Here is a 72,089-nt window from a genome sequence, read left to right on the forward strand (position 1 = left end):
CTTTTACAAGTCAGTGACCCATTAAAAGTGATTTAGAAGTTGTTGTTTTAAAGCTGCATTATGTAATAAATCTAAAGCAACTGGCCATAAAATCCTCCTAATATGTCACAGAGACTCAGGAATAATGTTCATATAACAAACTGAACTCACCAACAACAACAGTACAGACAAAATATTTGCATTAAAAAAAATATTTTGCAGACTGCAAATCATGTTTATGTTTTGAAATCATGTTTTGGCATGTGGCGCCACCTACCGCCGTCTACCAATCATTGCAGTCAGTAGAGTCTCAGCTGTCGAGCAACCACGGGTTGCCAGTTCCGTCAGAAAACGAAACCTAAAAGACCTCGGTATTTTGAATTTGAATGTAGTCGTTTTTGGCCACATTCTTACATATGGCACCTTTAAGGTAAGAAGAAGTTGTTGTGTTAAATGTGGTGCACAATTAAATAAAAAATGGAAGCGCTTTTGTAAGATTATCCCTCCGCGGTCCATGATCATGAAAGCAAACAAAAAAACCCACTCAGCTCTGGCCACCTAAAGCCTATGCTACGGAAATGGCATTAAAGCATGTATTTAATAGGGATTTCATCACAGCACAGTCTGTGCCTCTCTGTAGTTTTCCCCTTTATGAAGAAAAAGTTAATCCAATGAAAAGGTGAATTACTTCTCAAGGGAGCATCACGGAGATAATGCTCCCCGCCATTGTAATTGATAAAATGAAAACGTTATCAACTATGAAGTTCACCAGACTGCTGAATAAAGTCCCTCTGGACATCTGTGGTCTTATCCCAGAATTGAACCACATCATTCAAGGCAGCCCAACCTCCTCTTGCATTTTTACATTTCTTGGAAGACATTAGTTCGCACCCTGAGGCAGAAGCTGGATTCACTGGATAGTAACACCTTTTATTATGCCCACCTACAGCAGCTTTAACTGTGCCTGACACCTAGAGAGAGAGGGGGGGGAGGCGTTAAGCTGTGTACTTCCCAAAACTATTTAAAGCGGTGACCCTTCCAAAGCCTATTACATTTCCACTGAAAGCTGACCTATACCAGCGGAGAACATTGCTACCGAGTAAGCATTTAAGTAAGCGCCATGGCCCTCTGCCCCCTCTTGTTCAGACCAAGCCAAGCATGGTCGCCAAGAAAAGTTCCCAACATCACACCAGGAAGGATGTGACTGCTGATGCATACCAGATGAGGAGACACTAAGCAGCTGCAGCCGTTTGTGATATAGGAGAAATATTTGATAGGCAACATATGTTGTTTTCAGTCGGAGGGCAGCGACTTGTGACGACGTCGAGCATCAGCATTGTGGAAGAAAAGGTGACTTAAATGAGTTTGAAAGTGGTGTGCTTTGTTGGTGCCAGGCAGGGCTGGTCTCAGTATTTCACAAACTGCTGATCGACTGGGATTTTCAAGCACAGACATCTGTGGGGATTTTCAGAGAGAGAAAAAAAAAACAGATAATATCCAGTGAGCAGCAGTTCTATGGGCTGAAATGTATCCTTGATGCCATCAGAGAACGTCCAGATGGATAGAGGGGCAATAGTAACTTGCAAAATAATCACTTGCTGCAAGTAAATTATACAAAAGAACATTCCTGAACACACAAAATGTCGAACCGTGAAGCAGACGGGCTACATCATCTGTAGACCACACTGGGTGCTACTTTATTAGTTTACAGTGAGTGTATTTTCACACTATTTCTTAGTATTTATCACAGTGAAATATGCCTAGGCACAACACTTTCCTCTTCCTCCTCCTCTGTGGTTTCTCCCATTTCGTTTTTGTGGCTTTTCTCACATGATGTGAGGGTCTAAGGTAGGGGTCTCAAACTCAAATGACCTGGGGGATCTAATGCAGATCTATTGTGGTCAAGAGGGGGCCGGCCTAGAGAACAAAAAGTGGGGAAAAAAACACAACTGTTCACAATATTACATCATCATATCACACATATACTTAAAGGTGCCATATGTAAGAATGTGGCCAAAAACAGTTACCACATTGAAATTCAAAATACTTGATATTAATACATTAATGTTGCCTCATAAATAGTATTATTAAAGGTGCATTATGTAATAAATCTGGCCATAAAATCCTCCTAATATGTCACAGAGACTCAGCAATAATGTTCATATAACAAACTGAACTCACCAACAACAACAGTACAGACAAAATATTTGCATTAAAAAAAATATTTTGCAGACTGCAAATCATGTTTATGTTTGGAAATCATGTTTTTTGCATGTGGCGCCACCTACCGCTGTTTGAGTCTCAGCTACCGAGCAACCACGGGTTGCCAGTTACGTCAGAAAACGAAACCTAAAAGACCTTAGTATTTTGAATTTTAATGTAGTAACCGTTTTTGGCCACATTCTTACATATGGAACCTTTAATTCATCCAGTACAACTAAAAAGAAACTGAACAGTAATAATCTCAATCACGATCAGGTTTAGACTGAACAGGCCATGACTGATTCCTCATATAAAATGGATATGGTAACATACTACCCAATATAAGATAAGAGTGAGTAACAATGCACTGGAATCTGAATGAAACAACCTTAAAGGGAAACGGATGCTGATTAAAAAATGTGCCACAATCAGTGCTTTTTTAAAGGTTATGACATTTAACTGCCACACTCTCACACACACACAAACTCAGACAAGAAAGAAAGTCTCACAACCATTTGAGGACTTTTCTTTTCTTTGCCGAGCTTCGACACTGTGTGATTTGAACTGTAGGAAATCAAATAAAGATCCATTCAGTTGCATAGAGTTCAGCCTGGCACTGCACCCCCCCACCCGTGTGTCGTCTAGACTTGAGCATCCAGGGTTGAAGCCCCCACAGACACAGTGTGTGACATTCAGGTATTGTTTTCCACGGTCTCAGACATTACATCATTCACTCCGAACATCAATTGTGCGTACGCTGCTGACGCTAGATTTGGTAAAAGGATGAAAACAAGAGGGGGACCGGAGCCCACACATGCAGAGAGGCCCTGTCACAATAAAGCAGGGGTCTCAAACTGGCGGCCCGGGGGCCACATGCGGCCCCCCAATCAATTACATGCGGCCCCGCACTTAATATCATGTTATAATGAAAAAACATGGCCCACAACTTTTAAACACAGTGTGTAGCTGAGGCTCAGCTGCCAGCGAGGTGATAGAATATAATATATGTTTGCTAGCAATGTTTATTATAACAGTAATAAGAAGACATTTGGTCATACTTATCCCATTATTAAATGTATCATATACAACATTCAATTACATACATAAATACACTTGTTTGGGCCTGAGCCACGAATGGCAATGGCCGAAACGGCTCCTGGTACGAATTTTAATTACAGTTGTCCACACTTTTATTGATGTAATTCTAAATAAATGTCTGTTTTTGATATTAATACATTCATTTTGCATCATAAATAGTATTATTAAGTATACCTGTTATATGATGATGCAATATTGGGAACAGTTGTGTTTTTTTCCCCACTTTTTGTTCTCTCGGCCAGCCCCCTCTTGACCACAATAGCTGCACATTGGCCCCCAGGTCATTTGAGTTTGAGAGCACCTGCAATAAAGGAAATCTTTAACTCTCTTCTGAACCTAAGAAATATACATGTCATCTTATTTCCACCTTTAAAGAAAGGGAAACTGACTGCTGCAGTGTGAATATACAGTGTGTATTGTTGTGAATGCCGTAATGCACCACTCAGTGACGGCCTTTTATCACTAATGCTCTCTGACGCAAACAATATGTCACGTTTGGCACGAGGCAGCGTTACGTAAAAACACTTCACGACCAACATTTGTATCTGCTAATCGAGCCCTGTGCATCTTCGTGTCTCACAAAAGCGCAACGAGAGGACGGGTCGGGAAAAAACGCAGCCAATTTATTTCAGAACGTTCAATAAACGTTACTGTTCACAATTCCTGCTTTGTCTCAAATGGGAATTTAAAGCCAGAGAATGACCTCACTCGCAAACAGACGGTCGGGGGGTGGAAATTAGATTTCAGATGGTTTCAGAGTTTGGTTTGTGATTTCACTCTGCGTTACAACTTCAAACACGTCGCCTTTCAGCTCATTCTCAGCCGTGCTCTCTTGTTTTGTTAAAACTCTGGGAACTGATGCCATTTTCCCTTTCTTTTTTTTGCAGTAAAACAAACATGTCCCCACCAACTACTCCTACTCATTGCTGCCATCAAAGCCTGGGTGAGTGTAGGTGGTTGTCAGTGACACCTAGAGGTGAATAGCTGTGCATTGCATGTTTTTAAAAAGGATCCAGACTATGCCATACATATGCCAAACTATATATGGATGCATCCAAAAAATGCAAATACAGTAATAACCTACAGACAGGCATTTGTGTCTGTTTAATTAAGTGATTTTTTTTTACAGATAAATATAAAATTTGGCTGCTTCATCACAGGGAGGATTTTATAATCAGTGCTAAACAAACATACAACAAAGGTAATGTCTTACCTATCAGTGAAATCTCGTCACAGTGGATAAAATCCTTGCCACAGCAGTGTTGGTTCAATGTCACAGTGATTTCAGCTCACAGATCAACAACACGGCGCACTTCTTCTTCTGCCTGGTTAGCATCGCCGCTCTTGTGCCTGGGAGCTTTCAAATTAATCTTTATCGACAACTGTCAATATCCAGGGATGGTCTGCAGGAGCTGACGGGCTGCAGCATCAGCCCATAAATCATTTTGGACTTTATGTCACAGGATATGGTGTAAGTTGATGTTAAAGAACACGATTTCTAAAACCATATGCATAGCTTAAGGGACGCAGCTGTTTTCAGGGGCCCCATGTCAGGTTGTGGCCCCAGGCAACTGCCAACCCTATTGCAACACTCCTGCAAACTATTGTTTTTACCTTTGCCAGTTTTTGCAATGCTTGCAATATTTGAGTTTCTGCTATTACTGTGTTTGTGCAGATTTTTTTTTACCATATTTCACAGAATTCCATGATTGTTTTGATATAGAACGATATAAAGTGCAGAATAAAAACATATTTATGATGCAAAGTGAATCTAGTTATATCAAAAACAGACAGAAATAACTTATTATTTCCAACGGTTCAGTCTGGATTGACACTATGAGATTATATCACCATACTCCATTGTGATATATACAAGAAAGACATCTGTGATGATATTTCACATAACTTCAAAATAAAAGTGTTTGTTTTAACGTAAGATGATATTAAGTGCACAATAAAAAACATATTTATGATGCAAAATGAATCTCTAAAATATCAAAAACAGACAGAAATAACTCACTATAACTTGTTATTATAATTTTAAGGAGCAGGCCACATGAAATTAAATGAGGGTCCACATGTAGCCGAGTTTGAGACCGCTCGCTCAGAGGAAATGTTATCCAGTGCTGTACAGAAAATCTTTTTTTGAATTAAAACGTAAGCACATTTTATATCAGAAAATTACATTTGATACTTAGGTGTGGTAAATGTCATATACTTTAAGACTTTTACTTAAAGGCTCCATATGTAAGAATGTGGCCAAAAACGGTTACCACATTCAAATTCAAAATACCGAGATCTTTTAGGTTTCGTTTTCTGACGTAACTGGCAACCTGTGGTTGCTCGGCAGCTGAGACTCTACTGACTGCAGTGATTGGTAGACGGCGGTAGGTGGCGCCACATGCCAAGACATGATTTCAAAACATAAACATGATTTGCAGTCTGCAAAATATTTTTTTTAATGCAAATATTTTGGCTGTACTGTTGTTGGTGAGTTCAGTTTGTTATATGAACATTATTCCTGAGTCTCTGTGACATATTAGGAGGATTTTATGGCCAGTTGCTTTAAATTTATTACATAATGCACCTTTAAGCAATATTCTGAAAAAATTACTTCAATTTAAGTCATTTTCTGGTAAGATATTTTACTCAAGTATCACTTTAAGGTATGTAATACAAGACTTACATATGATATGTTTGATTTCTGACTTTTTTCATGAAATATTTAAGTCTAAGTTGTCTCTCTGTTATGCTAGTTTTGCTAATTTGTCCACTTCCAACTGACATACCTCGGTGAATGAGCAGAGGCGCAGCTTGTGAACAGGTAAGGCAGGCAACTGTTTGGGGCCCCGAGCCGATAGGGGGCCCCCGACACTCGGAGCCTGAGGGCTGTTTTTACTGAAATGTGCAGTGACCAGCCGCCTCCCCGTACGAAGGAGTATTAGGGCCAAAAAAACAACAACAAAAAAACAGCCGACAACAAACAAAAAAATATGTCACAGAAAAAAATTCTGGCAAAAAAAACAAAACAATCTGGCTCATAAAAAAAAAAAAGTCAGACAAAAAAAAAAAAGGAAATTCTCTCTCTTTTGGCTCATAAACATGGTGTGGTATTAGGACGCTGAAGAGACTGTGTCGGAAACTTGGTTTGTTCAGGAGGATAAACCATACAAACTTTCATTTCATACAAAATGAAATAGCTGGAACGGGGCAGATGCAGGGGTACGGATGGTTGCACCTGCCTGCGATCCAGAGAGGGTTTGTTGTATCACAAGATACAATAAGGCAATAATTATTTTTATTTTTTTTCTGCCAGAATTATTTTTTGTGACAGATTTTTTTTTGTCAGATTTTTTTTTTTTTTTTTTGGTTGGCCCTAATACTCCTTCGTACCCCGTCCCCCTTAAACAACAATGGCCGATTTGCAATGACATCTCAGTAGGAAACCTCCTTAAAGGGGCCCCACTTCACTTTAACCTGTGTGAAGTTATCGTTCCGCAAGTTGGAAAATGAAGAGGATTATTTGCAGTGTAATGCATATCTTTTTTACTCAGTTTATATGTTTTTTTTTGTTATTTACAGTATTTTATTGTTCTATATATTTATATTGTTTTATAATGTGGGTTTTTTACAGTGTAATGTATTTTTTTACTAAGTTTATATAGTTTTTAAAAAGCTATTTACAGTATTTTATTGTTCTTTACATTTATAGTTTCACATACTTTTTAATTACAAGGTTTTTCCATGTTATTTCATTCATTTTGAAAAAAAATAAAAATATTTTGAACTCGTACATTTTTCGTTGGTGTCAGATTATTTGTAACATAATGGTGATGAACACTGGTTGGAAGGAAGGGCCCCCTAGGAATTTTTGCTTAGGGCCCCTACAGACTGTAGAATCGCCTCTGTCAGTGAATGAGTGAGGTGCTGTGAGGTGAACACGTTTTGTGTGAATTGTGCCTTTAAGAGACAGCGTCATCGTCCGTGGCAACCATGTGCAATGACGTATCCTCACTCCCGGCATGCACACACACTGGAAGTCCAATTATTGTTCACGGCGGGTATTTGTAGGAAACATGCTGAAGTTTAGCTACCGCGTGCTAATTGTGTGTCAGCTAACGCACAACTTTGGGACTCGAAGCTAATTTGAATTAGCGTGTCGCGTGCTTCCCCGAACAGCGTTCTTCTTCGTGGACAGACACGAGAAGACAGGAAGGAACAGACTTGGACTGTTATTATCATCATGTGGCTGATGCTGCTGCTGTCTCTGAGCAGGAAGACAACGTGGGGTTTGCATTAAGAAATAGCCTCTGTGGCGATGTTAGCTTACATTAACGTCTCACAGACGCCACGCTAACGGGCAAAAACGATGGTCGTCACAGACAAAGTTTAGCTAGAAACTCATTCATTCATTCATTCGACCGTTATCGCGAATCCCCGCAATATCAAAAAAAAGCGCGGAAATATGACGCCGTTGCTACTTTTTTGGCTTTTGTTATTCATAACTGCCGCCCAAGTTAATGGTAGCTCGAAGCTAAATATTCCCAAAGTGCTGCTGCCGCTTGCCAGGAGCACACGAATTAACTTCACACTGGAAACCACTGAAGGCTGCTACAGATGGTGAGTGAGTGGAGGAAACGGTTAACGTCTGCCTCGTAAAACTGATGAGGAGGAGGAGGAAGATGGGGGTCATGCATGCTTTGTAAAGGAGTGTCGTGTTTCATGGTGCTTGTGGTTCACGCCACATGTCCTAACCAGTAGTGTACACTCACTCTGTAATCAGTTCACGTCCAGCTAAGTGCCTTGTAATCACTAAACAATACATTTGAACACATAAGGTGAGGTTGTACAGTAGAGTCTCTGGACTTACGTGTTGATATTTGCTCTGAGAGTTGTCTATTACAGTCAATTAATAGCTAAATATCTAATATAGTGATTGATTAGAGGTGCATTATGTAATAAATCTAAAGCAACTGGCCATAAAATCGTCCTAATATGTCACAGAGACTCAGGAATAATGTTCATATAACAAACTGAACTCACCAACAACAGTACAGCCAAAATATTTGCATTAAAAAATATATTTTGCAAATCATGTTTATGTTTTGAAATCATGTTTTGGCATGTGGCGCCACCTACCGCCGTCTACCAATCATTGCAGTCAGTAGAGTCTCAGTTGCTGAGCAACCACGGGTTGGCAGTTGCATCAGACAGAAAACGATACCTAAAAGACCTCGGTATTTTGAATTTGAATGTAGTAGCTGTTTTTGGCCACATTCTTATATATGGCACCTTTAATATGTATTGTAGTGATGGATTAAGCTAGCTGTCCAGCGCTGCATACTCGATTCACCTGTCAGTTATTTTCTGTATATATCTGTTGTCACTGTTATTCTCCACATGAGGGCTTGTGGAGGGCGCTGGTGCCAATCTCAGCTGACATAGGGTGAAAAAGGTTGGGGTACACCACAGACAGGTTGCCACCAGTCCATCACAGAGATACATAGAGACAAACAAACAAACATCCACTCTCACTCTCACTCACACACCTACAGTAAATTCAGAGTGTTTGCCACTTTGCCTAATCCCCAAGTCTACATGTTTTTGGACGTTGGGCAGAACGTGGAGAAACCCCATTTTGAACCCTGGAGAAAAACAACATTTTAATAAAAATTGGTGCCAAACACAGCTGACACAGGGTGAAAGGCAGGTTACTACCTGGAAATGTCATCAATCCACACGGAGACAAACAACCATCCGCTGCCAGTCACTGAAGTTTGTTTTGTTTTACAAACTTTGCTGGCCATTAATTTATTCATCGTTTAATAGCTGATAAATCAGATGCAACCAAGTCCCTCTGTAGTCTGTCCTTTAACCTATTGAATAGAGTGAATTTTGATTGTAGTCTGAGACATTATAATTTGTGTATACGAAGTGTGTTTTTCTACACAGAAGATATACATAATGTCTTACAAGGATTAGATTCCTTACTAGGGTTGGGCACAATAAATAATAGACGTACAAATGGTAGGAATTTGCCTTAAGGTGTGGATTTTGATTGTATCTGCTATCTACTTTGGCACTGACCCAGTATCCCAGTGTTTGTACCCAATCAGAAACATTGATAACATCCACAACATCCATGATCCTGCAAGCATATACTAGGTATGGCACAATACCTGTTTTCTGACTATTTGCAAGCATAATTATCTAACTAGCAAATATTCACAACAGCCCACAACGTGACTCAGCTAAAATATTGACTGTAGAGCAACGCCATGCAACATTTTTCTTAAATAACAGCTTCCGAATCTTTTCATGGCTCATTGACTTGTAACGGGTGCTCATATCGCCACTCTTTCGCGCTCACTCGTCTGCACCCTGAACACGCGGGCTTTACGCTGCATAAGGATGGTGAACAATGAGGAGTGTGTGACTTACTGATACCGACAAACTGACAGAATCAGGTCTGGCAAGTTCAAAAGTAAAGCTGAACTGGGGTCAGTTAAAAAGACGTGGAAGTTATTGATTGTGGTTTGTTTGACGGCAAATCTAGCAAAAAGTCATCTCACTTATTATTATTATTATTATTATTATTATTGTTGTGTTAATGTTCATTAATATTTGTCACTGTTCATTATCTTTCTCTTTAATTAATTATTGTGTTTAGCTGATTACACTGAAAGTTTATATATAACTTTATTAATGACAATAGAACACAGGTTCAACACATAGTGATGAAATATTTAGACACATTGAGCTATCTCAGTTGTGTGAATTATGTCTGTGTTTTTTTTTGTCCATAATAATAAGTTTAAAACGTTTATTCATTCTAATATTGAGTAATTTATAAAATGTTTTGGTCTGGTTCCAGGTCGTCCACCAGGCCAGAGGTAGCTAGTGTTCAGGCTGTGGATGAAGAGCGAGGCAGAGGCTGCTCCAGGAAAGCTGTTCTCCAGGCTCTCTCCACCCAGCCGTCCAGACTGACCAGCATCATCTTGGCTGAAGATGTCGGTAAGAACAATAATACTTATGCTAATCGAGAACTATTTCTTGATTATTATCTTGTTTTTGGGTGATTTTTCTTAAGCCCAATTTATACTTCTGCGTAAAGTGCTCTGCGTAGGCTACGTAGAGACTCTGCGTCGACGCAGAACCTGTCGAAGAGCCTCTGCGTCGTCTCCGGGTGCACGGAATATTTTTTAAGTGTCCGTCACTCCGTCAAGGGACAACGGAGACGGCAAGAGCTGCGATTGGTCCTCAGGACAGGCTGAGCTAAGCTGCTCTGTGCCGGCTCTCAGTGCGCTCCGGGCGTCCTGACAGAGGCGGAGCTGATCCCCGCCGATAACGCCGCTGCCGAACTATAAATACGTCATATCTCAACACACACAGTACATATTTAGACTCTAAATGGCCAATTTCTCGCCTCAAATTATCTTAAAACTGCGTTCCGTCACACAGAAAAGTGAGAAACGGCCACTGTTTCAACAACAACAGACTTTCTCTCTCTTTCTTTCTCGGACGCCATTGCTCACTGTAGCCAGAAGCACAACAACCTTGCGCAGCGACCCCTACTGATCGGGCGGGAAATTGCAGCGAGTGTCCGTCACCACGACGCAGAAGTATAAATGCTCGAGGCGTCTCCTTGGTGACGCAGACGGATAACGCATACGCAGTCGGAGAAGTATAATGTGGCCTTTAGTCTTAAATGTTAATACTGTGCCTCTGTGTGGTCTTTGTGAACAGAAATGCTGCACCATTTTATCAGGCTCTATTATATTACTATCATGCCTGACTGAGAGAGCGTTTGTGGGTATACAGCAGCAGCACAGGGGCAAGAACGAGCAGGTTTTTTAGAGCTGCAGAATACATTTCTGCAACATTTCGGTGGAGTTTTCAGTCATACTCCAACAACCTGTTTGCAGCCATCTCGCTTTACTAGTGCGACGATGTCGTTGCCTCCATCTGTCTTAACCCCCCCCCCCCCCACTTCCTAATGTGCAGTGTGGTAATGTTGCCGGGCAACATCAAAACAAAACACCGCTTCACTGAAAGACACAGAGAGTCTACCATAAAGAACTATTGATGGGTCGTACTGTATGTACTGCATATGTAGATACACTGGCTACTGTGAGATTCAGGGAAGATACATGTTTTATTATGACTTTAATGCAATACAAGTATTTGTTTAATGTAGACATTCTTTATCAATTACAAATTAGAATAAGCCCAATCTATCACCGCTTACCTTCAAACAGATCAATGATGACATAAAGTTTTCACATGAATCATTTCATAACCATCTACCTGTCGCTGTGTTTCCTGAGGCAGTTAGAGAAAAAAAACTTGAGGCCCAATGTATGAACAAACCTTTTTTTGACCTTGTAAATGTAAAGTGAAGTCAGTCTGACACACCCAGGACCAGGTGCCTCACTTAAGCAGTTGAAAGGGGAAATTCTTTCTAAAAAAGAGAAAGAAAACTCAACTCGTTTTGGCCTCAACTTTGCAATTTATTAACACGCAGAGCCAAATGAATATTACAATGTCACTTGGCGAACTAAGTGGATACAGTTCTGTGAGTCAGCTCAGCGAGCTAAGCAATGAGGTCATGTAATATCAAAGTAAAACAGCGTTTCAGAGACATTCATTCTCTCATTTTCTTGTGTCTTAACTAGTGCTTCAGCCAAATCACGAACTTGAGAAGTAACATGAAACATGGCACTGTCATTAAACTAATTCATAACATCTAAAGATGAGGCGATCTCTGATACAGTGGTCTAGAGCTGAAACAATTAATCGACTACTATGCTGATAATCGATTAATCAATTTGAAGCTTTTTTCATGATTAAAACATGAGTTCTGATTGTTTTAGCTTCTTAAATGTGAATATTTTCTTAGTCTTTGCTCCACATAACTAAGAAATAATTAAAACTGAATCATTTTGGTTTGTGGACAAAAACAAGACATTCGAGAACATCTTCATTTCCAGGTTTGACAAACACATTTTCTGACATTTTATGGAATGTAAAAAATAATTGTGAGTTGCAGCTCTACAGTGGTCCATGTATTTATTGATGTGTATCTTTTAGTTTAAAGGGACACTGTGTAGTATTTATGGGTTTATATGACCCAAAATCCACTTTTTTATACATATTATGTGCTCCTGCATTGTCTAGTCGCTGTATAATAGTTTTTGTTTCATTTTCATAGTGTTTCAAAAAGTCATGTATAATAACATGGTCACGGGCCGCTGGTGCATTGCCACTGTTAGCAGCGAGACGCCATGTTTCTACTGGAGCCTGTAAGGACAAACCCAAGAGAACAAATCAAGCGTTGCTTTACTTGTAGCGGAAGTCCCGCCTCCGCTGACGGAGCTAATACGATATACAAAAGACACACTTATACATCTGAATAAATACTAGAACCTCATCTGCTGACACGGAGAAAGACGAGGACGACATTTGACCGGCTGAGGATACCGTATCGCTCAGGGAAGGGAGGGGGTGAGCAGAGGAGCAGTTTGTTGTTGTAATTTTCAGCCTCTCCTCTAGATGTCACTATAAACTACTTACTTCACCTTTAAACCTGATAACCACTTCACATTGGTTCACTTGTTACACCTTGAGTTGTGTGGGAACACATTTTTTGTGAAATAGAGAATTGATCTCCTGATAAATGGAAAACACTGACCATCTATTCAAATCTGTATTCTATTCAAATGGTCTTAGTTAAAGTGAAAACACGGGTCATATGGAAGTTATGGACAGGGATGAGCGTGCTCTCTGCTCTGTGGCACGGTCGGTCTGTTGTGGATGAGCGGCCTCTGTGTGCGTTTACTTTGTAATCAGGAAAATCAGACACACTGGCCCTCGCAGATGCCTCTCAAATGTCTCTTTGTAATAATAAAGAAAATAATCACTGTCGGACTGACTGTGACCAGAGTCGCCTACTTTAAATGAGGCTTATTCGCTCCAGCTGTTTAAGGTTTATCAAAGCATAATCTGATATAATCTGCCACTCATGCGACTGCTCACTTAGCAGACCAGAAAAGACACATTTGTCTTGATTAAGCACATTGTACACTCTGCCAAGAGCAGAGGATGCTTTGTAGTATTTAATCTCCATTTCCATTTCCTTATTCCACCCGTACTTATGAAGTGTTTTTTGCCAGGATTTAGATTTATGTGTTTTCTGACCCAAATAAACATAATATTTCTGCCTTTGTAGTTCAGTTCCCATGCCTTTTTAATAATATCAAGACGGTTATTTCCTGAGCTTTACCTTGTGGAATCAAAGTGCACAATTGTAGTGCTGTACACTATTTATTGTTTATGGTTCTTTTTGTCCCTTTTTCATTTGCAGTTACGGGACAGGTACTGCGCTGCGATGCTATCGTCGACATCATCAGTGAGATACAAATAGTGTCGACGACCAGAGAGCTGCATCTCGAGGACTCGCCACTGGAGCTCAAAATTCATGCACTGGACTCTGAAGGTGCTATTATTGTCTGCGTGTATAAATGTTCCCTCGAGACATTTTTGAGATGAGTTTACATAAGTACCTATAACATGAATACATTGTGCTCTGAGTCCATATTGTGCTGTGGATTTGCAGCTCTAAAGACTTCACAGCATAATGACTGAACTGGCTCCTGGCAGCATTTTTCTCTCCCCCTCTGTCTTTGACTGTGCAGTGGCTGTTTGTTCTGTTAGACTGGCTCCATTTAGGGCAAACATACTTAGTTTAATGAGCTGAAGCTACAGCCTGATTCTTTCTGATGATGGCTTCAGGGCCTGGTGTTTTTGTTTTTGTTTGCTTTGGCCTAAAAGGTTCATTTTAGATTTCTTGGATAGAGAAAATTAGGAAAGGACAGCATGCATCCTGTAATGAAATGCCTTTTGTTTTTTTTTTGCAAATGTGACCAGGAGCTGTCAGACATTTTGCACACCCAGGCATACAGTAGCGACCTCAGGCTCATATCACATGTAGAAACAGTCCATATAAATAAATGTTCTCTGTTTTTCATTATGCAAACACTGGTAGGAAAAGGCAAGACTAACTTGTGCTATTTTATGTCACAGGAAACACCTTCAGCACCCTTGCAGGTCTAGTGTTTGACTGGACCTTAGTGAAAGACGTTGATGTGAATGGATTCTCGGACTCTTACAATTCATTACGGTAAGCATCCCCTGTGTTGCTGCTATAATTAAACTGCTCTTTTGAACTACTATCAAAGCAGAAGTTGACAAAAAAAGGGCATCTGCCAACACTGAACCATAAATCCTGCCACACTTTTACTTCTTGATTCCTCTTCCTATGAAAATGAATCATTCTTCATGTCAGATGCCAGGGCCTATGCTGACTCGTGTGTTTTCTTATCTCTTTTTTCTTAAGGGTACTTAAATTCTCCGAGTCCACATACACGCCCCCCGGGTACATAACGGAAATGGAGCGTGTCGGGAAACAGGGCGATATTATTTTGGTGTCGGGACTGAAAACTGGACATTCTAAGCTGAAAGCCAAAATTCAAGAGTCTCTGTATAAGGTAAGGTGCAATGACATTTAAATATTAGAAGATATTCTGGTTAATTTATAAGAGAAGATTATAATAAGTTGTAGTTAAACTACCTTTTTTGTAATAGCCCATCTACAAAAATGCATATTAAAGTTGCAAAATGCTGCAGAAAAGTAATAGCTCCTGCCTCATAAATGATGCCACAACAGTAATGAGAATTTATTTTTATTTCTGTCTTGTTTAAGAACTTGTAGCTTGTGTTACTTTTCATCAGGATGAAACTTTTTTATCTTGGTTAATCCTTCAAATAAGCTAATATCAACCAACCAAAGAAAGTATTAAGAACATAAACATCAGTCACGTGCAGTTTAGATTTGTGGGTCTTTCGTAGGAACAGTATATGACATTATACACCGTGGTATAATAACGTGGTTTTGATTTGGCGGGAAGCTGAATATCTGTGTCATACTGTAACCATGGTTTCTGTGTCACAGGATGTGGGCGCTGCAGAGGTGAGGCTGCTGATTTTAGAGAACATCCTGCTGAGCCCTGCTCACGATGTCTACTTGTTGGCGGGAACTTCCATCCGATACAAAGTCCTGAAGATACGACAGGGAAAGATTGCAGGTCTGACTCCGATGTGTTTTACTTTCACTGTTGCACTGTTTATGAAGCTTTGTTTAGTGAGCGCCAAGCTCAAGCTTCTGTTTTTACTACCTTTTTAATATGTTAAAAGGAAAGATGTCGGTTGAGTTATTGGTTATCTGTAATTTTTCCTTTCCAGTTTTAAATCTGTGTAGAACAGAGAAATCATCTCTTAAGGCAAGGAACTTTATTTACAGAGCACATTTCATTACAGAGAAACTCGATGTGCTTTACGTAAAGTGAACTATGCATGCAACTACTATAAGAGTCATAAAAAGCCGTACACATATCCATTTAATACTCATAGTAAGTCACCCAATGTCATTTTACCCTCTCCCAACAAACACACACACATCTCATAAGCTAACACAAAAATGAAGGTGTTAAGCTTAGTTTTAAAAGAAATTTTTTTTTGTTGTTTTTTAAATTTACAGAATACTGAGCTTATCATTCAAACATGAAGTAGTATACTTAAGTTCATTTGTGATTCTGTCATGTTTGTCCAGAGCTCTCTATGCCGTGTGATCAATACGAGCTGCACCTTAAGAACAGCGTGATCGGCCCCAACGGAAACCCAGAGGTTGCCACAGCCAGTCTGGACCAAAGCATCTCCACGGTGACAGCGGTTCAGCTGGGACACATCAACGTGGTGCTGGATCATAAGAGTATCCTTCTGAGGAAGTGCACTTTCCACAGGGTTGATTACAATGGCACAATCTAAAGCCCTTTATATTCTTGGTTTTAATCTATGAACACAGAATCAGATTAAATTCCAGTGTTTTTAGCCAAAATTGTGATTTTTTTGGGGGGGGGGCATGGAAACATGTTAACATTTTCTGAGGTGACAGAGGACACAGAGCTAGCGCCATCAAATGGACATGCATTTGACTGTCTTAATTGTCTGGCTGTTGCTTAGTTTTTCATTTTTTGTAGGTTTCTTTGCAGCATAGACTGCAGATGCCAATGCTAGAATTGTAACTAGTGCCGGGCACATTAATGCGACGACTGACCGTTAAAAAGCGTCTGTGACGTCATGTTTATGTGACTCTCGATTGTTAAAATGAGTGTCTAAAGTAACGCTAAACTTTAAAAACCGAGGCACACATACGCAGTACACAGGTACACTGGTTATTCGTATCGCTGCTCTTTTCGTTTCATAAACAGACCGCTCCAGTTAGACTGTAGGCGCAATAACGGTGCCTGCCTACGTGCCCAGCACGAATTGCAACATTTCCTCAAAGGGCCGTGTAAATGCAGCCCCTTAGTAGGGGTGTAAGAAAACATCAATACATACAGACATATTCATGACAAAGGTTTTGTGTTGTATTTAAGCCTTTGACCACAAATTAGCAGCAGGACTTTGGCCATTTAACTCTCTTTCACTCACTCCATACTGCCATTTGATTGGTCAAAGTCTCTCACTGGCCTGATTTCCCAAATCTACCCAACTTTTCCCTTAATAGCACCTGTTTAGGCCTTCGAATGCAAGGAGTGTCTCGCCTTCCCAACAGCACGCTGTATGTGGTTGAACCAGGCTACCTAGGTTTGTATCCACCCCAAAAACCCAACAGAAAGCAATTGATAAGATAAAGAAGACGTGTTTCATTGTGTGTCGGTGCATAACAGCCATCTTCTATATTCATAGGTTTTAAAATCCATCCTGGAGACAGCTGGGTCCTTGAAACGGGCAGAATATACGATATCTCCATCGAAGTATTTGACAAATCCAGCAACAAAATTCACCTCTCTGATGTAAGTGCGCTTCACAAAACTCACACTTTTTAAGGAAAAATAATTATAAAAGAGTAAAGAGAGAATGTGTATGGGTTGACACACACTACTCAGACCGGTATTGTACTGTGCCGTTTTACATATAGATAATATCAAATATTTGACATTTTAGGAATAGTTAGAAGCAGCTAAACACAGTTTCTGCTGTCGTATAACCCGTCTAACATGTTCTTCTGGTTAGGTTATGAGGGTTAGGTCAGTATTTGCTCTGACATTGTTTACACAAAATGCAAGTTAATAATGAATATATGTAGATTTATATGCATTGAAGAGCCGTTGCGTTCTGTTTTAAACGTTTTATTTGCCAACCAGTGACGTTTAAATCAATCTGTACTGATAAAAATACATGAGTTTGAAAGTGAGTGTTTTATTTTGATTTTTGCAGAACGTCCGCATTGACACTGGCTTTCCCACGGAGTACTTTGAACCCCTGGAGTCTTCCCTGAATGGATCGTACCATCGTGTCAGAGCTCTCAAAGACGGCCTAACGCTTATTGACGCGACGCTCAAAAATGTGGTAGATGAAGTGAGTCCGTTTGCAACGGAAAACCCATCTCTCTCTGTATTCTGTGTTTGCAGTGTCGCTGTTGCTTTAACTCTCTCCGTCTCCTGTGGCCTCTGCTCTGTTTTCAGCGTGGAAACATCCATGCACTTGCCAACCCAGTCCACAATGAACAAGATGTGGAGATCTATAACCCCATAGTCCTTAGTCCCAGTATTCTCACATTTCTATGGCAGCCCAAGGTTGGAGCTTATCAGTACACAATAACGGTAGTTATTCCCTTTTTATTATGTATGGAAAAGTTTGGTTCTTATCTTTTCAAATGTATTTAAAATTACACGACTGTTCTTCTTTGCTGTTTTGTAACAGGCGACAGGAGGCAGTGGGAACTTCAGCTGGTCCTCCTCAAACACGACTGTCGCCACGGTGACCATGAAAGGAGTGATGACCACAGTCAATGACATCGGCGTCAGTGTAGTTTATGCTCACGATCTACGCAACCTGCTGCACTTTGGCCAAATGAAGGTAAGCTTATCTGGTCAATCAAAAGTTCATTTTAAAGTACATTGGTCACATACTACCGTTCAAAAGTTTGGGGTCACTTAGAAATGTCCTTATTTTTGAAGGAAAAGCACTTTTCTTCAATGAATATAACATTAAATGAATCAGAAATACACTCCATACATTGTTAATGTGGTAAACGACTATTCTGCAAACGTCTGGTTTTTAATGGAATATGTACATACTGTAGGTGTCAGGGTTCCTAGCAGTATGGAAAAGTATGGAATTTAATTTGAGTCATTTCCAGGTCTGGATAAGTATGGAAAAAGGGAAATGAGTATGGAAAGTGAGACTTTTATCTCACTTTATCTCACCTCTGAGAGGTCTGGAAAAGCATGGAATTTTGAAATGGAAAATGTGTAGGAACTCTGACAGATGCCCATTTCCAGCAACCATCTCTCCAGTGGCCTAATGGTACATTGTGTTTGCTAATCACGTTAGAAGGCTATTGGATGATTAGAGAACCCTTGTGCGATGAAAAAGTTTTGCTGGTTCTTTGACAAAAGGGCAAAATTATTATTTGGAATAAAAATCCTTATTTCTAATCTTGTCAATGTCTTGACTATATTTTTTATTCGTTTTGCAACTCTTTTGATTAAAAGTGTGACTTTTAATGTAAAACGCAAACAGAATTGTATAGGTGACCCCAAACTTTTGAGCGGTAGTGTATGAGTCCATCAGCAAGTTTAGTTCTTGTTTGTAAAAGCCACCGAAAAACACTAATCACCATTGGTTTCTTATGGTACAAGCCATGGGGTCCGTCAAGAGACGATAACATTTTTGTCGATGCTGTTTAACAGTCAGAACAGCTTTCAAAAGAGTTGTGGGGTTTGCCAGATACTTTTTTTTTTATCAATCATATCTGATGGAATTTACACCCACACACGCATCTGAAGAAGCAGAATAGAGTTTTTAGCCGAGTGTATCTGGTGGTGCAGCAAAATGTGCATGATGTGAAATTAAAAAAATTTGCATTTTCACCGTTAAACAAAGGAGGGAAGATTAATGCTTGTTCCTATCTGCTTAATTATGACAGAGTTACTATTTATTCGGCCCAGATCCTGCAAAAATATGCTTGTTTAGCATCAAAGCAGTAGTTAGTCATTTTTTGTTTTAATTTAAAGGAGCTGAAAATTAAAGTTAACGATTACACATCTTTTTTATTATTATTCCTTCAAAAACACAAACATTTTATTATATACACACATTATATAATTATAGAATTGATTGAAAACCACATTGCATTCATGTAAATAATACAATTTGAAAGAAATACTGTTCTACTGTATATACAAGGGTATGTGATCAGAGTGAAGCTGCAGAATTTTGACCACAGTGCATAAAAAAAATTATGAGATTAAATAATAATAATTGGACTCACCTTATCTCTTGCGCCATCTTTACCCAATGTCACTATACCAGTGTGTGAAGTACATGTGAGGAAGAGGAGGATGGTGAGAGGGCAAATTATCTTATTGCCTCCTGTGAAAAGTCTGCAGCTGACTTTAGTCCGACCTATTTACACCACTGTAATTTTCTCAGGTGGTACTTGGTATAAAAATGTTTGATTACCACTGTTCTCCAGTTAAAAGCCTTCAGGTCATAACAGTAGCAGCCATTCTCAGTCTTCGTGTCTTATTTTCTCCTCAGGTGTACGTGGTCGAGCCCGTGGCCATGGACTTTGCTCCTTGCAGAGTCGAGGCCACCGTGGGTCTGGTTCTGAATCTGCCTCTGCGGATCTTTGGTCTGCTGGAGGAGGCTGAGAAAGAGCGAGTGATGCTGAGCGACTGTTCCCACTTTGACCTGCAGGTCGAAGAGGAAACGCACGGTGTCTTTCAACTACTGGACGGTAAATTTCCAGTCAATCATGAATCCCATTATTGTCAGTCAATATGAGTAGGGCTGCAACTAACGATTATTTTTGTCCACTAATCTGTCATTTATTTTTTCAATTTGTCGATTAATCATGATTATCTTTGTTAGCACTTATTTTGGACTTCTGCGTTTTAAGGTGTTTATGCATTGCCGTAGTGCTACCAAACGAGAGTTGCATTTGCGTGTTTCGCTGGTTTATTTTCAGTGAAATGTTTCCAAATATTGGAAACTTTGGGTCGAGTATTTGAGCCTCTCCGTCTGTTTCCGCCATAATTTGTGCATTCTTCTTCTCTGCTTCCTTGCGGGATGTTAACAGCGAGCAATACTGCCCCCAGCACTTCCTGTAGCTAGTTCTGAATAGCTCGAGTTTGTGTTTGGTCGTGTTTGTTTGCACTGCCGTTACAGCTGAGCATGAATCGGCTGGTGTGTGATTTACAACAACAGGCGTCAACGTTTTATCTTTTCGTCTACAAATTTTAGTAGTCAACTAATCATTGCAGCTCTAAATGTTTAATCTCCTGGCCAATAGATATTAGGTCACTGTGGTTTATTTAGCAGTGGTGGAGTGATGCAGTTCTTTCTTAAATGCAATCTGTGGCACATATTTGTTGAACAAATAATTCAAATAATACATGCACAAATAAGTCCACCACAGTCACCTCTTCCATTCTTCTTCAGGTTAGTATAATCTGAGATTGTATGATTACAACTGAAATAATGCAATATACAAAGGTATAGATTATGAAGATTATGTCCACAGCTTTAAAACAAATCCTACTTGTTCAGACAATCCCTGCTGCTGCTGCTGCTGCAGCTGCCTTTCTTACACTGCACAGTGTCAACTAAGCTGGACCCAGCCAATGTGACAGGACCTGACCTGAATATAAATTAAACATTTATGTCAGAAACCAGGCTCGGGTCAGGTGTCCCATCCTTCAAACTCTACACTTTCTCTTGGAGTGATCAGAAAATGACTCTCTAAGCCACTACTTTTAAATTAAGAGAACCTGAAGCTGTTGACACATTGTGGGATTTTGTTACTGCTTCCTTTTTTATGCACAAATTAAGACGATATGCATTAAAAACAGGTGTCACAATGTATTCTTTACCTTTCTCTCTTTTGGCTTTCTCTCTTTTGATTCAGGGAGACTCGCTCCGGGCCAGGACCACTGCAACGGGGTAAGAGCCAAGGCTCTGGCTCCTGGGTATACGATGCTGACAGTCAGCTACACCCATGGCAACGTCCACCTCAGTGCCAAGATCACTGTCGCTGCCTTTCTTCCTCTCAAAGTGAGTCCAAATGTGTTGTCCATCCAGAATTTAACTCGGCGTGAATTTTGAGGCTTATAATTTGCTTACTTTTGCACATACTGTTTTCTTCCCAAAGCCCCCACAGTTCATTTTTCCCACTGCTTATTTCCTGTGGGAGTTGTTCTTAGTCTGTAATGCTGTTGGCAATGTAGCAAGATGTGAAAATGTTGAACTCTGCCTCGAGTCTTTGTTATGAATTGCTTTTAATCTTTTAAATCTTCTCGAAGCACAAATTAGCCTTTGTCTGCTGAGGAAACAAACTTACTCATGAACACAAAATCCACACAGAGGACTGATGATTAGGTCGTTTTAACATTCCTTCTTTCTGGGTTTCCTCTGCGTTATATGCATCTTAATTATGTATTATGCAGTTTCTACACTGGTCTACCTTTGATGTATTGGTGATAGTTCTACAAAGGCTCTCAATTAACTTCAGCTCTGGTGTTAGTTATATAAACTTAGAAGTTCCAGTGTTGTGATATGCTGTTCCATACCTTGTGTCGGCTTTATATTGTTTGACATGGGCTTGCGTAGTGTCTTTCAAAAATATATTGCAGACATTTGTTAGATGTTTCTTCACTTGCAGTACCCTGGCGGCTTAAGGTTGACCCAGTTTTGTTTCTCTGCTGTGTAACAACTGTGTTTTTCAGCTTAACATTTATTTTAGCCACTCTTACTCAAAATAACCACTCTTATAAAGATTTCTCTTATGCTTTCAGAATGTCTCCCCATGTATTATTGCCATTATATTTTCTCTTGCTTTGTCTTACTGCAGTTGTATATAAAGAAAACATGTTATTTTGCAGGCTATAGACCCCGTATCTGTGGCGGTGGTGACTTTGGGGTCCTCTAAAGACATGCTGTTTGAGGGCGGGCCACGGCCATGGGTTTTAGAGCCATCAAAGTTCTTCTATGACTTGGCTCCAGAAGATAAGGCCAGTGTGACCCTTATGCTGACCAATCCCTCAGCCCACAACCAGCACTGGGTCAGAGCATCATGCAGAGCCCTGGGCGAGCAGGTGAGATCGCTTGAAATCTATCTTTTCTATTTCTGCCATCAGATAAATAATCATATATATATATTTGCTAAATTAATGTCATTTTATCTTTTTCAGGTGCTGGAGGTGATGGTGGGCAACAAGCCCAGTTTAACCAACCCTTATCCTGCTGTGGAGTCAGCAAAGGTCAAGTTTGTATGCGCTCCTCCATCCCGCCTCACCTTGGTCCCAGTGTATAGCAGCCCACAGCTGGACCTGAGCTGCCCGCTGCTGCAGCAGAACAAACAAGTGGTATGTATGAAGACTGTATGGAAAAAGTCAGCATAGTCTTCTCCTATTTAAGCCTTGACATCCACAATTTGAGCAGTGTCGTTACAGCTTTTGCAAACGAAAATTCATAAACGTCACCAGTTTTTGTAATCGATTGATCTGTCAATTTTTTTCTCAATTAATCGTTTGTTCCAGAAATTTTTTAAGAAATGGCGTTCAGTGTTTTGTCAAACCTGAAAATGACGATGTTCTCGAATGTCTTTTGTCCACAAACCAAAATGATTCAGTTTTAATTATTTCTTTGTTTTATGGAGCAAAGAAATTAAGAAAATATTCACATTTAAGAAGCAAACACAATAAGAAATCTTTGTTTTTAATAATGAAAAAAGCTTCAAACCAATGAATTGATTAGTTGACGATATAATTTAATAATCTTTTCAGCTCTACCTGCAACCAAGCACCTATTGGAAAATATATACTGACGTCAAGTCAAAAGCAATGTGCTTTATCATCTGTTTTCCTCTAAATGGAAACCTCATTTACAGAAGTGACATCATGTTCTCTTGAAGAACATCTGCAACTAGTGATTTGAGACCAGTAACATGTTTACTGATGTTGTTAATCAAGTGAGAAGTAAACTCATTTTCCCCTTTGTCTTTATACTTTAGACTTTATATACAGCATGTGTGTCATTTGAAAGGTTCACTGTATAAGAGATAGTGACATTGAATGGTGAAACTGCAGTTCAACATTCACCTGCTTTGGTCCACACTAAAGTGTGAAGACACATTTTCCAGTAGGGTGACAAATTCAGATATTTATACTGCTTTAAATGCACTTAAATGATGTGTTTATTATTTTCTAGGTACCTGTGTCAAATTACCGTAACCCTATTTTGGACTTGGCTGCGTTCGATCAACAAGGGAGAAAGTTTGACAACTTCAGCTCTCTGAGCCTGTTGTGGGAATCGACGAAGGTTTCGTTGGCCAGTATCGAGCCCGCTATGCCGATGGAACTTCAGCTGCTCAGGGATAACAACAAACAGATGAAACTACATGGTGAAACATTTGTTACTTGGCAAAGTTTTTTCATTTTGTTTTGTTTTTCAAAGAGTGTGTGGACTGTTTGCTTAACATGACTTTTGTTTAGACATTTTAAAAGTAATGAGGCAAAAACAGAGGAGACCAGCTCTGACAGGCGACTGGCAGCAGACGAGAGGAGCAGATGATGTTGTGTGTTTTTGTAGATTTGTTATGATAAACAAGTTGGCTTGACATTTTTCGTATTTGCTGCTCATCTTTTGCAGGACGTCAGACCGTTCTTGTCCATCATCAGACAGGCATCGCTGACATTACAGTGAAGGCTGTGGGTTACCAGGTCTCACACCTCACTGCAGCCAAAGTCCCGAGTCCTGTAAGTAAAAAACAATGGCGCAACTTTATTTTTTTAACTTCCTCATTAAAAGCAGAAGTGGGTGAATGAAACCTCATCAAAAAATTGTTGACCCACTGCAAGGGAAAAATTACTCTGTCCCAATTAAATGCATGGTTTGTATAATTTTTTTATATATATACACATGTTGTAGGGCTGGGCAAAATGGACCAAAAGTCATATCTCGATATATTTTGGTTGAATAACGATATACGATATATATCTCGATATTTTTTCCGCAAAGTGAGAGCTGTGAAATGAAAGGTTCAGTCAAAGTCAAAGCCAAATATGAGTAGTTTTATTGAAATTAGTTTTATTTCTCATTTTAAGAAAAACATTTTTAAACATCAGCTTGAGATTACCTTTTTGTTAACTTATCTGTACAGTCCCAACCAGTTGCAAAAGAAACAGAGCAGCAACTCAAACATTTCCGCCCCTTTTATTTTACTTTGATAAACAGTAGTGCTGTCACATGTGCTGCTTGACCACATATCGCTGGTCGACGCTAAATGGGTGACGTTAGCGAGCCAGTTTGCAAGACTGTCTGACGTCACTGTACATTTGCGGCAGTGCTTCTCATGCTTCTCGTGCACAATAGTTGCGACTGGGAAGCTCATATCTCGGGTCCATTGTTTCATTAGCTTTTCATTAACGTGTCTTTGGCAATGTGAAAGGACACCGCTTTTGTTATTGCATACCACTTGTCTGGAGTTTTGTCGGGTTGTGGACGGCTTGCGCCTGTGGCTTCTGCAGCGCGCAGTTTCACACACTCTGCATATTGCACTTTGTGCCACGTTTTTAAGTGGTGAAAAAGATTCGTATTGCTTCCATCACTGTCTGCAACGTGCTTATGGCACTCCCTACATATAGCGTGGTTTTGTTGCTCGTCCGATGATTTGTTTCCAAACCATCTAAAAATGATTGAGCCACTGCTTTTTCTTTTACTAACCCAGACGCTCTCCTCCGCACGCTCCGCAGACGTTGCTGCTTTCTCCATGTGAAGCGGAGTGTCTGCCCCTCCCCTCTCTGTGCATGAAAGACGGGCGGGGCGTGAGGAGAAGTGCCAGAGAGCAGAGAGCTCCGGTCAGCGGCTTGTCTGGAGCAAGGATCACAGCGCTAATTTGAACTATATCGATATACGCGATATGGTCTAATTCCATATCGCATTTAAAAAATATATCGATATATCTTAAATATCGATATATCGCCCAGCCCTAATATGTTGTATATAATAGTGCTGGACACTAAGTTAATGCATGACGCATTTCCACGCGTCAACGCTAACGTTGACGCCGTTAACCGGCGCTATCACGTTAACGCGCCCAGCACTAATATATATATGTGTTTGTACATATATATATATATGTATGTATAATTGTAAAAATGCCTACCTTGTTTCTCATTGTCATTTAGAATAAGACATTGTCAATGTCTGCATAGCATAACAATAATCCTGATTCTTCCTCTTTTGCACAGTATGACCCTTTGACGCCGGTCTCTGCCACTCTGGAGCTCCTGTTAGTTGAAGATGTGAAAGTTTCTCCTGACATGGTGACCATATACAACCACCCTGACGTGCGGGTAAGAAACGGTTCCATCAGTCCCTTTTCGGTCTCGTATAAATAAAGTGCTCCGTCATATTTGTACATTTAGTATGGGAAGTGACAGATGCACCTTTTAGTAGCGCTTGCTATGTCACATAATCATACTGTGTGTTTGGCTGTTGCTCGATACAAAGTGCAAACTTTGCTCAGTGTGCCTTCCTCAACTAATCCTGTGTGATACAGGAGCAGTGTTCAACAGGTGTTGGGGTTAAATAAGAGCTTGTGACCCGTGAAAGAGGATTTTACCGATTTGAGTGAGGTCTCCTTTGAAGTCACACAAAACCTGACCATGAACTGTAACACTTTTCAGATATGAAATTGTTCTAGTCGTTTTCAATCTTTTTTCACAAGACGCTGATGTGTTTTGTCTTGTAGGCGAATCTGGCCCTGCGAGAGGGTTCAGGACACTTTTTCATCAATACCAGTGTTAATGGGATGGTGGATGTGGTGTTCCAAGAGGCCCAAGGAGCAGCTCAGGTAAGAAAGAACATCTGAGCTGGGATTTGTGAGTAATTACGTAGTAAAGAAAGTAGATCATTGTTCAATGCTGAAAGTAGATATGTAAGGATCTCTTTGATTTGCTGTGTGTGCCCAGGTCTCTCCTGTTCACCCAGGAGTGGTGAAGGTGATGGTTCACGACCTTTGTCTGGCTTTTCCGGCACCAGCCAAAGCCACGGTGCATGTTTCTGACATCCTGGAGGTTTACGTTAGAGTGGTCGACAAGGTCAGTTTTCATCTCCCATAATCCCTCATGTCTGACGGTCCGAGGCACTGCTCGGCTCGGTGTGATCCCTATTATTAGCACCGCACATTTCTGAAATGCCTCGGTGAAATTGAAGCACTAAAATATGCTTGTCATCGTCTCACTCTGCTTTTCCCTCCGTTTTTATGTCAGATATTCTATCGTGTATTAACTTCATACGGTTTGGTCCTGCTTGTGGAATTATTAATTTCCCCCTGTGACGATTGTCATTCATCTCGATTCCAGGTGGAGATCGGCAAATCTGTGAGAGCTTACGTCAGAGTCTTGGATGATAACAAGAAGCCCTTCCCTGCCAGCTATTTCCAGTTCATGAATCTAAAACTCAAGGCAGCTTCTGCTATAGTCTCTTTAATGTAAGTTGGTGGTGGGGAGAATAATGGTGAAACATTGCAGTGTAAGTTGCTTATGTAAGTTTTAAATGTCTTCTCTTTTCTTTTTTTTGCAGACCATTAGCAGAGTCTGCTGAAAATGATACAGCCGTTTTCCTGGTAAAAGGTGTCTCCATAGGTCAGACCACTCTGTCGGCTGTTGTTTTGGATAAAAAAGGCAGAAAAATTGTATCCCAACCTCAGCAAATTGAGGTATAATATTTGATTGACCTTATATTACACTTCCAATTCCTGACTCGTGAATGCGTTGCACATACTCAAACTTGTGTTTCTTTATTTCTAGGTATTTCCACCTTTTAAACTCATCCCAAGGAAGATGACCCTTTTAATTGGAGCGATGATGCAGGTGTGTACATAATAACACTGATCTTTACGGAAGAGTTCATCTCGGCTTCTCTTCATTTTCCAAATGTGTCATTTTTCGAGAATATAACATTAGCCTAATTGCTCCTAGTTCAAACATGATCTCAACTTCACTTCAACTCCAGCTCTAATTAGCAAGCATTTGCTATTTATCCAAGAAGCACCCTAATAGAGCATAGCAGTGTAGTTATGTAATAAAAAAACAGTGATGATGTTATATGCTGCAGTAGAAGTCACAAGTCTCTGATATTTAAAAAAAAAAAATGTCAAGAAGTTCCTGCTATACTGGCAATGTATCCGATTAGTAGAGCGTTTTTATCATGGTAATGTTCACTCAAATTGCTCTGAACTTATTTGTTCTGCATGAAATACCAAAGGATGCTCTGGAAGTTGTTGGAAAATAATCATTCGCAAATATTTCACTTTCAGGATAATTGTACCTTTGCTCTCTTAGTTATTTTTTAAAATATGTTTTGCCACAATTAACATGTTTAATGATAACAATTTATCTGGTCAGCCTTAAAACTCTTCTTTAGGATTGTCCTATACACTACCGTTCAAAAGTCACCTATTTTGTGTTTTCCATTAAAAAGGCACACTTTTATTCATCAGAAGAGTTGCAAAATTAATAGAAATTATAGTCAAGACATTGACAAGATTAGAAATAATGATTTTTATTAAATCATATAGTTTTCAGCTGTGCTAACATCTAGCAAACACAATATACCATTAGAACACTGGAAATGGGCCTCTATACAGCTAGTATAGTCGTTACCACGTTAACAATGTATAGAGTGTATTTATGATTAATTTATTTATGTTATATTCATTGAAAAAAGGTGATTTTTCCTTCAGAAATAAGGACATTTCCAAGTGCCCCCAAACTTTTGAACGGTAGTGTACGTCAGTGAAGTCGGTGAATGAGAACATTTCTGGAATGGTTAATTGTTAATTACACAAATTGCACTAGTTTAAAACTAAGGATTAGATCTATCATTGTTGAATCCAGGTTCTAAACTGTCCACCTCTTTTCATTCCTTCGGGGCATGTACAGATCACATCTGAGGGTGGCCCTCAGCCCCAGTCCAATATCCTTTTCTCTATTTCTGACGGAGACATCGCCTTAGTTAATGGCATAGGACATGTCAGGGGTGTTGACATTGGTAATGTCACAGTGACTGGACTGGTCCAAGCTGTCGACGCAGAAACTGGGAAGCTGGTTGTTGTGTCTCAGGTAAGATTTGTACTAATGTAGGTGGATGTGAAAATGGACAAGTGTGTGGCTCACTTAAGAGAAGCTCATACTTTCCTTTGTTTCCTTAGGATCAAGTCGAAGTTGAGGTTGTACGTTTGACAGGGATCCGAATCAGAACGCCTATTACGAGAATGAAGACGGGAACACAGGTAAGACTTTTATTCAGGGCACTTTGACTTATGGTAGTACTGTAATTAACCAACCTGGTGTTAGGATCTGATCACAAAAAGCACAATTGGGTGTAGTGTAAGGACCTGTGTCACCACATTCCTGAGCATGTGTGAACACAGTCTTGTTTTACATTAATCGTCCCCCTTAGGTTAATTTATTTGTAGCCACAGGCACTTGTTTTTTTGTAATGGTTAAAATCTTACTTCATGTTAAAGGAGTATGAATCGTGTTTGAGACACTCGGCTCATCTTGACTGACACATTGGCCAAAGATGCATACACTAGTCGCAAAAAGTTGATGCTACAGTGGTATTCTACCATGAAAGTAGGGCATTTAAGTAGAAGGATGCAATAGGTTCCTTATCTTAAACAAGAGCTAACGGTGGTGTCAATACCACAACAAAAACTCTCAATGTCTCAATAACTTGATACATTTTAAGGTGTTGTCTTGGTCTCATGATGTCAACATTTGACTTTTAGCACCACATCAGACAGTTGTTGTGATTTTTGTGGTTAATCGCCTTGTTAGAGAACTGCATGTTATTCAATACTGTACTGAAACACGGAACAATTGGACAAAAGTTTAGAGAAGGTTAACGTAAGTTCACCTGTAAAGGTTATAGTGCATTTTAGGGTGCTTTCACACCTACAGCATTTGGTGCGCACTAAACGTGTTCCTAGGTTCGGTTCGTTTGAGTAGGTGTTAATGTAATCTCGGTACATTGGTGTGCACCAAATCAACCGGTCCGAGACCACCCCTTCAGGCTCGGACGGGTTGATTTGGTGCACACCAAAGTACCGCTTTATCTGCTCTTCTTTGGTACGGTTCCTCTGGTGTGAAAGCAACCAAACGAAATGGGACGAAACGGTCTAGTTTAATGCATTATAGGTATGAGATGAGATACCGGATTACTACGAATTTCCACCGGGTGCGGCAGCGGCGCGAAACGTTAGCACCGCGGTTTTGCGACATCCTCTGCCCAGCGTCAATCCTCACCGGGTGCGTTATGGCAGCGCAGCGCGGCCTTGAGTGTCAGCCGTATTTACACAAGAAGCCGCGCCCGGTGGAAATACTTACATTGATTAAAGTGGCAGCGATCAACTTTGGTGACCGCGGCGCTGACGTTCCACGGTGACGCGCCTGGTGAAAATCGGGCTTTAGTCGCGGTCTATTTTGGTTAGTTTAGAGCTCTGCATATGTGAAAGCAAGCCGTACCCACGTCTGTTGCTCCACTGTAACATTTTTCTGACTGGTGCGAACTAAAGCAATCGAGCTATAGGTGTGAAAGCGCCCTTAGGGGCATTCTGAAATTGAATCCAAAAGCCAAACATCACTAACTTTTTGTAAATAGTGTATTTACAGTCAAAACATACATTTGTCCTTGCAAGCACACATGATGCCAGTTAGTATTTATCCTCTTGTGATTGTGAGTCACTCTGGACGGATTTTAACACCAGGTCTGAACAGGGTCTTTATGGATGGTTGTACTCTTGATGGCATCGATTAAGCTTGTTGACTCTTCCAGATGCCTGTATATGTGATGGGTCTGACCAACAACCAAACGCCTTTCTCCTTTGGCAATGCTGTACCCGGGCTAACGTTCCATTGGTCCACCACCAAGAGAGACATCCTGGATGTCCAGTCAAGACACATTGAGGTCTCTCTTTTTGCTCTTGTATTTCATACAGTTTCTGCCACTCAACCATGCCTATTTTTTGCTCCATGTTGTTGACTTTAGATGAGCTGTCCCTGCATAACAGTATGATTAGGAAGCAGCATCTGTCCTGTCTCTGCTTCCTCGTGTCACTCTCGTCTCTATGTTTGATTTGGTGCTGCTATATTTCCCCAATTCTCATTATGGCACACCGGTCTCCTCCAGGCTAACGTGGAGCTCCAGTCAGAGCACAACTTTGGCATGAGGGTGAGTGGAAGAACTCGAGGGCTGACGGGGCTGAAGGTGGTGCTCAGAGTTTTGCACCCTGAGGCTGGGCAGATCATAGGCAACCTTCAGGAGCTCCGAGATGAGATTCAGATCCAGGTACAGCAGTGTGGCTCTTCGAAGCTAGATGTTTAAACCTTAGTAAACATTGTGTGTTTGTGTGTGTGTGTGTGTGTGTAGATGACCAGTATCATAAATCCAATATATGTAGATATGGTCTACAGCCTTGGTTTATAGACTTCTTTGCTCATCGTGATCCTGTCCCCTTACTACTTCCTCATAATAAAAAACGGTGACATTTAAGGCGGCAGAGTGGCAAAGTTGCTGAGCTTTGTAATATCAGGAGTTGTAAACTTTGTGAAGTGATAAGACTGCAGATAAGTTGGAGGCAAAATGCGTCTGACTTCAAATTCAAATGCCAGAGAATGATTAAAACATTTCACTTTGATCAAGGTCTATGACAAGCTGCAGATGCTTAACCCTGAAGTAGAGGCTGGGGAGTTACTGATGGCTCCCAACTCGGCGCTCAAACTCCAAACAAACAGGTGAGTCACAAGTGTCTCCTTCAAGTTAAAGTCGTGAAACATTACCGGATGGCAGCAGCTGCCGTTAAACAACACTCTTGAATATGAAAGAACCTTAAACGATGTTTGTCTCAGGGATGGCGTGGGCGGACTCTCCTATCAGATGCTGAATTGTCCTGACCAGGTTGTCACCGCTCAGGTGGACAATAAAGGCTTCCTCCTCTCTGGCTCTCTGACTGGCATCTCCTCTCTGCTCGTCACCTCACAAGAGACCTTTGGTGTCAATCAAACTCTCATCCTTGCTGTGAAGGTCAGTTTTAAGAGCCACTGCATCAACATTCTCACTCACTGTATATCTAGGTGTTTTTCTTTTTTTAAAGCGTTAAAATTAAGCTTTAAAGCCACAACATTGTAGTATGGATAAATAACAAAGTCACTTCTTGAGGCATTTTCTGCTGTCGTAAAGTGGGTTTTTATGTTTTCATGCTCAATTTTAAAAAATTTGTGCCTAATGAATGTAAATAGAAATGAAATATCTGCTTAAAGGGTTTATGGTTGAGAAGTTGCTGTATTGATTAAATGAACATGCAAATCAGAGCTGCAGAAATTGATTCAGTGAATAAAGGGACTGATGAGAGAACCCCAATTTTCCTGGAAATAGGAAGCGCCTTTTTATCCTTTTCTTGTGGTGATCTGCACTTTTGCGCCACCCACTGCTTTTTACGGTGAACTAACTCTCATATTTTCCTGAACGGCAGTGGATGGAAACGCATAAATGTGCATTTCAACTGAATATTTTGGAAGATAAAGTCAATGAAGCTATAGATTTTTATATTGTATCTTTGTACAGACTATTGTCAGTTTGTTGAATGCTAACCATGCGTCTTCTGTTGCACTAAATCTGAGCTGTTTTGTCTCACGTATTCTTATTCATAATGGCCACTGTGATTTTAAACTCTTGCATCCAATATACAGAAAATACATGAAACATAAATAGCTATAGAAAAGACACAACGTTTACTTAAAGTTTACTGGGACAAATATGGTAATTACAGATTTCATAGCAGTTCACCATGTCCCTGCAGTGACTTAGTGTGACACTGGTTCCTCTGTTTTCATTCCTCAGGTGGTGCCTGTGTCCTATGTGCGCTTCAGTACCAGTCCAGTGCTTCACACGCACAACGGAAAGAGTCTGAAAGCCTTCCCACTGGGCGCAGTCCTCACCTTCACCGTCCACTTCCACACCAGCACTGGAGAAGCCCTGCACAGCTCCAGCTCTCATCTCACGTTCTCCACAAACAGGTCTGTTTCACAATCTTTACACAACCTCTCATTAGAGAGGCTGTCATTTTTTACTGGAATAATTGATGATGAGTTTGTGCATTCATGAGTGACACATGGCTTTGAGAAAGCAGGAAGGAAGATATGTTTTGCAGTTTGCTTTAGTTGCTCAAGGTTGAGAAGCTTTTATCCTGCTGTTCTGGGCTATATATAGAGAGCGAGTACTCGGGCCTTTCTGTTGAGTGGTCTATTTGTGCACCCTCACTCAGCTGTGCATAACCTAATGACTTCTATTTCAAGTCGGGTCAATCCAAAAATGGCATGCCACAACGATATGTGAAATGTTTTTATTTTACCTGGAGTTTGTAAAAATGGCAAACATGGATTTGTGACACTATATAAAATCAACTTTTTAATCATTTTAATACTTATATATGGGACTCTGGAGGCCCTATGAGTCGGCAAAGTGTGACAAACGATGACTCAGTCATGTTTTTGTGGTCCAGGAGTACAGGAGATGAAACACGAAATGTTGACTTCCGCACTCATTGCTACGTCACAATGACACAATCCTGGAATTGTCTCGCAGAGCTCCGCTTTGTCCCCCTCAAAAAAAAAGAAATGCGAGAATGCAGGCGAGGGCAATAGTATCTGGAAGAGCGGAAGTCTGCGTAGTGTTCTATTCTTGGCTGCAGAGTTCTACACAAACTTCCAGCCTCAGAGGATTTACATTTTATATACGTGTCAGCTAGAGTCGGCAAATGATGGCGTTTCCGAATGCTAACTGCTGTTAGCTGCTGGAGCCTCAGTGACGCTGACGTAGTTTCCTGTGTCTCATTTGCATTTAAAGAGACAGACTTGACTCAAAAGAGAGCTTTCTGAACAGGGCTGTTTTGGCAGAGTGATTGAACTGCTGTGGTTCTTCATCCTTGAGGTATTTTGACCAAAGCATGTCACAGACATGTTCATTGGGACACTAGGGAACTAGGTTCACTCGGAGAAATAGTGTATAATATGTCTCCTTTAAAATGTAGTTTTTGCCGGTATTTCACATGGTTTGTTTTTGTGGTAGCGATATCTACAGCCAGTGCTGGGATGCATAACACTTCTCGTATTGTGGCCTTCACTATGTGTTTATAGCAGAAGCTCTAATCCTACAACTATGGTTGAAGCAGACTGTATGTGGAGTTCACAACATTCATTTACTGTGCGGCGCTGATCCTCGTTTCAGATGGAATAGTTTCCACCTGAGTGAGTGAGTGAGCTAAATTAATGGGAGTGTTGGACACAGAGAGCAGCACTGCTGCACTCCCACTGAGGGACTCCTTCATCTGTCTGCACAATAAATAGATTCTATTACCTTGTTCTCCTGGTGCTAGCAGGCAATTTAAGGGGAAAAGTATCAAAAGCAGCAGTAGTAGTAAAGGGACTGATGGTCTTGGGACAAAGACAACTAGCCTGCAATTAGATCCTATTGAGTCTCCAAGCAGCCAGTTGGATTTTTACCAGTATCTGTGTCGGGAGCAGTTTGGTATCATTTGTTCAGAGCAGGTGCTCTGGAGATTGAGGTGTAAAGCAAGATATTTCTTCGTGGGGAACAAGAAACATAATTTTGCAACACTAATTTCCAGTGTACCCATTTAATTTCTTTTTCCCTCTTTTCAGAAATAAATAAATTATAAATAATGCAGCATTTTTTAGATATCTTTGATTTTTAAATTCTCATTCTCATAATTGTCAAATATTTTGGTAATCGATAATCGGTTTGAAGCTTTTTTTCATGATTAAAACAAGATTTCTGGTCGTTATAGCTTCTTATATGTGAATATTTTGTTTGTTTCTTTGATCCACATAACAAAGAAATCATTAAAACTGAATCATTTTGGTTTGTGGACAAAACAAGACATTCAAGAACATCGTCATTTCCAGGTTTGACAAACAATGATCAACGTTTTTTAAAATTTTCTGACATTTTATGGACCAAACGATTCATCGATTAATCAAGAAAATAATCGATAGATTAATCGATTACAAAAATAATTGTGAATTGCACTTTTACTCTTAATTGACTGTAGGTGAGTGTATGTGTGGTAGTGGATGGTCTCTCTGTGGTCCTGTGATGGACTGGTGACCTGTCCCTGCCTTTCGCCCTATGTCAGCTGGGATTGACACCAGCGCCCCTGATGTGCAGGATAAGGCTGTATGGATACATAATAATTCCATAACTTAAAAACTGTACTTCTGTCCTGCAGAGATGACCTGGTGCAAGTCGGCGCTGGGCCGAGCAACCACACTCTGACCGTGCGGACGGTCAACGTGGGCCTCACCCTCCTCGCGGTGTGGGACAGCGAAAACACGGGCGTCGCCGACTACGTGCCGCTTGCCGTCGAGCACGCCATCAGTCCCCACGAGGCCCACAGGCTGGTGGTGGGAGACGTAGTTTGCTTTGCGGCCCAATTAAGCAGCCCAGATGGTGAGAGCTTAACGTGTGTGAGCAGCAACAAATCAACTGCACTTGAATTTATGTGTGACAGGTAGAGCTGTATTTGCTGTGATTAAGTGCGATTAATTGTGTTTGTTCACATGGGCACGGGAAGGTGAGTGCTGATGTGGGCTGTCGCTAACATCATCATATCACACTCATATTTTCTACTTTGGGCCAATTAGTAAAGGTCTAGTGCATAATAATTAGTGAGACTGCAGGGAGCAACAAACAGGGTTCACCCCTCCCTTACCCCATTGTGTCGGGCAACTACAGTGGCCTTCACATACACTACCGCTCAAAAGTTTGGGGTCACCTATACAATTTTGTTTGTGTTTTCCATTAAAAGTCACACTTTTATTCATCAAAAGAGTCGCAAAATGAATAGAAAATATAGTCAAGACATTGACGAGATTAGAAATAATGATTTTTATTCAAAATAATAATGTTGCCCTTTTGTCAAAGAACCAGTAAAACTGTTTTCAGCTGTGCTAACATCATTGCACGAGGGTTTTCAAGGGTTTTCTAATCATCCAATAGCCTTCTAACACCATTAGCAAACACTATGTACCATTAACACTGGAAATGGGCCTCTATACACCTATGTACATATTCCATTAAAACCAGACGTTTGCAGCTAGAATATCGTTTACCACATTAACAATGTATAGAGTGTATTTATGATTCATTTAATGTTATATTCATTGAAAAAAGAGCTTTTCTTTAAAAAAAAAAAAAGAAGAAATTTCTAAGTGACCCCAAACTTTTGAATGCTAGTTTACCAGAAAGAATGTAAACACGATTTCATAACTCTTTCACTCTCTCTGTGCCAATTTCCCTCATCTCCTTCATTTGTGTATGCATGAAATGTATGTCTCCCCTGTTTTCATTGCTTCAAAAATGTGAAACGCACTCATTCAGCCACTGTAGCCAATCCACACCACCTGAGACACAGAAACATGGCTTAAACCACCTAAAATGATCACACCTTTCTTTTACAATCCAAGTCTTTCCTGACTGTTTTTAAGCTCAACGTCATCCCATTTTCTCTATGTGTGTGTGAGTGTAAACTTTAATTAACAGTCTCTGAAACACGACATCAAATGTAAAATAATTAATTGTCCCGTTCCTTTCTCCCACCGTGTCCAAATATCCATGAATTACATGAATCAATTCTATCTGTCCTCTCTGGAGGTTGCAGGGCTTATATCTGCTGCTGCTGTTGCTTCCCTCTCTCTACTTCTTCACCTGCAGCACTAACACACATCATGTGCACACTTTAATGTAACACAGCACTTTTATCATAGCCAGCCACACATCCTGTGAAACTCCTGTGCAGCTGTCTTATAACATCAATTTCTGGTGTTTGTTCTTGAATGTGAACGTCTTTTAAACGCATCACTGAGTTTTGCACATTTCTGACGTTGTTTTTTTGTTAGAAAGTTAACAAAACAGAAGCTGCATTAATTACATTAATGATTCACTTTGTCCAATCTTTTTACAATTGAGTATTCACAGATAACGAACCCTGATCGGATACTTGTATCAGTGTTATCAGTATCAGGAAGTTAAATAATATTCAGAGATTATTCAGAGAAAAGGAAACCAGACACCGGCTGCGGTGTTGCAGGAAACACTAAAAGCTGAGCTTTAAACAAGTGGTTTGATGAAGTATTTCAAACAAATGCACAGAGAGGCTCCCGTCCGATACTTGAGATGGAGATCAGGACACATTAAGGCTGAATCCCAATTCCACCCCTTAGCCCTCCCCCTTCCCCCTACCCCTTTGTCAGAGTTCCCCTTGGCCCTCAAAACAGAGTTGAGGGAGCGAGGGGTACGAACGTTCCCCTAAGAAATGAGACACACCTCCATTACGTCATCACGTCGTCCGGACTTGACGCTCGCGGACTGCTACATCAACAAGCCGATGCGATGCTTGTTGATGTAACAATCCAAAAATGCCGTCCTAACAAGTAATATCTGTTGCCTGCGCTATTTTTCTGTTTTTACGACTGTCAGCTGCTAACCAACGACACAGGCGGCGACGCTGTGAGGAGTGTTCACACACACGGTTACAGCGACTGCAGACCCGCTGCATTACCATAACCACACACACGGTGCAGAGGGAGAAAGCTGCTCGCAGACAGAGCGGAGGAGAGCGGGGACAGAATCTCATGTTCTGTCCTGAAGACGCAACTGTGCACTCCGGCACAATTTGTTAATGTTAAAAAAATAGCGATAGCAGCTAGCTAACCACTTACGAAAGGAACGCTGGGATAGCATTGGCTACGACTAGCTAGTAATTCAAAACAAACTTGACTAGTGATTCAGAAACACCGTTGACAATTGAAGAAGACCGCAATACAATCATTACACATGACTGTCGTAATTAAAATACTGAAAATACATTTGTGCGAGTTTTTAACAGCCAGCTTTCAAACTTCGCTGACAGGTGACGCGGCGGAAGCTGCGAAATTCCTCAAAGCCCTCCGTTTCAAGTGTGGTCCTGAGGAAGCTTCGTTTCGAGGGGTACATAGCCCTTCGGCTTGGCCCTACCCCTTAACCCTTATGAGAAATGAGACAGCCCTACCCCTCACATGAACGCGCAAAAACAAGGGGTAGGGGGAAGGGGGAGGGCTAAGGGGTGGAATTGGGATTCAGCCTAAATATTTGTAACTAATTACAATGATTAATGCTGTAATTTTGCAGCACTAGGGTTTAGATAATCAGAAAATAAGCAGAGAAGGAACAAACAAAAGCTGTAGTTATGTATGATCTATTGTGTTCTTGTATATTCTCTGCATTTCTCTGGGCCTGCTTTCCTTTAGGGATAAAACACCTTTTAATCTCAAGTACAATAGTATTGTTGTGCTTCACTTGGCAGAGGGGAGTCCTGTGAGATGTGTATTTTTTTTGACATAATCTTTTCTTCTTTGCTGCAGGTGTTCATGGGACATGGAGCTCTTCAGCTAATGGCGTTCTTCAGGTGGATCCTAAAAGCGGCGCCGCCGTGGCCAGAGACTCTGGGACGGTCACGGTTTTCTACGAAATACCTGGTGTTTTGAAAACCTACAGAGAGGTATGTCCTCTGTAGATAACTACTCCTGGTGTGATAAAGCGTGCAGCATCCCTGTATGTATATTTCTTTTCTCTACCTCACAGGTTTTGATGAATGAGCTCCAAGAAGCCTGAGCTCTGACTTCTGTTAATTATCCATGCAGCACCATCTCTCCCTCTCTCTCTCTCTCTCTCTCTGCTTTCTCCATTTCCACGCACGACATCTCAATTCTACCGAGAGTCTAATCTTCTCTCCCGCTGCATCAATCCTGCAGCAATTCATCATAACGAGAATCAAAGTACAGCAGGTGTACATTGTATCCATCATCACCTTTATGCAGACGCATTACCGTTACTGGGAGTCTCATCCTTGACGGAACGAGCAGTGAAGACTTACTGCACTTTGTCCACTTTCCTCTCAGCCCAGTGAGAATGAGTGAGATCTGCTGCATTTTATGCTCATCAGTTTTGAGCGTCTTTCCACTGCGACCGATAGACGTGGCACTAATGTCGTTATAAACCCTCGACTTGTCTTTTAATGACTTTGTTTCGCTGACAGTCTGTGATGGATGTAACCAATTAGTTGTGGATGCAAACGGTAATGCATTTCTAATAAGCATGCAACCTGAATTATGTTTGCGTTACGATTTATTTACTTCCTGTCACTGTACTTTGCTTCTGCAGGTAACGGTGGACGCGGCGACGACAACGACGGCCATGGCGCAGCCCGCGCCGGTCAGAGCCGGCAAGGAGACAAAGGTCCTGCTCACCACGAGGGAACGAGGAAGCAACCTTATTGGTACTAAAGTGAATCAGTTATCATTACAATATCATTAAAGGGATAGGTGCACAAAGTGCAACCATTCTTATGGCCATGTTTGCATCACACTGTGATGAAATAAATATAAAGAAAATCAAATTTAGGGAGGGCCTAGGGTCTTTTGATATTTGGGCGAAAGAAGTGGGTCAAACTGCTCTTTTGTCTACTTCAGAATAAGCTTTGAACCTCCCTTCATCCAGACAAAGCTCCTGAATCAGTTCTCAGTATTCTCAGTATTTTATTTTTTTTTCAAATTTGGAGGAAATTTCTCATCCAAATTCCTTTTTTGTTTCCACTCGCACATCAAGCAGGAAAGCTGTTCTGTTCTGATTTCGATTTTAGTTTAATGCAGCATTAATTCAGTGAGGCTGCAGCAGTTTCTCCATATTTCTCATGTCTGCATGGTAAAAATGAAGATCTACTAAGCAGCATATTAGTCTAGACTGCCAAGTTTAAAATCACGTTTCCAGTTTATCCATCACCTGGCTCGTCTTTGCTTTAATCAAGTATATATTTCCATTCATGTCAATTAAATGTGTGCTTTAAAATCTAATGAATAATAATTAAGTGGATGTCAGTCATTATTAATATTCATTACACCGTTTGTGTTTTAATTACAAACGTGAGTAATGAAGCACAGATGTTTTTTGTGGCTCTAATGCCAGTGCGTTGTGTGCCCTGCAGGAACCTGTTCCTCTGCTCACATTGAAGCCATTCCTCAACTACAGCCAGAGACTTCAGTCAGCTGCCAACTCAGCTTCACCAGCGACGCCATCGACTTCCCTGTCAGTGACGTCTTTAAAACGCACATCAGCTTTGACACCAGCATTGGTAAGACCGCCATTAATTCAAACCATCATGGTTCTGAGGTTATCTCGATTACTGATCGCATCCTGGTTTATGACCAGTCGGTATGTATTTACTCTGCCTTCACTGTCAGGTCAAATTACTTTGCAATGCACGCAGGTTTTAATGGCTTTGACCTCAATCTGCATTGGTGGCAACACAAAACGTGTTCTTTGTTTTCCTAATCTTTTTTTGCCAGCAATGCAAGATTTGGCATCATTTCTGGCACTATACGCGTCACTGTTAGCACGGGAGTAGTCACAGATGTTTTTAGCAAACTTTACTTTTAAGAACTTGGCTCAGTGTCCACTATTTTTTATCATTTGGATCTATTAAAAGATAATATTATTGGTGGGAATCACAGGGTTACCTCACGATATGATGCGATACATGGTCCACAATACCAGTAATATCACGATACAGCGATTGTGTGATAATCAATCCATTGCAAGACAATCATATAGTGATACATTCAATTCAATTCAGTTTTATTTGTATAGCGCCAAATCATAAGATACGTTATCTCAAGGCTCTGCACATAGACAACATCATGCAGAGCGGGTAAACCCAACAATTCACACAATGAGCAAACACTAGAGGCATCAGTGGAGAGAAAAAACTACCAGGACCATGAGCAGATATACACCAAATTTGTAAAAGGGTCAGATCACGATATCTGTCTAACTGAAGCAAACATATTTGAAAAGTTCAAAGTGCAGGATTTCTCTATTTTTTCACACCACAGAGAACAAAGTGCATAAAGTCTATGTATTGCACGTGGATGGAACGTCCCTTAACGTAGCTTTCTCTGCCGTTATCCCGCTGTAAACTCCCTCTTCTTTCGACCAGGTAGCTTACGTCCAAGTTTCCCTCCATTACATTTGAGCAGCGCCACCGTGAGGAGACATCTGGCAGGGACTGTTTGCTTTAGAGTGCCTTGATTTATTAATTAAAATATAAATATTTGCCTTGCGTTATGGATAATCATATTGCACGAGGAGGGACAACGATATATCACCGAATAGATATTTTGACCCACCCACGCTTGATGTTGTCACTGAGATCCATGGTGGTGGAAAGCCCTGCCTCATAAAAGAGAATTCAGCTTGTTTTCCAACAATAAAATGACTTTTAAACCTCAGCATAGTCTTCATATGCATGCTCATCATCAGGGGAGGGGAGGGGTGGGGAAATCCTGTTTACAAAGGCATAATCAATACCCGCATTGACCGTGGAATTAATCTAGGAGGGCCTATAAAAGGTGTCTGGGTGACATATTGAGCTGAGGAGACTCCCTAATACTTGAAAGCACTGGTGTAATTGTGTTTGGGGTTTGGGAATTCACTAAGTTGTTGGCTTATCTCAGAGGGGCGACTGCTGTGCGAGTACAAGGTTATGACCACTCGGCCGAATCCCACTGAGATCCTGATGGGAGGGTGTCATTGAGAAACGATCCTCACTGACAGATTAAGAGAATGTACTTTTCTTTTCTTTCTTTTTTTTTCAAGTCCACCTTGACACTCGAATCCCACACACTTATAATTCACATTGAACAATTATCTGTCATTTCTTCTCCCCCAGGCCTCTACACATGTTCCATGACCTTGCAGCCAATATCTGACCAACAGACCCGTGTGCTCAGCATGTCCATGACCAACCTGCTGGTGAAAACAGGCCTGGAGGGCAGTGATTTCTCTGGGGAACAAGTCAGTGCCAGGCTGCCTGTAGAGCCAGGGCTCTACTCTGACCAGACTGAGCTGCTGCTCTCAAACCTGCATCCGTCAGCTGAGCTCACAGTCTACGGCCACAGTGCCACACTTTCCAACATGGAGGTCAGACAATAACACAGACACAAAAAGAGAAAATATGAAATGGTTCCTTTTTAAGAAGAAAGTTTACATTCACTTTTTTGCCTTTTATCTGCAGGTGGTGTCCACTTCTGCCAACATTGCTGTGCAAGAGAAGGAGCAACATACTGGTTTCCCTAGTTTTTCAAAGTACACCGTCAGTGCCGTGGACCCTCAGTCTGCCGTCTCTGCTTCCATATCCGTTAGCAGCGCTTCCTCCGGCCAGAGTCTCCTCGTCCCGGTCACTTTGATTAACGTAGTTGATCCCAGCGCTCAGTTGCAAGGTGGAATATTCTTTCATTGAATATGACAAATGCATTTGCTTCAGAGAATCAGAGTGTATGTAATGTGCAGCATTGCAGGAAATATGAGTCAGGCTTTCACCCTTTTGAAAAAGTTGTTATCTACTGTAGGTCATTTATTTGCCATCTATGTTGCCCAATCTGATGCTGATGGCTGGATAGATAAATAGATACATTGTAAGCTAACTAGCATCTAAGATGGATATATGAATAGCTTGTAAGCTAACTAACGTGCTAGATAGTTTACAAGCTATCTGTCTAACTAGCATCATAGATAGATGGCTTGTAAAATAACTAGCATGATAGATAGATATATAGCTTGTAAGCTAACTAGCATGATAGATAGATAGATAGATAGCTTGTTAGCTAACTACCATGATAGATAGATAGATAGATAGATAGATAGATAGATAGATAGATAGATAGATAGATAGATAGATAGATAGATAGATAGATAGATAGATAGATTGATTGATTGTAAGCTAACTAGCATGATAGATAGATAAGGGTTATGTTACTATTCTGCCTTTGTTTGGTCTTTGTGAGCAGAAACAATTTAACATTATTTGTATGCTATGTAAAAATGGGCACTGTCAAGTAGAGGCAGGCCAATTAATCAGCTGATATTTACTTTTTTTAATTATTATTTTTTTGCATTAGACAAGTTTTATTTATTAATCGTTCAGTCATTACAAATTATGCATCTTTGTTCTCACAAACTTGATAATTGTTGCCATGTCATTAGAACTTTATTTTTTCATCCAAAAGTTTTTTTTTGTTTGTTTTGATGACCTGTTCCTTGTATTTAATATTTAGTTCATACAGAATTTTGTTGAAAATACTGCTGTGCAGACATAAAATGTAGATTTAAGGGACAAACTATTATTGTTGTTCAATAATAATAGCATTTTTTTTTATTGTCGTCATTAAACAGTTATATTTTATCAGATGCAGGGATAAAAGAACATAATGGGCCACAGCATTCAGCTACGCTCATATTAGACATGACTGAGGGAGCGTTTGTGTGTATACAGCAGCAGTGCAGGAGTGGGTGTTGCTGTTGCCTCCACGTCTGTCTTGACACGCAGTGAACAAATCACTTCCTGTGTGTGCGGCGCTTAAAATTTCAGAGACTGTTATTTGACAGTGTTTTACTGTAAATGTAACAAGACATTGTTCATATTTCAAAGTTACACACTCATTTTCCCCGTGGATTACCACAGACATTTGTTTTTATGAGTATCATTTCCATTCCATCCAGATTTCAGTAGCACCGTAACGCTCCTCATTTGTGTTAGGGTGTCGTATGTTCCGGGCAATTGGAAGCGGTTTTGACAGCCTGTTATCTCTTCTGCCGCTCTGTCTCAGCAGCTGCTGCTCCAGTTGTTAACAGGGAGGGAGACCACTCGCTGCACAGCTTCATCAACAGCTACCATATGATGTTCTTCACCCTGTTCGCTCTGCTGGCCGGCACGGCCATCATCGTCATCGGTGCGTCACGTCATCTCTGTTCAACGTGCCATGCTTATTTGATTATGAGTATAATATTGTGATAATTGACAATAAGCACTGGTAGTCTCATTTCGGACTGGACGGCGGGAGTCTGTCTGGGTTTATTAATTATTATTTTGTAGTATTTTTTTCACTCTTTATCTAAAAAGGAAGCATCAAAAAGTAATGCATCTCATCTGTGTAGATGAAAATGGGCACTTGCATCATCTCCAGGACGGCGCTGGGGTCAATTTGTCTCGGCGACAAAGAGAATGTGACAGCTTTATTAAAAAATAGCAATGAAGCGCAGTCAAAACATGACAAGATCTGTTTGTGTCCGTCCGTGGCAGTGGCAATTTGAAGCTCTCATAACAAGGTTCTAAAGCTCTTTTATTTTTCCACTCCTCTCTGTGCAGTTCTTCACTCAGTGTTCACTCCGAGGCAGCAAACATATCACCCTGCTTTCATCCAAACAACGACGCCACCGCCCATCTCAGGTAGGACACTGTCGCACTGTAGCAACACTTTCCCCAATAAGTAAATACAGACTAAAAAAGCAAATGTTAGTTTTTATTTACTTAAACTAATAGAGAAAGTATTACGAAGAGATAACAGGTTTCTCCCTTTACCTGTTCTTAAACCTCCACATCTCTCTGCTCAATCACTGACGCTATCTGAGGACTCTTCCCCACAAAACCATAGATCATGAATTAAGCTGGGATTTCCCGCTTATCTTGTATTAATTAAGCCCGAGACTTGGTTTCACAAAAGCAGTGGCACAGGTTGCCATGGAGATTTACTCCCGTCTGTGCAGCCAGCCTACAGACTACAGACCCAGGTTATCAGCCAGGTTTAAATAATCCTGGTGTCTTATCTGTTCAGCCTTCACTCTGATCACAAACTAAACATGTTCCACTTTTATTTTAATGAATGAACCTGCATTAAAATAACATTATTTTATTCTATTCTTTATTTATTTATTTAGTCAACTAAGACATCCCTTTGAGACAGCATTCTATTCTTTGTCAAATAAATAAACATATACAGTACATTACAGACTGTACAGTGAAAAAAACAGAACCAACACCATTTAATGTAGATTTAAAAATGTCCATGGGGTTTAATTTCCTCCAACAGAAAAACATAAACGCTAAATAAATAATAAAAATGATTTTAAACATGGCCGTGAATCAGTGATTTGGGGAAATCAGGGCAGCCGTTGATCGATAATTGATGCAGATCTATTTTCTGGTCGATATATTTTATTTTTTTTAAATGATGAAATAGGGACGAAAGCCCCAAATTATTACAAAAGCGTAATAATCGAAACAAGTTGAACGTTACAAAATGTTGGCTTTTATTCTGATAATAACTTGATAACTAAAAGCTCAAATGTAACGATGTCTGACTTCCTGTCTTGCTCGTTTTCTCGCATTCAGACCTGGGTTTAAATATGCAGTGTAAAGATGTATACAATATTTTAGGGTAAATACAAATGGTTTTTGCACCTTTTTTTTTACGTGCAACAAATTCCATTTGTTTCAAGTTCAACTCAATGAGTAATCATTTGCTAGCTGCATAGATCGATAGATAGATGGATAGATAGATAGATTGTAAGCTAACTAGATAGATAGATAGATAGATAGATAGATAGATAGATAGATAGATAGATAGATAGATAGATAGATAGATAGATAGATAGATAGATAGATAGATAGATAGATAGATAGATAGATGAACCAAAGAGAGAAACGAGCCAAGCTTTGAAACGGCGACTACAAAATAACGTTGGAACAAAGTCTTGTCATTCTGTGCAAAGACCTGACGCAGAAGTGACAGGCGGCGTTGACCACGTTTCCTCATGCAGACACGTTTGTTCTGCTTTCGTTTGTGTAAATAACTACACCGCTGTGTGATGTGCTGCTGTTTTTATATCTGCACAACCTCTCGTGTAGTGTGTGGCACAATCTTGATGATGATGATGATTAAGTGAATCTTTACTCTGCTGTAGCTGCTCTACTCTCCCAGGGAATCATTATTAATGATATTTGGCTCCTTTTTCAGGTTTAGGCTCTCCAGCAGTGAATTCCTTCAACCACTCGATACCCAGGACTGACCTGAACAGCAGCCCGAGGTCTCGTCTCTACTCTCCGGACTACAAGACCTGATGAAGCCCCCCCCCCCCCTTTTGTTCAGTCTGGTCTCTATTCTTCAAAAGCAGAACATCAAAGTTAAAGCCAGTTAATGTTCACTGAATGTGCCTCTGTCGCTACGGACGAACACCGCGGCATCTGACTGCAAAACTGTCGCCCTCCATTGTCTCCATGTTTGGTCTAAAAAAAGATGCTTTGAGAACATGTTTTTTTTTTCGGAATAGAAGATCAGTCAAGAATTATTATAGCGCTGTTTTCTTTGTGTGTATTTGTTGTGTTTCTCATAACTTTTGAAGAATGTGTGAAAACCAAATCACTTGTTTGTGCTTAAAAAAGCTTATATTTTTGTTTGTTTGACATTGATTTTGTGTACAATTGAACATATTTGATGTGAAATGTAATAACTCAGGATGTAACCACAGCCTTTTATGACAGACAAACAACTTGACAATGTCCTCCCTCCTTTTCTATTGAGCAGAAACCGTCCTTTGTTATTATGATGCGTAGCTTCTTCATTATGTGAAAACGTCTGCCACTGAAACATCGTCCTCCTCATAAGTGATGAACCCTTCAAATGTGCATAATCCTGACTCTGTTCTGTTTTGGGCATTTCTTGGGCGGGATTTAATCTAACCTCGCGATTATTTAACTTTACTGAGTTTTTGAGCCACAACACATGCAGCTCTTATCTATTTCATCAATGTGAAACGGTTGAGGAATGTGAAGCGTCGTTGAGTTTTTAATCCCAGTGTTGCTCCATTTTGCGAAAGCAATCACAATGTGACCTGATCTCTGATCCTCTTCTCAGTTGTTGTTGTTTTTTCCCCTCTCTCACCTGCCCACGTCTCCACAAAGAGATTACTGTAGCACTGCTGAGTTTCTGGGGCATAAGAGCGTGACTTAGTTTTAAATGAGATGTTTCTGAATCCGAAGAAAAATGTTGGCAATGAATGGTATTTATGTTAGCCACTGAAATTCAGTTTTACTGACAGGAGAGTGTGTGTTTGTGTGTGTGTGTGATGATGATGATAAATGTTGCTTTTTGTTTGTGTTTGTCGTGCCTGACAATCGTAACCGGAAACGCTTTCGGCACATAATACTGACACGAGTTTGTGTGTATATATACATGTGCTTTTTCCTTTTGCTAATTAAAGTTTTTACTTTGTATGTTCATTTGCTGATGTATTGAATGTTTAACACTGTTTGAATCATAATTAGCAACTTTTAAATCAAAAATGTATTGCTAGTTTACTGGTAAACCAGATGCTAAATGTAAGCTAGCTACTACCCCTCTTCCATTAAAGAAGCTATGACCTTTACATTAGTTCAGCTAACCATCTACATATTTTTTATATTCTTTCATCTTATTTCACAGAAAAATGCCAGGTACGCCATCCAGTGTCTGGAGGTGTTTCACACTAGCTAAGAATTGATTGAACATCTTGCTTATGTGTAAATGTTGTGCAAAGACGTAATCTGAAGAATGCAGCAAAAATGGTATCCTTTTGCAACAATGTCTGCTTATGACATAAATGTTTACATTTATGTTGCTATGACTCAGTTTCTTTAAATTATCCTAAATTTCTAGCCAATTACATTAAATTCCTGTTAATTCTATAAACCATTAGATCAAAATGTACTGTTAGCTTACAATATGCTAAATGTAATCTTGCCACAGTGCTAGCTACTGCAAATGTGATGCAGTTTCTTCTGCCTCCTGCCAGACAGTTTTATGTAACCACTCAAGATTTAATACATCAGTTGTAAAATGTTTTGAAGACATTTCTATAAGTTCAGCTAACCATTTACATATCTGTATTGTTTTGTCAGGTATTTCACACCAGCTAAAGTGGATAAAGACATTTTGTGAAGAATGCAGCAAAAATGGGGGGTCGTACCTATGTTCCCCGTTTTCCCAAAAAAGGTCCTATGTTCCCCACTTTGTATGGGACAGGGGAACATGGGACCCTTTTTTTGAAAAAGGGTAGGGTTAGGGTTAGAGAAAGGGTCCTATGTTCCCCGGTCACATACAAAGCGGGGAACATAGGACCCAGGGAACATAGATACGGTCCCGATGAAAAGACATTTTGTGAAGAATGCAGCAAAGATGGTCTATCCTTTTGCGACAATGTCTGCTTATGACGTACCAAAATGTTTGTATTTATGTTGGTATATGACTCGGTTTCTTTAAATTTTCATAAATTCCTGTCAATTCTATAAACTATAAGAATCAAAATGTACTGCTAGCTTACTATATGCTAAATGTTATCTAGCAGAAGCTAGCTTGCCACAGTGCTAGCTACTGCAAATGTCCTGCCTCCTGCCAGACAGTTTTATGTAACCATACGAGATTTAATACATCAGTTGTAAAATGTTTTGAAGACATGTCCATAAGTTCAGCTAACTATTTACATATCTGCATTGTTTTTGTCATCTTATTTAACAGAAAAACACCAAGTACACCATCCAGTGTGTGGAGGTATTTCAAAGTGGATAAGAAGACATTTTGTGAAGAATGCAGCAAAGATGGTAACTTTTTGCGACAATGTCTGCTTATGACAAAACAAAATGTTTGTATTTAGGTTGGTATATGACTCAGTTTCTTTAAATTATCCTACATTTCCAGCTAATTCCATTAAATTCCTTTTAATTCTATAAACTATTAGATCAACATGTACTGCTAGCTTACAATATGCTAAATGTAAGCTAGCAGAAGCTAGCTTGCCACAGTGCTAGCTACTGCTAATGTTATGCTGTTTCGTTTTCCTCCTGCCAGACAGTTTTATGTAACCACACAAGATTTAATACATCAGTTGTGAAATGTTTTGAAGACATTTCCATAAGTTCAGCTAACTATTTACATATCTGCATTGTTTTTGTCATCTTATTTAACAGAAAACACCAAGTACGCCATCCAGTGTGTGGAGATATTTCACACCAGCTAAAGTGGATAAGAAGACATTTTGTGAAGAATGCAGCAAAGATGGTAACCTTTTGCGACAATGTCTGCTTATAACGTAACAAAATGTTTGTATTTAGGTTGGTATATGACTCAGTTTCTTTAACTTTTCCTAAATTTCCAGCTAATTTCAATAAATTCCTGTTAATTCTATCAACTATGAAATCAAAATGTACTGCTAGTGTAAAATGTTTTGAAGACATTTCCATAAGTTCAGCTCACTACATATCCGCTACATATCTGCATTGTTTTTGTCGTCTTATTTAACAGAAAAACACCAAGTATGCCATCCAGTGTGTGGAGGTATTTCACACCAGCTAAAGTGGATAAAAAGACATACATTTGGTAAGGTGGTTACTGTAGTAAGACATAGTTTTCATTGCTGCACATGCACTTTAATGTGTATTTGCCATCTATGTGTCTACAGGTTGGGTTGTAGTTTATGTCCTTCTTGCTGATTCCACGACACAGTAAAAACAATCGATCCATCACGTATCATTTGTACTAATGTTCTAGGCAGCAATGCTCCTATTTATAGACCTTGTTTATCCTGAGTGCAGGCACTGGCTGAACTCCCATGTATCCAAACGCCAGTGAAAAACCCCACACTCTTGTGCATTACAGGCAAAACCACGAGGATAAAGGAGAGGGGGTGTCTTTCTCTGCAGCTCCCTGCGGATGAGTAAAAGGTCTGCGACCGCTGATCAAATATCTCCCATCTGTCTGTGACTCTGCTCGGCACTCCCGCGGTGGTTTCCCAGTCACTCGGCTCATTTGTATGCCCTCAGCAGCAGCTCCACAACCTCAGGTAGGTGAGCAGAGCAGAATGCAGCAAACATCAGTTCAGGTGCTCCTCAGGGCTGCAGCTGTCTCACGTACTGACATGGATTTTCCTCATCCTTCTACATCCTTTTTAACCCTAGAACACTATCGCTCAAATTCAAAACACCATCACTAACGCCGATTTATTATAACGATAATAAATACACCCAATAAAAAGTCATCAAAATATATCAAAACATGCAATACATGACACATTTGAGTAGTGTTCTTTTATTTTAAACTGTGTCATGTCTAACAACATGAAAGAAAAGCATCATGAAGGGAACATAAAAATGCTCTAAAATGACTCGAAAATTAGGAATTTGGAAACAAAAAAAAAATAAAAATAATGAAGTAATAATCACATTAATGTATTTGCTCAGGTGAAAATCACCTGGCAATGGTGTTCTAGGGTTAACAGCAGCTAAGCCTAAGATGTTGTTTTTTTCAAAATAATCAAGGGATATTCATTTTCTAATATTGTATTTTATTTATTTATATATATACGTATATATATATATATGTATGTGTATGTATATGTATATATATATATTTTTTTTTTTATATATGTATATATTTATGTATATATATATGTATGTATATATATATTTTTTTTATATATGTATATATTTATGTATATATATTAGTATGTATATATGTATGTATACATATATATATATTTAATCTTTCCAAAAAAATAAATTATGAAATTATTATCCATTTAACACATTTTATATCTATCATTTAAGATAAAATAAGATAATTATTTATTCGTCTCACATGGGGAGATTTGCAGTTTTACAGCAACAAGGTAGAAAAGCATAAATAAGTTAAGGAAAAATAAGAGCTGACATTTTCAGTATGTAATGACCAAATTACATAAAAGCGAACTTTGAACTGTGACATATTCCTCAAAATGTCACAAATTCAATGCATTTTTGAACATTGTGAGTACATTTTGCTCCCGTGTGTTTACATTAGGGGTGGGGGGAAAATATTGATTCATAAACTTCAAAAAACAATTTTTGAAAAAAAAGAAATAAAAATTAAAGTTTCTATTTTGAAAAACCACACAAAACACCAGTTTGTGTTATTTGTGTACAGTTTATTTTTGTAACTTCTGGAAGAAAAAAGGCAGCTAGTCTAAGCTTTTATTTATGCAAGTTATTTTTTGGAACAGTAAGTAAGTTTTTATTTGTTTTGAATGAATAAATGTTAACTTTTTTCTTAAGTTTGCCTTTGTGTGATCACATTATCACATAATCTTGTACAAACTGTATTGTTTTGATGCCATAATTTGCCTTAACACACTATGCACTCACTGTATCAATTTTTGAATCGAGAATCGATTTTGAACTGAATCGTGACCGTGAGAATCGGAATTGAATCGTTAGCCACACAAAGATTCACATCCCTAGTTTACATAGTTGGTGAAAATGCAAAAAAATAATAAGAATTTCTTCAGATTGCCTTTAGGTTATGCTGAAAACGAGGAAATAAGACACTCTATATTACATAGTACATTCTTATAGTATAGTCTCTGTATGTTTTACCACAGTAATGGAAAATCCAAGGGTTAATACCATGTAGCATTTGTTTGGAGTGAGTGTATCACATGTTTTTGTATATGTTAAGAATAGTCACAGGGGTCTGTGGAAGTAATATCCATAAAACACACAATCATGCATTATTGCGTATAAAGTGGGGCACATTCATACACACATATAACAGCAGCAGCAGCAGCAGCAGCTACAATCTTTGCATTATTTCCCACATGCTCTGTATTTCTCTGGAGGGGTGTTAGGCAGACAGAGCTCCAACTCATGCCCATGAGGTGTTTATGAGGAAATGCAGGAAGACCAGCTGTGGAGCTGAGGGTACGGGCCACCAACGCGGGCTCCAGGGTTTAGTTAAGATGTTGGCAGGCCCGGGGAAAACACACTACACACTACCTGTTGTGTTGTGTGAAAGCATCCACGCGAGCAGACTGACTGTGGAATACAGCAGCTGTTTTGATTCGTTGTCCAAATCCACATGTATGATTTTAATTACTCCATCGAATGACACGTGGCACGAGTTGTTGTTGTTGTTGTTTTTCTTCCTGAAACCTGACCGTGCAGCGTGTAGCTCATCAGGGTGTTCATCCACGTAAAGCTAAAATGACACTCAATTTATTCTCTTCATTACGGCACACGGGGCAACGTAAGCCCAAGCCTGTCAGCCTGTCAGCCTGTCCAGACCCAGAGCCGTCACGGCTCGTCCCCGGGCGAAAGGGAAGCTGCCGCTGTTCCAGATGGTTTACTGCACTGTCAGTGGAGGGGATCAATGAGGAGGAGGGGGGGAGGGGAGGAGAGGAGGCCACTGAATGAGAAGTGACAAGAATGGTAAGGTGGCTCTCATGGGAGCTGCAGGTCTGTGCCGGGAAAGTCCACGCATGACGAAGGTCAGAGCTGCTTTAGGACTCATGAAAGCCTCATTTATTGAAAATGTAATTGTTGATTTTGTTTCAGCTGTCAAAAAATAGCAGATTGAGAGTTTAGCCATGATTCGATTAGATACCGATTCTTAGGGTCACGATTCGATTCAAACGAATCTCGATTCAAAATTTGATACAGTGCATAGTGTGTTAAGGCAAATTATGGCATTAAAACAATACAGTTTGTATAAGATAATGTGATAATGTGATCACACAAAGGCAAACTTAAGACAAAAGTTAACATTTATTCATTCAAAACAAATAAAAACTTACTTTACAAAGAAATAATTTGCATTAATAAAAGCTTAGACTAGCTGCCTTTTTCTCCCAGAAGTTACAAAAATAAACTGTACACAAATAACACAAACTGGTGTTTTTTTCAAAATAGAAACTTAAAAAAAAAATAATAAATATATATATATTTTTTTTTCAATTGATTTTGGAAGTTTATGAATGGAATCGTGGGTGATTAGAATCGTGATTCATATGTGAATCGATTTTTTTCCCCCACCCCTACTCCGGAACATCTTGACGGAGTTTCTCTTGATTTGGTGCAAATGTTCACTTGGATTAAAGTGGACCTAGACCAGAAGTTCCAATTAACGCTGTTTTTTAGTGTGTATCTGCGTCATTACCTTGTTTAAGAAACCCTGAAGGTTCAAAACAAGCATTTCAGCCACTGCTGAGAACGCTGTGTTTTATTGTAATCTCGGGCTCAGCGAGATCTCTGAAAAAACCCGGTCCGGTTACGTAAACACCGGTTCTCCTGAACAGCAGATCGTCCTGGTCTGGGCACAAGTGCGGACACATCCGGTTGCGTACATTGAACCGCAGAAGAAGAATAACGTCTGTTGTGGAGGTGTTTCACGAGCGACAGTGTCTTCTGACTCTGGGTCTGCTATTTTTAAACATTGTTAAAACATTGTTTTGATAATGAGTAGCAGTGCATCCACCGTTCCAGAGGGGGGAGCTGCGCTTCTGAGAGCCGGTGTGCTGAATATATTGGCCAATCACAAGACTCTGTCTTCTGGGTGAGAGAGTTGAGTCTCAAATCTCACGGCTGGGAAACACCGTCAGAAAAGAGGATTTCTATTGGCTTGTTTACAGCAACTACGAGGTTTTTGACCATAAAAACAAGTTAATGTATGTAAGTAGACCTGCATAACTAACATATATGTGCAACAGGACCACTCTATGTGACCTTTAAAACATCAACTGAGACCAATCTCGCTGTGTCTTTACACAAACCTTCCAAATCACAAGAAACTCTGAGATGTTGCCTTCACAAGACCAAACATGGCGTTACATGGCCAGGTCTTTGACCCTTGACCATCAAAATCTATTAATTTTCCAGGTGGATCCTCGGTAGACGTTACTAAAATACTGTGACACGATGTTCCGTAAGGTCAGAGTAATCCTTTTCCTTCAAAATTAAATCGGCTCCTCCTCGTGTCCGAATGAACGTTTGTATCAAATTTGAAGACATTTCCTCGTGGAACTTTTGAGATCTTGCTCAAAAGATTGGGACGGACAGATGGAGGACCTGAAAACCTAATATTTCCAGCCACAGGCGGCCGTTGCCATGAAAATTACAAGTCAATGCAAACCTGATCAAACTGCTTCTGTATTCCTGCTGTTGTGATGTTTTTGCAGACGATCCACCGAGGAAACCCCCTAACCTGTTTGGATTTGGAATTTATGACTTTAATTATATAGAACAGTATATAAATATCAGAGAATTGACTTTATTGCCAGCAGTCATCCCTCCTGTGTTTCAGTTCAGATCCATCACGTATGTGCATGTGTATATGAGGTGCTCGTTGGCTCAGCAGAGACTATTTGGCATCCTCAGGGGGGAAAGAAAAAGGAGAAAAAAAAAAGATTTTCCACTCTGCTGGTTAAATGATTAAAGCCCTTCTTCCATCGCAGCTGGCAAATGTTTTTGCAGGCGCTTCTGAGTGGTTTTGCCTCAGTGCAAATATATATGAGATTTCACAGAGTAAATCTCTCTGGCTGGCATTTGCACTGGCACCGGCGTCCGACTGGTCACCCAGAGAGACGCAAAGGACAGAGTCCACCAGCAGAACGACAAGCCACATGATTTGATGTGGCTAATGTCCTGTGGGTGCTGTCATACCTCATTCGCAGGTCACAAGTTCCGGGACTTTTAAAAGTTCTGAGTGTGTGTGTGTGTGTGTGTATGTGCGTGTATTGGCTACCACTTCTGGACTTTTCTCTGGCATAAACACTGATCTTGTCAGGACCAGTAGTCCTCATGGAGACAAAACTTGGGTCCTAATGAGGCAGAACCTCTTTCTTGAGGAACTGGTTTAAGTGTAGGGGTAAGATTTGTATTGTGGTTTGTTTGGGCTGTTGAACCTGTGTGTTCTTGTATGGGTGGCTTTGTGAGGACCAAACATTGTGTAAACCATACGGAGTGAGGACATTTTGTCTGATCCTCACATTTTTAAAGGGTTTTAAAGACCTGGTTTTAGGGTGAGGGTAAGGTTCATATATATTTACATATATATTTTTATATATATATACATATATGTATGTATATATACATATATATTTCTTTCTATATATATATATATATATATATATATATATAAGTATATATATATATACATATATAGAAATATATATGTATACACACACACAGATATACACATATATATATATATATACATACGCATATGTGTGTATACATTTATATTTATATATATATATATATATATATATATAAGTGCATATATATATACTTTTCAAACACAGATTTAGAATAAACAGTTCACAGAAAGATGGCCTCCATACCGTTGACAACTTGGATACTTTGATTTATTTTGGCACAGTAAACACTGCCACTGTGTCAAGTTTGGAACGACGACATAGTCACAGACTTGATTAGAATATTTTGGGTGTTGAATATTCTTTGAAAATGTCCACGTTTTATTAGTAAATCAGCCGTTAGTGCTCAAGCTTATGCTAATGTTTTGGCTACTGTTAGCCAAAATGCTCCTAGCAAAGTGGGTGCACTTAACCCCAATCATGTTTGAGAAGATTATGGCGGCAAATTAGGTATGGAATCACTAACAGCTCACAGAAGGACACTTAAATCAGTCTAATTATATACTACAGTTGAAGCTAACCAGAAAGTAAAACTACTATATCAAATAGCCGGTTGCAAGAAGATCCCCATTTAAATGGAAGTCTGTGGGGAAGTTAGCCAATGTCAAACACTAACAGTTTCCTGAGGAGTTTATTGTCTCAATTGTTAGTTTTAGATCTTCTTGAATAGCACATGGTACAGTTTTGTAAATTATACTCGGCATTGTCTGGTACTTCTTAATTTTACTATTATGAGTACTGGCACTTCTCACAAGATGCTGATAGTCTGGTTATCTGTTCATTTCATTATTTAGGCCCAGAAGGATGCACTACGTGAAGTTCACCCATTCGTTTCTCGTGTCTATAGAGGAAGGACAACTTTGCATCTTTTAAAGGTGTTGTTTTCACGAATGTTTAATTAGTTATTACCGAATAAAAATGGACTGTGTGCTTAAAGTTTAAATCCCTGTTGTTAAAGATAATCTATACAAGTTGGCAAGATGTGAAACACAAATCCAGTTTTCAGTTATTTTAATATGGACCTAAGGGTTTTCGTGATTAGCTTTTTGATGATTTAGTGATAGCGAAAGACTTCCACGCCTCATATTTATATAAGGGGAGTACTGGTACTTATTTTTTCCCACTTCACGCACTGGTATAAAGTGAGTATAAACCAAGCTTTCTTGTCTGGAAACGCTAGTCGTAGCAGGCTACCACAACTTCCTGTCAGCCATCTTGTCACAGCTCCCCCCAGCAAAACACTGGAAGTCACTGTCTGTCGTGGAAGTGTGGAAATGTTGGCTGCACTATGGGCCAATTCCAATTCCTATCTTAACCCTCAAGCTCAACCCTTAATCTTAACTGGCCCTCAAAACCAAGTGTTGAGGGTTATTTTGTCACTTAGAAATGGGACACCCCTTAAATGCAGATACGTCTTCAGACTGTAGGGGGCAGAATAATGCGAAAGCTGCGTCCAGTCTGTCAACTCCAAAGAAGAAGAAGAACACATTTACGTCACAATTTTTTATCACAATCCGTTTGTCAGTCAAGTTATTAGGTTGTCAGTTAGTTATAAGATGATACTCATACAAATACCACAACCACGGATATATTCAGCTGACAGTTACCGCACAAATGATCGTAAATTAAAAATAAATGTTATGCAACAATGACGTAAGTAATAGATAATAGGTAGAAGATAATGCAATGGTTTTCATCATTTTTATATCTCTATTAACAAAGAAAATACTTAATTTGTAGCGTACTCGTTTCGCTGCTTTCTGCTCCATCTTTGTTATGTCAAAACATGCAATGCATTCTGGGTAGCCCTTGCTCCCAATGGTGGTCTCGGAAAACCTCAATATTGAGGGCGATACAGCCCTTAAACTTGCCCCTCAACTTAATTTTTATGAGAATCGGGACAGCACTTGTACTAGCGGGAGCGCGCATTTTTGAGATTGAGGGTTAAGCAAGGAATTGGAATTCACCCTTTCTCCTCACGCTTACATCATGATGTCACCTCAGCTTCAGCAGTGTTAATGCTGGGCTCACTTGTTGTGAAGGTAAACAAGTTGGTTAGCGACAGTTGGTGACAGTCAATCATTCCATGGGGTCCGAATGAAACCATTGGTCGCATTTGTTATAGCATCTTATTAGCGGCGATCATGACACAAAGAGTATTTCAACAAATACGATAAGAAAGTGTTTCGGAAACAAATCACAGACTCTGGCTTTAATGGCTGTGTGCTGTGTATCCTTCTGGGTGGCATAGCGAGCTTCATGCAGCCCTGCTTGGCCTACTGCCACGTGGATTAGGTAGCCACACTGAAAAAAAAAAAATGAATGTACTCCATCTGTATGCTGTGTCCTGAGACTGCTCCCCGTTGTCTTTAGTTTGCGCCAGCTCTGCCTTCCACATGAAAAACAAGTTATCTCAGATCATCCAAGTGCAGCCTCAGGTGGTGTACCGTGGCGGTAAAGCGCTCAATTTCATGGACGGGGGGAGTTGGAGAACTGATCAAAAGGGGAAAATAAGTCTTGTGAGACGAGTAGATATGAAAATGATTGAGCATGTGTGAGTTTTTGACAAACTAGCATGTCTAAAGTGTGTTAATCTAGCTTTGGACCAATACCCAGATAGAGCCGGGAATAGCACAAATAACAGAAGCTAGCACTGCAGTTCTACAGTTTACACTTATTGGTCTGTATCCAGTAATGTCCAATAAACATTTAACAAGCTTAGTAGCTCCTGGATCAAAACTATCAACTGTAATTCATTGAAATGTTTCTGCGGGCCGTCATTGGCTTGCAGGCCGCACTTTGAGAACCAATGCTCTAAATTGACCGTGAGTGTGACATTGAATGGTTGTTTGACCTCATGTGGAGGATAAAGCAGTAGAAGATTATTGTGAACACAGTATCTCAGGAACACCTTCAGAGGGAATCTTTTCAGATTTAGCACAAACGTTCACTCAAAAATGCACTGAATAGTGTTGAAAGGTCAAGATCAGCGTCACCTAACAGATCTAGTTTTTTACCTCGTGAATGTGTTATTTCTAATGGAACTCCTGGGTCCTGATGCGTCCACGTCACTCCGTTAATGAGGTGTACCTGTCTGGAACTCTGGAAGTCCTTGAGGGGATAGTTAAGGTTTTTTAAAGTTTGTTTGTCTGAGAGGTATTGACACAATCTGAGCACTGACTTTGCTGAGGGCGCCACTATTTTCTGTGAAAACAGACTGCAATGCAAACACTCACTCTCAGTGAAAACGTGGCTGCCAGCAGGGACAGAATGGAAAAAAAACGATTTTAGCCTCTTTACAAAAAAGGCTAATTAATAAAAAAAAATACACTCTTTCTCGCAGACTTAAATGATATGTGTGAACTGCACACTCTTTTGCACAAATCGGTGATTTTACATCAGACGAGCAGCTCAGTGTCCTATAGCCTGGGACTTTGCAGTGGTTCACAAACCTCGGTTTTCAGACGAGAAAAGCTGTCTAATGGTGAAATAAAGTGGCAAACATATTTGTGAGATATCCTAAAGTTAACCAGGCGGAGACTTCATTAGGTGAGCCTTTTGTTACGAGGCTCAAATCTGCTCTTCCATCTGTCTGGCAGCTGTGTTATCAGCGAGTGTTCGATTCCCCGGCTGATTCAGGGAAATTGCAACATGCTCAGCTGTGCACTCGGGGGGGAAGTCAGTGTTGACAATGTGTCAATACTTCACTCAGCCATGCTTCGAAATGTCCAGTGCCATGATTAGAGAGGGAGTGACGTCCAGTGTAGAAACTGCTGGTTCTGTTGCTTCTCACCTGGGATTGGTCGTTTTTTTTGTGTCTTTCTGTTGATAATATTTCATGGATTCGTTTGTTGTAAAGTCGTTGAACAGAGGTCGGTGGACTCGAGTCACGTGACCCGACCCGAGTCTGACTGAAGTCGCAAGTTTGAGGACTTGCTCAACTAATGTTGGTAAAAGACTCGACTCGACTTAGACTTGACTAAAATTACTCCAAATGACTTTTTGTCAAATACCGAGGAGTTAACGTTTCAATTTGTTTTTGAAACACGGAAAACGTCCGCTTTTACGGCCTTTACGTACAAACCTGGCAACCCACAAAGGATCTTCTGTATTTCAATCTCGTGCTTGTCGACATCTTTTTGTGTCAAAAGCTGGTGATGATGAAAGCTTGAAACATGTAGGTCAGTATTATTTACATTTTCAACTCGGTAGTTTTATTTATTTTCATTTTATTGAGTACGAATTGCATATTGTGTGTATATATATTCAATTCATACTGAATAAAATGAAAATAAATAAAACTACCAATCTGAAAATGTAAATATATGTACAGTTTATATATACATAAACAATTCAGTTGTATGGGACCATGAAGCAGTCCTTACATTGTATGAGTAATACATTGTTTCTGTGACAGATAAACTCTTTTTAAAAGTATATTTAACTATATTTATATTCATACGTCTTGACTTGTTATTTGTTTGATTCTTGCAAGAATGACTTCGGACTTACTTGAGACTCTGCATTGTGTGTTATTGACATTTTTGGACACCCCATAGAGCCATGATTTTTTTTCTCCAACAGGACTAGGATGCAATTTCACTTCCACATTTGTAATCAAACAACAATTCTTTCTAAAATATTATATTTTACTACTTGTGAAATAAATTCTAGGTCTTCATCTCAGAACTGGGCAGATGGAATTGAAACGGTCACCAATCAAACTTAAGCGTCGGTCTCTTTACAGCACACACACACACACACACACAGAGAGAAAGTGCAGCAGTTTTGCTTTTGTACGCCCCTGAGACTCGGCCTCCTGCTGCACCTACAGACTGAACGCTTAAGTCATTTTTGATTCCGGTGCTAGCTCACGCTGCTCCCCACCTATCATGATCAATTCACCAGAGGGGAGCTGCAGCCGACACAGACAGCATAGTAAACACGTTTGCAAGGCTGTGTTTACCAGACTGTGCAACAGTGAAACACCAAATGTCATGTATGCGTCCTAATTGCTAAAGAAACTAAAATAATAAATAGTACTCTCCACCTTGTTTTGGCTCAAGGAGATTATTGAAATTCTGAATCAATAATTATTATTCAAGTGGAAGGACTGCATCTGCAAAAACTCAATATATATGTGAGGAATTGGGGAAACTTACTCGGCACAATGTCATTTAATTTAATTTAATAATAAGTTTGTGTTTAAAGCTGCAGTAAGCAGAATTAAGGTCTAATTCCCATGTTTGTTACCTTCAGGCAGCCATTAACAGAATGAGTTTGTGTTAAAAACAACTGTTTTAAACTCTCATTCCTCTGTTTGGACTTAGACATGATGCTGTGTACTTGCTCTGTCAAGCAAAACTATCAGACCTGACCTGAGCACTTGTTTGTGCGTAGCAGCAGCAGCAGCAGCGCAGGCGCAGACAAGAAGCATGTAAGCTGTAAATTAAGGCCACGACCACAGTGCTAAACAGGCACAACAACAATCCGATCTAAAAAAAAAATGTGTAACGCACTTTAAAACAACCACAGTGAACCAAAGTGCTCTGTGTTTTTTTTTTCGTTTTTTTCTCCCTTTTTCGGCTTCCCAATAAAAGACATAAACGCTCACACATGTGTAACACAAATAAAATAAACCAAAAGACATAAAACATGGCCAACAATAACAGACAGTGTCAAAAAGTCAAGGATAAGAGATGGATTTGAAGAAGATTTTCATAAAAACAGAACAAGGAAGAAGAAGAAGAAGAAGAAGAAGTCTAATGTCTAATGTGAAGAGGCCACAGGAGCCACCAGCAGTAAAAACACACACACCGTCTCCCTCTAAGATCGGGGTTTAATCTCTGGCACACTGACTCAGGAGCAGCTGATCAGCTGACGGGAGAGAGCGGGAGGGTGTGTGTGTGTGTGTGTGTGTGTGTAGCAGCTCACAGAGGTGGGCGGAGGAAGACCATAAGCAAGAAAAAGGGAATCATTTGAAAACGTATGGGCAGCCATTGGAGTGACGCTTAAAACGGTGGTGTTTTATCTTCACTTTTAATTTTGAAATATCTCCATATGTGGACAATTTGAAATTAATTAAGTAATTATTTAATTGGCTGTTCCAAAAGTGAGAATAGAATTGGAAAAGAAAACATTTAGGTTCAACAACACCTGTTGTTTGAAGTTAGTTAACGAAAACTAAGTAAAACTGGCACTGAAAAAATAATATTGTTAAAGGTGCATTATGTAATAAATCTAAAGCAACTGCCCATAAAATCCTCCTAATATGTCACAGAGACACAGGAATAATGTTCATATAACAAACTGAACTCACCAACAACAACAGTACAGCCAAAATATTTGTATTAAAAAAAATCTTTTGCAGACTGCAAATCATGTTTTGGCATGTGGCGCCACCTACTGCCTTCTACCAATCACTGCAGTCAGTAGAGTCTCAGCTGCCGAGCAACCACGGGTTGCCAGTTACGTCAGAAAACGAAACCTAAAAGACCTCAGTATTTTGAATTTGAATGTAGTAATCGTTTTTGGCCACATTCTTACATATGGCACCTTTAATGTATTTACATGTTTGTCAGCTCCTGTGCCAGTAAAACTGTGATATTTGGTGGTAAACGCTTGTTAAACAGTCAGATAAAACCCATATAATGAGGACTAACTGAAAACAGTGTCCCCCTCTGTGTCCTCCGTGTCCTCCATGAGCTGCAGTCAGAGACACAGTGATGATGATATCACAGCTCTATCTGTGCCATGACAATATGCAGGTTCATAAAACTTGTAAGCCCCGCCCCCCTCCCCACAGTCAGTCAGTCAGCGTCTGTTTACGAAAAGTCACGGGAGCAGCGTGGCTCGAGGACAGGTTTCCTACCACGGACACGGACAGTGTCACGCGCTGACACCACCAACCGCAGGCGGACTTCACACAGAGGGACACGGGGGAGGACAGCTGCGCGTGTTTGCTGTCATTCACAGCTTTGTCGCGGATATGTTTGTTTAGTTTCGCGCGCGGGAGGGAGGGGGAGAGGAGGGAGACTTCTTATTGTAACCGGGAGTGTTGTCACACACTCGAAACACAATGGCGAGGCGTAAAAGGCGCAACCCAGTGATTTGTTTCGCTTAAAAAAAAAAAAAAAAGGAAGACACGGAACCAGAGCTGCAAAACGGAGAGGGGGGTGGTGGGGGACATAAAACAAAATCAGTCATGGAGAGCCCCACGGAGAACCCGAGCAGGGCTGCGGAATATCTGAAGGAGCTGAACAAGATCATCGACACGCAGCAGGAGTTGCTGGAGAGGCAGCGGGCACGCATCGAGGAGCTGGAGCAGCAAGTGTCCGACTTGTGCGCGGAGAACGTGGGTCTGAAGGAGCAGTACCAGCGGCACCTGGCAACCTGCAGGCTGCTGCAGGGAAACAGCAACAGCAACAGCCTGCTGACACTGGGAGCCATCAACGAGCACCACATCACAGCAGACAAGTAAGAATCAACAACAACAGCTCATCATTAGCCTCTCAAAGTCTCTGTTTCCCTTTAAGAAAGTTATTGAAATAAAAAAATGACAGTTCCCTTCATTAATTAAAGTGCAGTTGGTGCAACGCTGCCACGCACCGAGATCCGCATTTGCACTTTTGCGTCTTTTCCTTCTCACTGATGGGAGGAGAAACTGGGTTGTTTACTGGAAATGCTAATAATGTTGAAGAACAACAGCATACAATATATTCCCTTTAATTCTTCCCTGATCATTTCATTTGATTGACTGTCACTGAAACATCTGTGAGTATCAGCTGTTATTTTGACTCCCTGAGGCACCCGTCCAAGGCTCCATCAGGTCTACATCTTATATAAAACACACACACATCACTGTCAAAATAGTGTGTGATGATTTCTGCTTTGTCATGTTCTTTTATTGTCTTCTGTAACTTGAGCAGACTTGAATATACACCACTGTCCCTGTGCTCTACGGCCCTCTGTGGTCTTTAAGGTTCCATGTGCATTGGCAGGCACATTAATCCATGATGTATGGGATTGCTAACTCCAATCTCTGGGGAGAGAGCAGTGGAACTCGGGGTGGATGCGGTTATGCAATTATGTCGAGGTCTGGTTTGGTCTGAAGGCCCCAGAACAGAGCCGAGCAGGTGGATGCGTAATGTCATAAAACGTCATAGTACATACTATGTTTATGTGGATGCCAATAATCCAACTACTGGGATATGACCCTGTTCCAATTGATTGATTGGTCAGAAGTTGTGTCCTAATCAGATTATCGTTATCAGAACATTGCTGTTAATTGAAGCAAACACAGTCCGTGATTATGCTTTAATCTGAGTTGTTCTTAATCACTTTCAGAGATTAGTCGGACTACGATGTTTCCATGAGTTGTTCATAGAATCTTCAATTCGTATACCTTTTGACATGCTACAGAATATAATCTGATTGTAAACGCCAAATGGTCCTTATAATCTGATTTATTATGTATACGTATCAACATATTGCTACTAAAATCAGAATACTCTACTTCTAAATATGATTGCCAACGGTCCTGGGTATGACCCTGTTCTAATTTAATTAATCACATGGCAGTGTCCTTATCAGATTATCATCCTAATCGGCTTGTTATCAGAACCTTTAATTGAAGCAATCAAAGTCCATGATTATGATTTAATCTGACTATTGTTATCAATCACTTTCAGAGGTTAGTCAGATTACGGTGTTTACATGAGTTGTTCATAGAATCTTCCATTCGTATACCTATTGACATGTTTCAGAATATAATCTGATTGTAATCTTAAAATGTATACACGTCTACGTATTGCTACTAAAATCAGAATACTCTACTAAATCTGATTACTAATGGTTCCGCGTATGACCCTGTTCTAATTGAATTAATCAGAAGATGCCATTCACATGGCAGTGTCCTAATCCAGATTATCTTCCTCATCGTTAATTGAAGCAAACCTAGTCAGATTACTGATGCACATTAAAGCATAACTAACTATTGTTCTTAATCTTTATCAGAGATTATTCAGTTTACCATGCTTACACAAGTTGTTCGTAGAATATTCCTTTCCTATATCTTTTGACATTCTACAAAACATAATCTGAATTCTACATTTTAGAAGAGTTTAAAGATGTAAGTCACGAGGCAACTTTACGATAAGAGCTTATGAACATATTTCAATGATTATTTGAAATGATTATATAACTGTGGATGTTAATGTCACTGTGGAAATTCTGTTTTAGTCGGATTAAATGGAAATAATATAGATGCGATTCACAGTCTGACTTTGCTCTGTAACAGGTAAACAGGAATAAATTAGGAAAATTCTCTGAACAACTCTTGTCAACATCATAATCTGATAATTAGAATCATGTCTGAAGCCTGCCCCTCTTTAGAGGATTTTCAAGTCTGACTTGATTTTCAAAAAAAACGTGGGAAACCAAAGACACAACAAACTTTTGAAACGGTTTTCAATGTTTTAATCCTGAGAAAGCAGTGACTAGACGATCCAGCACACAAACTATTTCAGGGAGGAGGTTCCATCGGATTTGGGATCTCAGAAAGTCGTGTGATTTTATCCTTGTCATATCGAATATCAAAAGTTTGTTTTTAAACTTTGGGACAACTCTGATGCCGATTATCCCGTGGTGTTAATCCCTCACATGATGGGATAATTTAGCCAGATAATCCTCCTTAAATCGGAAGATGCCCACGATTGTCGGAAGGACCAGATCGGGATCAAAATCTGGCCAATTCTCCTCTCGTATGGGACAGGCTCTATTTAGAATAAGGCCGATCATTGTCCATGTAGAGCAGGGGTGTCAAAGTCAAATTTCCTGGGGGCCAATGAGCGTCTAGTTTGGTCAAGAGGTGGCCGGCCTAGAGAATAAAAAGTGGGAAAATTTCATAGATAATAATGTGGACAACTGTAATTAAAACACAAAACACAGTCATGATAGGTCCCTCGCGTACCCACGTAAGTCGGGGAGTGCAGCAGTTCCCTGACCTTACTTTTGAATCTGCAAAGCCTTTCGACAAATTTTCACCTTTGTGAGTTCACTCATTTATGTGACGAATAGGTTCCGTGGCTCGGGCCCTAACAAGCTTATTTATATATGTAATTGAATGTTGTATGTGATACATTTAATAATGTGATATTTGCGAGCCAATGTCTTATTATTACTGGTATAAAAACAATGCTAGCAAACATATATTATATTATATTATATTCTATCATCTCACTGGCAGCTGTGCCTCAGCTACACACTGTGTTTAAAAGACGGTGAGGTCGTGGGCCATGTTTTCATTATGACATGATATTAAGTGGGGGAGCCGTATTTAATCGATTGGGGGGGGCTAAAGGGATAGTTTGGAATTTTGAAAAAAAAAAATTGTTCCAAAATTTGACAAAACGTTGTACAATACTATGTTGTCCCAAATTTGACAATAAAAAAATTAGGTCCAAATTTGACAAAAACGTCATACTATACTGTGTCACTATGTCATAAAAAATTTGATGACATAGTAAATACAGTTCTACAGTTTACACTTATTGATCTGTATCCAGTAATGTCCAATAAACATTTTACAAGCTTAGTAGCTCCTGGATTAAAACTGTAATTCATTGCGGGCCTCCAGAAATGTTTCTGCGGGCCGCCATTGGACCGCGGGCCACACTTTGAGAACCAATGGTGTTGATAGAATGTTTGAAATAAAACCAACCTTGCAATTTGAAGGACTTATGTAGCAGCAGCAGCAGCGCGTCATACTTCCTGTTAGGCTATGGCAGCGGCGGACTGATTCCACTGCTGCTGAGAAAGTAGTCCCTCAGAAATGGATGATTAATGCGATGCGATTGTTTCAAATATTATTCTATTAACACAGATATGTACATCGATAGTCTGCCGTTACAATTGATTTGCCTCGGGTGCACTGTGGAGTCGGTATGAGTGTTTCTAATGCCATGCTAACTTGTACTATTGACTTGCGCTAGCCATAGCACCAGCGAACTCGGCAACTAGAAGAACTGAATCAAATTTCTTGAAAACGTCTCCAGACATCTCCATCACACCGGCTGAGTTGGAAAATAGGTCTTATGTCCAAAATTCCGAACTATCCCTTTAATCAGAATATTACCGTTCATGTAAACATAGTCGATCTGTCTGGATTAATGACCCTGAACCAGGCCCCTGTTGGAGTCCATGTTTGCAGTGTCTCCAAACCGCCTCAGTTGTTTGATGGTCCACAGGTTCGGGGTGATTGTGCCTGACCTTACCCTCAGGGGGAGGGGAAGGGTGGACGGGGCGTGTTAGTATCATGGAGATCAGTGACAGGAAGTCAATACTGATGACTCATGGACTGTATGTCTTTGCCGGCTGATAAAACAAGACTCATGAGATAAGGCGAGCCACTGTAACACTGACCTTTACTGCACTCCCTTTTAGAAATCTCACTCAGCCCCTTGGGGGAGTTTTCTGTCCGATTTCCCTGGAAATGATTCCGTCACCGTTTCTCAGTCACAGTTTCTGAACTGTATTTTAGTCCATGGCTGTGGTGAAGTGACACACAGGGAGGAGTCTGTGATTACCTCAATGAACTCTATCATATGTGACAGCTATTAATAATTGCACTTGTAGCTGGTGTCGTGAAAGATATCGATTTTAGATTTGTCGAGCAGTGAACGGTTGATGAAGAATGCAGTATTCTTAAGAGGAATTTGAAGAATTGTAAAAGGTCACGTTTCGCGTAGCAAAGGAGGTATTCAAATTTTGGGGACTGTCTCGCCACTAATACTCAAATATCAAGGTCAGGAAACAGCTGGAACAGCGTATCAGTGCAGATGTCCTTTTAGAGAATTTACTGGAAGCTTAAAAATCATGTACTAGACTTGTTATTTTTTAGCCCTGCTGGTCGTGTGAGTAAAAAAACAAAAAACAACGTACTAAATGCAAGATCGCTCAACAATATTCTGAAAGCTTGAAGTAGTGCCTCTTGTGTGCAAAGGCCAGTTGGTTGGTTAATCCACTCGATTTGCTCTGGTTTAAGTCCTCAATACTTTGAAATTCATTTTCAAAATCTTCAAATCACTCGACGTAGATCATTACTACGACGATTGTCAGATTATTTAGGATTTGTTTTTTTTCTCCTGAGTGAGCTTTCTGCGTGTTTATTGGGACGAGAACGTCTCAGCGAGCCATCAAACCAAAGTGTGTGTACAGAGTTAACATGAGTGAAAGTGTTTTTACATCATTACATTGCATTGGTTTTGGAGTAATGTAATTTTACAGCACAATTTGGGTTGGTTTTCAACCACGAATGAGTACCTACTCAAAGTGGGCGGAGTCATCACTGCACGGCTGCATGAAACTGCCTTCGTGACTTTGCTTTACAAACACAAATGAGTGACTGGTGGCTTGTAAAGCAGCTGTTTTCACTGTAACTGAATCATTAGAATGAGTTAGTTAAAAATATATGTACAGTACTTCCTCCATGACTGGCGCGCAGACTCTTGTGATGCCGCTCGCCGGTCTCGATCAGCAGTGCTGTCGCTAAATATACGAGACTCCTCTGTTAAATATTGAGATTTAAGACATTTTCCTGGTAGTTGTTGGAGATTAACCCACGTTTTTAGGATTGTTAAGTATTTTTTAGTGCTTGACGCATGACGCCATGTCCAGAGTCCGGAGTCCAGGCACTGTTTACCAGTTAGCTACTTTAGCTGCGTTAGCGACGTTATTCGAACTGGAGCGGTCTGTTTATTAAACGAAAAGAGCAGCGCTACAAATAACCAGCGTACCTGTGTGCTGCGTATGTGTGCCTCTGTTTTTAAAGTTTAGCTTACTCATTTTAACAATCAGGAGTCACTTAAACATGATGTCACATGGCGTCTTTTTTTCGTCACGGAAACACGGCATTAACGTTTGTCAACGTTGACGCCGCTGTTAACGCATTAACGTGCCCAGCACTTGTATTTCTAACTGATCTACAGTTCGGCATTGTTCAGTTTGATTCTTGTGTCGGACGTCTCTTCCTATTTAATGTCACTCTGACCAATCAGTGGTCGGCAGTCTGGCGACGTCACACATAGTATCGCCTAAGCTAGCTTGGAACCTCGCCAGAACAGGTGCTAAAAGAAGTACCTGTGCTAGTGGGAACGCAAAATAGAGTTTACATTCTCTGCCTGAGCATGACCCGGACCCGACCCGACCCTCGAACCCCGATATTTCCCGCCACTATCCTCGGGCTGGGTCGGGCCCTTGATCAAGCATTTGTGTTTTTTCCTCCCTCGTCGTGTTTGCGTGGTATGTTATAGCACGTCGTATTGTGTGAAGGTGTAAAAACCTGCGGCCTTGAACACATCATTTAAAACCAGGAAGTGTATCGTCATTAGCAACATATGCGTTCGTGGAAGCGGATCTCAGCAGCTCTGTTGTACTTTGTCAAGTTTAAATCAGTTAAACAAACAACAGTTAATGTGTCGGGCCAGGTCGGGCTAAGACGCAACAGGCTTGATTTTTTGAGCCCGATCTAAAGCAAAATAACTGTGGCGACTCGAGCAAGTGGAAACACGCCAATACAGACATATTTTTAGACATGCCTAATAAATCCTAAACTGGAGAAAAACTGTCCCCAGTCTAGACTCCATAATTGTAATTTGTTAATAATTGTAACACTCTTTTCCCCCAAGAGAGTCTCACATATATAATGTGTGAAGAGTCGAATCTCTCCGTTTGCTTTACGCACTCTTGAGTTTGTTGTGAAGTTCTCTGCAAATCCTCAAATACTTTTCTAACCAACTGAATGAACATAATAATTCATCCCCTGAATAATAATAATAAAAAAAGGCGACTGGTGTGACTCTGTAAACCAAAGCTAATGAGTTGTTGTCTACATGGATAAGAAAACAGTTGGCTGATGAAATTTTGCTCAAAGATAACTTTTTACCCTTTCAGCAATGTGTTTTTTTTTTTTGATCATCTCGTTGTTTTTTATATCTTTAAGAAACTTTGCATCCCTAATATATTATAATGCATGAGATGCACAATGAGGATTATGCTCATGCAGCTTCAGCACAGGGTCATCCTGTACTGCTGAGCAGGGCGAAATCTCATTTTGGTCAGCGCTTGTTGTGAGACGCACCGAGTCCACCTGCTGCTGCTGACACCTTTGAGCAACTTCAAGTAACTAAATGTTGACACTCCCTCTGACCAAAAGAGAAGCCAAACTGCTGAGGAGTGCTGTTATGGAAATGGGAGGCCGTTTGGCTGAATATCAATCATTTCTGCAAGCAGCAGATGCACACAAAACAGACCTTGTGGATCTTTAACCCTTTAACACAGAGCGTATCGCGGGCGTTTGCACAAGCACGTTTCAGTGTTGGCGTAAATACGCGCCGGTTTGTGCTATCAGAAAAAATTCTGATGGTTTCTGAAAGCTGAGAAGTTGCACGTCAAAGCACAACATGACGCTGTTACTAGTGCTGGGCACGTTAACGGCGTTACATTACGACTGACCGGAAAAAGAGGCGCATGGCGTCATGTTTACGCGAGTCTCGATTCTTAAAATTAGTCTCTCAAGTAACGTGCCGGGGCAGTTTTTCGTGCCGCAGTACAGGCACCGCAGTCCAGGCACCGCAGTCCAGGCACCACTTACCAGTTAGCTCCGTTAGCTCCGTTAGCTGCGTTAGCGATGTTAGCGTTGAACTGGAGCGGTCTGTTTATGAAACGAAAAGAGCAGCACTACAAATAACCAGCTTACTTGTGTGCTGCGTATGTGTGCCTCTGTTTTTAAAGTTTAGCGTTACTTTAGAGACTCATTTTAACAATCGGGAGTCATGTAAACATGACGTCACTCAAGTCTTTTTTTCCAGTTAGTCGCCATGGAAACGCGTCATGCGTTTATGTTGACACCATTAATGCGCCCAGCACTAGTTCATGGAAACATGTGCGTTAACGTTGATGCTGTTAACCGCCGGTAACCTCTGTTAATGTTTTAACGTGCCCAGCACTAGTATTTATAACTCATCTACAGTTCGGCATTGTTCTGTTTTTAAAGTTTAGCGTTACTTTACAGACTCATTTTAACAATTGGGAGTCGCATAAACATGACGTCATGCACTTCTTTTTTTTCCGGTTAGTCGCCATGCAAACGCGTCGTGCGTTAACGTTGCCACCATTAACGCGCCCAGCACTAGTTATTACGGTACTTTCATTCACGCTGTTGCACGAAGCTGATGAATCAGCATCTTTGTTACTCGAGAGGAGAGAGTTGGAAAAACACCTGAACAAAGTTTCCATTTTTTGGACGAAGACTCAAACAAATGTTATTTTAAATATGTTTAATACTGTTCAAACATCATCACTATTTTAACATGCAGTCAATTGTAAATAACTGCCAGATATTGAAAAATGGGCAAAAGCACTTACTCACATGGGTAAAATAAGCAAAAAAAAGTCCAGATGGACATTTTTAGGCTTATGTGTAAGTCCATAAAGGTTATACAGTAAAGTTTGTGAACCACCCACTCTCCCACACCAAAGTCCATAGAGAAAATCTGCATTTTTTGGTGTACTGCTGCCTCCTTTAGTAAGTTTATGCCACTTGTGTTAAGTCCGAACAAAGAATTTAAAAATGCTGAAATCACAAAAATAACACATGAACATAACCGATGGAGGCCACTGTGAAAACAGACTCTAGTGAGTGAGTGAGTGAGTGTCCAGCTGGAAAAGGCTGTCGAACGGCTAGAAGAAACATTGAAAATATTCCTATAATGTCATGTACTGGAGCAGGCTTAGATCGTATTAGATGAGCCCGTTTAAAAGTGGATAAAAATCTGTTTTCCCTTCTGTCCTTGCTGGCAGCCGTTTTATCAGCGCAGAGCAAGTGTCCGGTCTCAAGCTGGTTCTTGGAAACGTTGGTGTGCTCGGCGGCGAGAGATATGTGGAAACTGTGTCTGAATCTAATACAATACACATTCCTAAAAAACATCCTTTTAAAAAAAATATATAACCGTAGAGATGTAGGGATGCAAGAGGCCTGTGTGCAGTAGGTTCTAGCATTTGTTTTTTGGTCTTGGCATGTTGACGATGTGACGTGACGACCACTGTGTTGAATATCTTTGCTTTTTGTTGCTGTTACCCTGCCTTTTCTTGCCTGTTTTTGGCAGTTTTTTAAATCCATTGCTTGCACTCTCTTGTCGGTGCACGCACATTTCCACGCAGCCTGTGGTGAATTTCATAGTCCTATTAGGTTTCACTCTCAAAGGGGATCTTCGTACAGTTCCCATATCTGCATCAGTTCCAGGCTTTGATTGTTCTCTGCTTCCTTTTTCTTTCCAGTTCTTGTTTGTCAGCTGACAGCAAGTGCTTACACGCAGGAACACTGTACTTTTCTTCCTCAGCGTTAGGCATCTTGAACACGGCGTGTCGTTTGTTCAATACTGTATAAGGACAGATTTGAGCTGTTCTGTCAGTTGGTACGTTTTCAACAAGACGACACAATGGTGGAATGAAGGGTAAAGGAAGTTGTTCTGCTTAAAAAAACAACAGGTGACAGTGGATGAGATAAATCCTCTGAATCATACGTCGTCTGCTGCTATCTCGGCTTGGCTTTTGTTTCCCTGTGTATTTCGAACTGTTTGTCCCTTTGCTTTGTTTTAGACACGACGTGCTCAGCGAGAATGAAACTTGACGCTCCACTGATGGTGGAACCTGTAATGCAAACTCAACACATTTGTCTGTGAATTCTGCAGAACAGGTTGCTGGATAACGTTGTTGATTAGAAATCCTCTTCATGTGCACTGACCCTAATGTGGGTCTATAGACTTATTTAACCAGGTGATAAATTAAAATCCCCAGGTTTGTTTTTTTCTCATTCAGCTTGATAATGTTGTTTAACTGGACTACTGTTCTTGTGCTAGTATACAAGCACCAGTGGGGCATCGATTTATTGACTGAAGTGTGTCCACCTCTGCTATGCTACATGGCGATACGCCCCCTTTCAGCTTGTTAGTATCAGGCGATTGGTTTCTGGTTTAGCTTGTGGCTAATTGTTAGCACACCATTTCAAGTCCTCCTGGTTTTTTCAAGGCCGATACTGATTATAAGTAGCCAAGGATTCCATTCTTTAAGCTGGTAGAGGATAAAATCTGTCTCTTCATCAGCCCAAAACATTTACTTGCCTGACTTTCATGATGCTTTTGTGCCGTCTTATGGACGTGTTTCCTCCGAGTGAAACGATTCAGTTTGGTACGGATTCCATTGGGGAATAGTACCAAAATAGCTGGCCACAAACGTTCCAGTTTTTGGGAGCCTTTCTTAGTGGTGCCAGCGTAATGGTACGGTACAGGTGGAGCTAGACCCACGACCGTCAATTGATTGCGCGACAGAAAAAAAAGATGTTTCTTCAAACCCAAGAAGTCTGTTTCTCTTACAAAACTTGACGTCTCGTTGAGACAAACAGCCACAAATGAGCTTCTCCATTGTTGTCCGTAGTCGTTGTCGACGCACTGGTACAACGTCACGCTAAGTTTCTCGCTGACGTGGCCATCGTGCACAGCGCACACCCAAAGTAAAAGTGCTGTTCTCGGTCGAAACGGAAGCCTGACCCATGGCTTTACCGTTCCAAACTGTACCAAACTGTACCATGATAGAAACACGCCAGTATTGCATGTATGGACTTCTATTATTAGTCCAGTGGTTGGAACTGTGGCACAAAATCAGTGCACCTGAAGGTGTAC

The 72,089-nt window shown here is 40.3% G+C and overlaps 1 protein-coding gene across 1 annotated transcript; it reads left to right on the forward strand.

The window, feature by feature from the left end:
- Positions 1–7,744: 7,744 nt before the first annotated feature.
- Positions 7,745–45,514, forward strand: nup210 (nucleoporin 210; the record flags this gene model as incomplete). Its single annotated transcript, XM_083895013.1, has 40 exons — positions 7,745–7,899; positions 10,154–10,293; positions 13,643–13,774; positions 14,362–14,458; positions 14,675–14,825; positions 15,290–15,422; positions 15,947–16,105; positions 16,915–16,983; positions 17,086–17,192; positions 17,617–17,757; positions 17,865–18,002; positions 18,103–18,258; positions 19,945–20,143; positions 21,314–21,459; positions 22,287–22,499; positions 22,596–22,769; positions 23,614–23,806; positions 24,055–24,161; positions 25,656–25,760; positions 26,159–26,260; positions 26,379–26,507; positions 26,772–26,899; positions 26,992–27,127; positions 27,219–27,281; positions 28,353–28,532; positions 28,622–28,702; positions 30,250–30,381; positions 30,604–30,762; positions 31,117–31,208; positions 31,323–31,497; positions 32,314–32,489; positions 34,721–34,941; positions 37,893–38,029; positions 38,692–38,806; positions 39,512–39,658; positions 41,255–41,505; positions 41,600–41,804; positions 43,191–43,313; positions 43,730–43,810; positions 45,378–45,514. 40 exons carry the CDS (start codon positions 7,745–7,747, stop codon positions 45,479–45,481), a joined length of 5,652 nt encoding a protein of 1,883 aa, XP_083751139.1. The 3' UTR covers positions 45,482–45,514.
- Positions 45,515–72,089: the final 26,575 nt, after the last annotated feature.

Source organism: Microchirus variegatus, assembly GCF_963457635.1.
Source record: "Microchirus variegatus genome assembly, chromosome: 9".
NCBI lineage: Eukaryota > Metazoa > Chordata > Actinopteri > Pleuronectiformes > Soleidae > Microchirus > Microchirus variegatus.